Raw genomic sequence first — 72,089 nt, forward strand, 5'->3', positions numbered from 1 at the left:
TAAAAAAATATATATGATGGACACTTATCACTGATCAAATGCACAGGATGTCATTGTTGTTGTTAGGTGTCGTTGAGTCGGTTTCAACTCATAGCAGCCCTATGAACAACAGAACGAAACACTGCCTGGTCCTGTGCCATCCTCACAGTCATTGTTATGCTTGAGCCCATTGTTGCAGCCACTATGTCAATCCATCTTGTTGTGGGTCTTCCTCTTTTTTACTGGCCCTCTACTTTACCAAATGCGATGTTATTAATATTTCCAAAGTATGTGAGATGCAGTCTCGCCATCCTTGCTTCCAAGGAACATTCTGGTTGTACTTCTTCCAAGACAGATTTGTTTGTTCTTTTCACAGTCCATGGTATATTCAATATTTTTCACCAGCACCACAATACAAAGGCGTCAATTCTTCCATCTTCCTTATTCATCATCCAGCTTTCTCGTACATATGAGGTGATCGAAAACATTGTCGCTTGGGTCAGGGAGACCTTAGACTTCAAAGAGTCATCTTTGCTTTTTAACACTTTAAAGAGATCTTTTGCAGCAGATTTGCCCAATGCAATGCGTCTTTTGATTTCTTGACTGCTGTTTCCATGGGTGTTGATTGTGAATCCAAGTAACATGAAATCCTTGACAACTTCAATCTTTTGCACAGGATAGCACAGTGTGAAAGCACGAAATAAAGAGGTAAGTAGGAACTGGAATAGTCAGAGAGTTCAAGAGATAGCATGGCCCAGTGGCTAAGAGCATGGGCCTTTGGAGTCTGGTGAAGCTGAACTGAAATTTCAGTTCTACCACTTACTAGCTCTGTGAATCCCTTTGAACTTCAATTTCCACTTTTATAAAAATGGACATAATAATACCTGCATCACATAATTGCTATGATCATCAAATGGGAAACTCATATGTAAAGCTCTTTGAACAATTCCTGGCATTTAGTTCTCATTCATCATCATACCATATTGAAATCAGTTCAGTATTGTTCAATAGTGTATTTGAATTCCCACATTTTTATAATTAAAAAATTTATTGTTCACTCTCTGGAGTTCTACCACAGTGACAACCTTTAGTTTGAGGTATGAAAGCATACAGACAGGGAGTGATGAATTAATTCATTCTACGGGAAGAAGCTAAATAAATAAAATGAGCAGTGTAGTGTGGTCAGACATGTATGAGCACTTAAGGTATGCAGACGTAAGTGTGAATCCAGTTGTACCATTTAATACTGAGTTATGCTGAGCTTATAACTTCACTTCCCTATGCCTTGTTTTCCTCAACTGCAAAATGAGTATAATAAGTGATTGTTCCAGGGTCACAATGCTGGAAGTATCTTTGGAGTGATATAAGGATTATATGAAATAATGTATGTGAAAGTACATTACACAGACACAGCTTTTATTTGTTCCACTATCTCTTTCCACAACCAGATTGTGAAGTCTAAGAATTCTTCGAATAGTCATAGACAGCTCAATTGTGGACTGCCAACCCTGCCCACCCCAACTCCCCCCAAAAAATGATATTTAGTCATGATTTACAACCAGACCAAATGATTATGGTTATCCTGTGATGAAATATCAGACTTAAAGAACTTTGCTTAGTTTTGAGAACCAAATTTTAAGGATAGTAACAAAGTAGTGCAAGTTCATAGTAGAGAGAAGAAGATGGCAGAAACAATGTCTTCTCCAGAAAAACCTGTGGGATTTGAGATATTAAACCTGGAGATTCTATGTATGACAAGACTTGGAAAAACTGGTAAGAATACTTGCCAGTATTTATACAGCACTTGCCAAAAACTATGCCCTCTTATTTAATCTTCATAACAACCTTATGAGTATATACAATTAATACTCCCATTTTACAGATGAGAAAACTAAGACTCAGAGAGGGTAAGTAACTTTTTCAAGGCCATACAGCTGTTAAATGAAAGAACCAGGGTTCTAGCCTAGTGTCTGTCCTTTTAGCTACTCACTGCACACTGCTGCCTGTGTTGGTTGATATTTAAATGTCTTTCATTTTGAAAAAGAATAGATTTGTTCTGTGAGATCACTTTTATTCCAGCGGACAGAGGTTAGAGGCAAACAGCTTTCGCTTCTCCTATTTAAAAAAAAAAAAAAATCTGACATATAGAGCTTTCTGCCACTGAAAGCATTCAAGAAGAGGAAGGAAGTACATTTTTCTATAATCCTACAAAACGATATAGAGCATTGATTGAGAGACTGGGTCAAAGCAATGTTCTTCATAGTTTGCTCGCATACCCCCTAATTAGAACCTATGCACTTTATAAAACTGGCATATAAAAGTATCCATTAGAAGTTTTAATAGTCATAAGAAGGTAGTATCTGATGCATTGTAAATATTGATCTAAAAAATGAAACTTTGTTACTTTTTAAAATGCGTCCAACCAATACCAAAAACTCATTGCCATAGAGCTGATTCTGACTCAAAGCAACCCTGTGTAGGGTTTCCAAGGTTGTAAATCTTTACAGAAGCAGACTGCCATATCTTTCTCCCACAGAGTGGCTGGTGAGTTCAAACTGCTGATTTATTGGTTTGCAGCCAAGCACTTAACCACTGCACCACCAGGGCTCCTTAAAATGCACCCAAAAGCATCTAAACACTGTAGCAATTTGATACATCATCCATTTTTATAATACAAGAACAAAGACATCTTTAATAGCTATAGGTTTTGCATAATTTCGTTTCAATTTAAACATGTACTTTTATTCTTCTTCCCCTACACAAGTTTTATTCTACTATAATATATTTTTATGCTTGAGAGTCTTTTACAATCACCTATCATATATCTCAGCAATAGTATATAAACTGTACTTTTTCTGCAAAGTATATAAAATATAATTTATTTCTAATTTCTTGTAACCATGAGATTTTAAGTGTTAAAAATTATCAAAAATGAGTTTTTATTGTAATTGTTATTAATAAACAACTGCTTAAGGTAATATAATTATTAGATTGAATTATATGAAGTTGCCAGTATTTACCTGTTTTGACCTACAAAAATGGCAATTTCGTATGGTTCTGCATAATATGTTACAAATTGTGAAAACAATTATTAAATCTAAATAATTGTTTTATTGGAAAGTCATCTAATGCAGCAGATGGTTTTTATTTTTTCAATTAGTTTATGCATTCATAAATGAGTGTTACTTATTGCTAGAATGTGTAAAAAATCAGCATCAATTCTATTGCTTTTTTTATCAGAGAGGTAGTGCTTGTTCACATAAATAAGTAGATGGTAAAGGAATATAATATGGCAGAAATCATGGTGCTGCATATAATCAAAAATTATTTTTAAGGATGTGGGGCTAACTAGATTAGGTCTCCTCCTTTTTTTGTTGTTTTTGTTTTTGAGAGCAAAGAAATGGAAATCAACTGACCTGGGAATGGAATTGTTACCTGGTCATTAAAGTCATTTGTTATCTCAATATTTCTAAGTGTCCCTTCATTTGACACCTTTGAGGTTTTACATATTCTGAGCCAATGTATCTGCTAAGATTTGGGATAAATGAAGAGTACATCTTTCATTTGTTAAGTGAAAGACAGAATAATGTGTAAGGGGACATCTCGATAGCAGATATTTATTCAGACACAATAATTTTAGGAAAGATAAATACGGAAGTTAAGAATCTGGAAATTGATTTTCCTGTAACAATGTCTGTGTACTCTTTGGGAATTCTTTGGGTACCACCAGAGATATGTATCCCACAAAATAAAACCTGCTGGGCCAAATGACCTCTGACATTCATTTGAGCAGGCAGATTCATTGGTTAAGCTTCCCATCAACAGGTCCTACCACCATGAACTAAGATATCTTGGTTTTAATTTAAGGAGTCATGTTATATAGTGGTCAATATCATGGACTTTGAAGCCAGGTAAATATGACCACAAATTCAGATTTTTCCCCTTATGAGCTTAAACTGTCTTTGGCTGTTTTCTAATTTCTAAAACTGAAATAATAACAGTAGCTTCATGGGGTTATTTAAGAATTAAATGTGGTCTCTTAGTTATTATCTAGTGCTGCTATAACAGAAATACTACAAGTGGATGGCTTTAACAAAGATAAATTTATTTCATCACAGAAAAGTAGGCTAAAAGTCCAAACTCAAGGTGTAAGCTCCAGGGGAAGGTTTTCTCTCTCTGTTGGCTCTGGAAGAAGGTCCCTGTCCTAAATCTTCCCCTGGTTGAGGAGTTTCTCAGGCACAGGGACCCCAGGTCCAAAGGACACACTCTGCTTCTGGTGCTGCTTTCTTGATAGTAGGAGGTCCCCAACTCTCTGCTTGCTTCCTTTTCCTTTTATCTCTTGCAGATAAAAGGTGGTGCAGGTCACATCCCAGTGAAGCTCCCTTTGCGTCGGATCAGGGAGGTGACCTGAATAAGGACTGTGTTACAATCCCACATTAATCCTCTTAACATAAAATAACAATCACAAAATGGAGGACAATCACACAATACTGGGAATCATGGCTTAACCAAGTTGACACACACGTTTTTGGGGGGGACATAATTCAATCCATGACATGTGGTAATGCAGCAAAGTCTTTGGTATAAGGTAACTGCTCTGTAAAATGTTAGCTACAGTGATGATGATGATGTTAATAATAATTAACATAGCTTATTATTTTGGAAAATCTAAATAGTTTAAGTTAAGTGCTTGATCCCTTTGTCAATACCATAAGTAGTTTACATTGGAACACAACAATGACGATAACTAAACAGCTTGCACAGATGCCCACGTCTTTCCTATCATAGTGAAGATCTCAATAAAAGCATCCTTTCCTTAGGGTGTGGCTCAAACCATGTTCTGAGAGCATTAATTCTCCTCTCTCCATTTACAAAACTATTAGATCTATACCTCCATCTATACCTCCATCTATACCTCCATCCTTTCAACAAATATTAATCAAGCTTTTCTTAGGTTCTAGAAATTGTTCAAAGCCCTTGGGATACACAAAGAACAAAACAAAACCAATTGCCATCAAGTCAATTCTGACTTGTAACTTGGGATATACAGATTACAAAATCGGTTTCTTGCTCTGGAGAATAGAAAATAACTACATTTGCAAATATGATGCCACTTATGCTACACTACAGGTTTGCATAGTATAATGTTGAGGACACAAAAGAAATTTGACTTCATCTGGACTGGGGTGGGTGAACAGAAGGGAAACCATCACTGAGAAAGTGATTTTTGATCTGACACTCAAGGGAAAAATAGAGATTCATTATGCTGACACAGGCGGAAAAGATATGCCTCGTGGATGAGACAGAATATGATAAATATAATTCGGATTCTTCTATGTAATGCTCTAAAATATCATACAGTTTAAGAGGATAGGGAAGACTCGACATAATTCATATAATATGATAAAGAATATGACAAGAGCATTCAAACACTTTGTCTAAAGGAAAGACAGAAAAGGGGGAGATGATGATAATGGTTGTGGTGGTGATGGTCGTGGTATGTAACACTTGATATAATTCATATAATATTAACCCTTCTTACAACTCTGGGGAGATAGACATTATTATGCACATTGTCTAGGGAGAATTATTATGATCAGAGAGGTCAAAGGACCAGCCCCAGGTCACACAGTTAAATATTGATTGAGCAAGGAGGAAGGAAAAGATAAACCCTGACCTGAGGCATCTGGAAATTAGTGTGAAATTCCTCTGGAATCCCAGCCCCCAAATTATGAGTTCTTTCCTCTTAGACAAGTCAGTTTCCATCTTGGAGTTTTCATCCTCTCTTTGTAAAATGGAATTTATAATTTCTGCCTCATCAGTTTGTTGTGATACGAAATTAGGTAATATATGTACTAGTACCTTGCATATAGATCTTTCTCTTTTATGGTGATAATGACATTAGAGAAGCACTAATAATAAATATTATCCTTTCTGTTCTTATGGCAACAGATGGAAAAAACCAACTGGACCAGTGTATCCCATTTTGTTCTCTTGGGCATTTCTACCTGCCCAGAAGAGCAGACCCCACTCTTCCTTCTTTTTCTACTCATGTATGCAATCAATATTTCTGGCAACTTTGCAATTATCACACTGATTATCTCTGTTCCGCACCTCCACACTCCCATGTACCTCTTCCTCAGTAACTTGGCATTGGCAGATATCTGTTTCACCTCCACCACAGTCCCCAAGATGCTGCAAAACATTTTCTCTGCTACAAAGGCCATTTCCTACATGGGCTGCCTAGCCCAGACTTATTTCTTCATTTGCTTTGCAGCAATGGAAAATTTCCTCCTGGCTGTGATGGCTTATGACAGGTACATCGCCATCTGCCACCCTTTCCACTACCCTTTGATCTTGACCAGAATGCTGTGTGCACAAATGGTGGCTGTGTGCCATGTCCTTTCCCACCTTCATGCCTTGCTGCATACCCTACTTATGGGCCAACTGATCTTCTGTGAAGATAACAGGATCCCGCACTTCTTCTATGACCTCTACCCTCTGATGAAGATTTCTTGTTCCAGTACCCACCTCAACACCCTGATGATTCACACAGAGGGTGTTATTGTAATCAATGGAGCTTTGGCCTTCATCATTGTTTCCTATGCCTGCATCATCTCAGCAGTCCTCCGGATCCCCTCTGCCAATGGCAAGTGGAAAGCCTTTTCTACCTGTGGCTCCCACCTCACTGTGGTGGCCATATTCTATGGCACTCTCACATGGGTCTACTTCCGACCTCTTTCCGGCTACTCAGTGGCCAAAGTTCGCATTGTGACAGTCATGTACACAGTGGTGACACCCATGTTGAACCCTTTCATCTATAGCCTGAGGAATGGGGATGTCAAGGAAGCCTTCAGGAAATGCGTGAGCAGAATATGGAATAAACCCCCAAAAGCAGTTATAAGCTTTCCCTAGGACCTTGGGGAAACATTTTTGCCCCTCACAGATCACTTTCTTCTGGAATATCCCAGAAATATCTAAACTCGGTACCTACCACAGATTTTCACGTTAGATTTTATCTCTTAAACATAAAGCACATGAAACAAAAGGGAACCACCAGATGCTTAGTGTAAAACACTGGCATGGCTTTAACTATAACTGAAGCAGTTATCTGGGCCTGCAATTAAAAACCACCATTGTGTCACTCAGAGTTTTCAGATGCAGGCAAAAAAATGGATTCTGGGTGATTTATGGAGACAATGAGTTTATCAAAAGGATATTGTGTAGCTTGTGAATTGTCAAGAAGGCTGGGGAACCAGGCTGAAAAAATGGATAGGAACAAAAAACATCATATAGTAAGAACTTCAGTCAAAATTATAACCAGAACCAGTCTGATAAGGACACCACTCCAGCCACCAAACTCAGTTCACTACAACTTGTACCTCCACTAACACTGTCAGCAATACTCACTTGTCATAGCCCTTGGAGTCCGAAAAAACTGAATCTGACCAACTCCAGAAAATTGCCCAATTCAATTCTCCATGACAGTTCTCTAGGTTCAAAGTGAGGTGGTACATCTGATTGGTCATGTCTTGGTCATTTGCCCATGTTTTAGCTACCAGGGAAACTAAGAGAGCAATACGTTGCTTTTATTTTCTGTAAGTTGTCCTACCAATAAAAATTAGATGAGGAAACTACTGAAATATGGGAAGAGGTTTCAGATTCTAGGGCATTCAAATAAGAACAAGTATAGGATCCATTATACGGAGTCAGGAGTTATAGATGTTCCAGAATTCAGCACTGTCACAGCTCTACAACTTGCTTTTTTGTAACCTTCGCTGGCTCATCATTCAGGAATAATTCAAACTCGTTTTTACTCAGCATGCCTCTGATCTCTTCTATAGCTGAGATATGGAATCCACGTAATAATGGGTATTTGTCTAATGAGCAATCAATGCTGAGAATGGGGAACAGGTCCAAGAGCCAAGATGTCTATTAAAATATGGATTCTTCAGTGCTTACAGGTGTAAGGTCAAAAGGAAGAGGTGAAAGGGGCCTCCCAGGATATGGGGCAGAAATTGCAAGTACAGGCTGATTTATTCCATCTGTCTGGACAAAGTTTCTATTATAAGATATGAGTGGTTATGACACTGAGATAGAAAAAGTTAAAATTATGGCAATTTTGTGTAAGTTGTGCTACAGGAGGTATTTCTTATAACCTATAAAAAATTTTTTTTTTTTTAATAGGTAAGTCTTGGTTAAAGTTTACATCTTTGAAATGGGTTTGAGAAGTAATACTCCCTAAGTCTTTGGCTGTACTAAGTTAACAAATTCTTCCAAGGCAAAGAAGTCCCTGGCACATATAACATAAAATCATAAGGAAATAATACCAATTTTGGGTTAGTTAACTCTGGCTCTTCTCATTTGCCAGAAAGTATCTTACATAACCAATATCTTTCTTCCGGACTACACTGTTCCCCCTTACTTCATATTTCTTGGCTCCCTGGTCCACCTCCCTCCTCTCTGTCTGTGAGTGACAGCTCCATTGCTGATCCCTTTTATTCTTTACTGTCTGCTTAGTCTAACCTCTTAGCAGTGTAGTCTCTTCTAAGAATCTCTCCCTGCTCCCATTTGGAGAATATAACTAGTATGGAGAAATGGCAGCAGAGTAAATAACATTTTTGAAAAACCATTTGAAAATTCTTTTTAAAATTTTATAATTAGATGATCCCCTTCTTTCTCTAAAACTCTACTTGCTGAAAGAATATGCAATGAATATGTATTATATATACATATGCACACAACCACATACACATACATACGCATACATGTATTAAAAAAAAAAAACCTATTTCCATAGAGTTGATTACAACTCATAGCGACCCTGTAGGACAGAGTAGAACTGCCCCATAGGGTTTCTGAGAAGCGCCTGGTGAATCTGAACTGCCCATCTTTTAGTTAGCACCTGTAGCTCTTAACCACTATCCCACCAGGGTTTCCGATATATGTATAAGTACATATACATATTATTCAATTCATTATTGTTTGTGATAGTTAAAAATTGGAAACAATGTTCCTGTGTACTAATAGGAGTTTGGTTAATTGAATATGGTAGTTAGGTAGATCGTATTATCTGTTCACAATTCTTCCTTCCTTTCCCATATTTGCCATGGCTTCATTGTAGGAAGAATATACGTCTCCATCTTATTAACATTGACCTTTACTGTATAACTTGCTTTAGCCACTGGTTTGTGAAAGAAATATTATGTGCTGCTTCCAGTTAAAGGCTGTAAATGGGCTTGGATCATTCAGTTTGCCTTACTGAGCTCCTGCCTTCATCAGAAGAAAAGGTCATCCCAAGTAGCTATGGTCTCTTAGCCTGGGCCCCAGAATAAGAGACACATAGAGCAAACCTGGGCCTGGCCCAGAGTTTGAAGCACAGTGGCCTCTTTCAATCTGTTGACTTTTGAGAAATAAATGTCTGCTATTATAAGCCACTGAGGTTTTGGGGTTGTTTCTTACGCTATACTTTGAAGAACATTCCAACTAATACATTATACACAGACTACAAATTACTAAGCAGTCAATAAGAAGAATGAGGAGGATTAATTTCTAACCTTGCTCTGATTTCACCAGTAGCCTGTAGGTATATATAGATATCCAATTATTTACCTAGCTGCTCTTTTCCCTTTTATCCCATTATTTCCTCATCTGTATGCTAATAATAATAGGGATAATGATAATAATAAAAAATAGAATACTCATATATAACATATATGGTACGGAAACCCTGGTGGCATAGTGGTTAAGTGCTACGGCTGCTAACCAAAGGTTCAGCAGTTCAAATTTGCCAGGCGCTCCTTGGAAACTCTATGGGGCAGTTCTACTCTGTCCTATAGGGTCGCTATGAGTCGGAATCGACTCCACGGCACTGGGTTTGGTTTTTTTTTTTTGGTTTTCGTATATGGTACTTACCATGAGCCAGTCCCTGTTAAGAGTGCTATATATATATATATTCTACCCATAAAATCCTTTCTACAACCTTAAACAGTAGTGTGATAGTTAATGTTATTTGTCCACTTGGCTAGGCCATGATTCTCAGTATTATGTAATTATCCTGCATTTTGTGATCTGATGTAATTATTCTCCATGATGTGATCAGCCAATCAGTTGTAAGGGGAGTTTTCCCAGTGGGTGTGGCCTGAACCCTATATATATGGATGTTCAGGCAAAGTGTGCTTGCTTGCTCTAGATCCTGTTTCTGGCTCGTCATCATCTGACCTCCAGTTCTCAGAGCTTGAGGCAGCAGCCTGTCGTCTGATCTGCCAACTTTGGTGTTCACTGGCTTTTGTATCTCTGTGAGCCAGCAGCTTGCTGTCTGGGTTTGTCAGTCCCTGAAACCACGTGAGTCAGGAGAAGCCTCCAGCTGATGCCTGATCCACGGACTTTGGGATTTGCCAGCCTGGGCAACTGCATAAACCATTTCCTTGAGATAAATCTCTATCTGTCTATCTATCTACACTTTTAGTTTTGTTTTTCTAGAGAACCCAGCTGAAGACATTTGGTGCCAAGAGTGGTTCTAGAGTAACAAAATCATAAAGGCGAGTTTTCTAAATTAGCTCTTAAGTCTGATTAGTCTTAAAGGTGCTGATGACTCTGCTTCCAGTAGTAAATAGGATGCTGCTAATCCATGCAATAAAGTGACAGTGCTAATATGCAAAATATCACCATGAATAGATCACATATTGGTGACAGATGAGGCTCTGGGCACCTACATGTTTGATACTTTTCTACAATTTTATCAAAATGAGAAGTATAAGGAAGCTGGGTGGTTGGTCCCACTTGCACTAGAAAAAGTGATGAAAAAAAGAAATGAGCTCAGAGCTTCAGAGTCACAGCTCAAGTGCCACATAAAAGACATCAAAGTTGCCAGTTGTGCCCCAAAAGAAAGCCTTATGTCTTGTAGTAACAGAGCTGATATCACCAAAAACCAAATCCAGAGTCTTATTGTAAGAATGGCTGAATTACCATGTCAATTAAATTCCCAATCTCGAATGTTGTCTGAAGTTAAAGTGAGAGCATTATTGGAAAGAAATGGGATCCTAAAACTTGGGATGGGGACATATAGGCAGATAACCGGGAAGCTGGGGATATTGATCCCCTAAGTTCCATTGAATCACTATTGCCAACAGAATCAGTTCTCCCATCTGAAAAGATTATTCCGTCTTTGTCTGCTAAGCCACATTCCCCAGGAAAATCATTATCTCTTCCACTCTGTCTAATGAGATTAACCCAGGTTTGCCTGAAGAGTCTTTGTCTGAGATATTGTCTGTGGTAACTCCTGGAGCATTGCCTGCAGTATCACCTGAGGTAGATGCCTTACAAGATATTGGATGTTTCCAGGATTCACCCACACCACCTATTTTTGCTTCTAGCCCTATGTGAGCCCTATAAAAAAAAAAAAAAAAAAAAACTAGGCTTAATTCCCAGCTAGCCCCAAAAGGTGAAGTAAAATGTGGCACAGGAGGAGGTATGCTACATTGCAAAAGAACTCCTTGACTTTTCTGATATGTACAAACTGAAACCTGGGGAATATGTGTGAGAATGGCTATTAAGGGTGTGGGATAATGGTGCAAGGAACATAAATTAGACCAGGCTGAGTTTATTGATGTGGGCCCACTAAATACAGATCTTTCATTCAATATTTCAGCTCCAAAGGTTAGAAAAGATCTAATACTTTATTTAGTTGGTTCGCTGAAGCCTGGAATAAGCTGTGGCCTACACTAAATCAGGTTGAAATGCCAGACCTGCCTTGGTGTATGGTAGAAGAAAGTATTCAAAGGCTTAGGAAATTTGGCATGTTAGAGTTGATTTATCAGATTAGACCCATACAGCCACATATATAGTGCCCAGAAGATACGCCTTTTACTGCAACGGTGAGGAATAAATTTGTGAAGGGAGGCCCAGCTCTCTTGAAGACTGCTCTGGTTGCTATTTTATGTAAGTCAGATTTGACAACAGGAGCTTTCCGAATTGAATTAAGACACCTAACTAAAATGGGCCTGACCCCATGGTGGTAAGAGTCAAGTGGTGGCACTTAATCAACAAAGACAAGGTGGATGTGGCTGCCATAACAGACAGCAGAGTGAAAGCTGTAATCAGAAAAGTCTGACTCATATGGACTTATGGCTACTTAGTCATGGTGTCCCAAGGAGTGATATAGATGAGAAACCTACTAAAAATTTACTTGATCTGTATAAGCAAAATAATTCTAGGTCTATTGAATGACAGTCTAACTTGAATAGCCGGAATAGAGAATCATGACCCCTCAATCATGCCTAGACTTCAGCGAATTTACAGACCCACAACCCCTTGAGTGAAGGGGAGGCCAAGTCCCCTCGAGGAAAGACCCCACTGCACTGCCAAAAATTTATACTCTTGATCTTTCTCCCAGCCTTCCCCAGAATGATCTACGGCCTTTTATGAGAGTGACTATTCATTGGGGAAAAGAAAATAATCAGACTTTTTGGGAATTACTGGACTCTGGCTCGAACTGACAATAATTCCAGGAAAGCCAAAGTGTTACTGTGGCCCACCAGTCACAATCAGGGCATATGCTTGTCAAGTTATTAATGAGGTCTTAGCTCACATCCCCCTCACAGTGGGTCCAGTGGGTCTGAAAACCCATCCTGCAGTGATTTCCCCAGTTCCAGAATGCATAATTGGAATAGACATACTCAGCAACTGGCAGAATCCCCACACTGGATACCTGACATGGGGAGTAGAGGCTATTATGGTAGGAAAAACCAAGTGGAAGCCATTAGAACTGCTTCTGCCTAGGAAAAAAGTAAACCAAAAGAAATACTGTATTCCTGGAGGAATTGCAGAGATTACTGCCACCATCAAGGACTTTAAGGATGCAGTGACGGTGATTCCCACCACATTCCCATTCAACTTGCCTATTTGGTTTGTGTAGAAAATAGATGGATCTTGGAGAATGACAGTGGATTATCACAAACTGAACCACATAATAACTCCAATTGCAGCTGCTGTTTCAGATGTGGTTTCATTGCTTGAACAAATTAATACAGCACCTGGTACCAGGTATGTAGCTATTGAGTTGGCCAATATTTTTTCTTGATTCTAATTTCAAAGGATAACTAGAAGCAGTTTTCCTTCATCTGGCAAGGCCAGCAACACACCTTCTCTGTCCTACCCCAAAAGTATATCAACTCTTCAGGCCTATGTCATAATTTAATCTACAGGGACCTTGATCACGTTTCCCTGCCACAAGATGTCACAATGGTGCATTATGTTGTCTATATTATGCTGATTGAACCTAGTTAGGAAGAAGTATCAATGACTTTAGACTTACCGGTAAGATATTTGAATGCTAGAGGGTGGAAAATTAATCTGACAAAAATTCAGGCGCCTTCCACCTCAGTGAAATTTCTAGGGATCTAGTGGTGTGGGGCATGTAGAGATATTCTTTCTAAAGTAAAGGACAAGTTATTGCACCTGGCCTCTCCCAAAACTAAAAATGAGGCACAATGCCTAGTGGGCCTCTTTGGATTTTGGAGGCAACATATCCCTCATCTGAGTGTGCTACGCAAGTCTATTTATTAAATGACTCAAAGAGCTGCTAGTTTTGAATGGGGCCCAGAACAAGAGAAGAATCTGAAACAAGTTCAGGCTGCCATGCAAGTTGCTCTACCACTTGAGCCAAGGATGATCCAATGGTGCTTGAATTGTCAGTGGCAGATAGAGATGCTGGTTGGAGTCTTTGGAAGGCTCATATTGGTGAATCACAGTGCAAATCCATAGGATTTTGTAGAAAAGCCCTGTCATATTTTGGAGATAACTACTCTCCTTTTGAGAAAGAGCTTTTGCTTGTTACTGGGTCTTAGCAGAGACTGAACACCTAACCATGGGCCACCAAGTCACCATGAAGCTTGAGCTGCCTATCATGTACTGGGTGTAATTTGAACCACAGATGCATAAAGTCAGAGGAGCACAGCAGCACTCCATTAAATGAAAGTGCTGTGTACGAGATACGGCTCAAGCAGGACCTACAGGCACAAGTTGCAGGAAGAAATGGCTCAGATGCCCATTGTCTCCACTCCTGACATATTATCTTTCATCTCCCAGTCTGCACCTATGGCCTTATGGGGAGTTCCTTATAATCAGTTGACTGAGGAAGAGAAAATTTGTGCCAAGTTTATAGATGGTTCTACATGATATGCAGGTACCACTTGAAAGTGGGCAATGGCAGCACTGTAGTTCCTTTCTGGGACCACCCTGAAGGACAGTGGTGAGCGGAAATTCTCCCAGTGGGCAGAATTTTGATCAGTGCACCTTATTGTTCACTTTGCTTGGAAAGAGAAATGGCCAGATGTGCAATTGTATACTGTTAAATGGGCTGTGGCCGATGGCTTGGCTAAACGGTTAGGGACTTAGAAGGAACATGATTGGAAAATTGGAGACTAGGAGGTATGAGGAAGAGGTATGTGGATAGACCTCTCCGAATGGTCCAAAGTGAAGTATTTATGTCTCACGTGAATGCTCACCAAAGTGTGACCTCAGCAGAGGAGGGCTCTAACAATCAAGTGAATACGATGATGCATTCTGTGGAAACCTGTCATCTTCTTTCCCCAGGCACTCCTGTCATTGCACAATGGGCTCTTGAACAAAGTGGTCATGGTGGTAGGGAAGGAGGTTATGCATGGACTCAGCAACATGGACTTCCACTCATCAAGGCCGATTTGGCTACAGGCACAGCTGAGTACCCAATCTGCCAGCAATAGAGACCAACATTGAGTCCTCTGAATTTGACGTGAATTCCTCAGGATGATCAGCCGGCAATCTGGTGGCAGGTTGTTTACACTGGGACACTTCCATCATGGAAAGGGCAACATTTCATCCTTACTGGGATGCACACTTACTCTTGATAAGGATTTGACTTCCCTGCATGCAATGCTTCTTCCAAAACTACCATCTGTGGACTTACAGAATTTCTTATCCATCATCATTGTATCCCACACAGCATTGCCTCAGATCTAGGGACTTACTTCACAGCAAATAAAGCGTGGCAATGGGCCTATGATCATGGAATTTACTGCTCCTACCATGTTTCCGATCATCCTGAAGCAGCTGCCTTGACAGAACAATGGAATGGCCTTCTAAAGATACAATTATGGCACCATCTAGGTGGCGATACATTGTAGGGTTGGGGCAATGTTCTCCAGGAAACTGTATATACTCTAAATTAGCATCAAATATATGGTGCAGTTTCTCCCACAGCCAGGATTCATGGATCCAGGAACCAAGAGATGGAAGTTGGAGTGGCACCATTCACTATTATCCCTAGTGACCCACTTGCAAAATTTTTGCTTCCTGTTCCCCTGACCTTATGCTTTGAGCTCTACAGGATTAGTTTCAAAGGGAGCAGTGCTCCCACCTGGAGACACAGCACTGATTAGAGTGCCACCCAGCCATTTGGGGCTCATTCCTCTGTATCAATAGGCAAAGGAGGGAGTTACTATATTGGCTGGTGTGACTGATCTTGATTACCAAAGGGAAATTGGATTGACATTACATAATGGAGGTAAAGAAGAGTATGTCTGAGATACAGAAGATCCCTTAGGGCATCACTTAGTACTACCATGCCATGTGATTAAAGTCAATGGAAAACTATAGCAACCTAATTCTGACATGACTACTAATGGCCCAGACTTTAGGAATGAAGGTTTGGGTCACCCCACTAGGTAAAGAACCATGACCAGCTAAGGAACTTGCTGAGGGTAAAGGGAATATGGAATGGGTGATGAAAGAAGGTAGTTTTAAATACCTATTATGACAGCATGACCAGTTGCAGAAACAAGGACTGTAATTGTTATGAGTATTTCTTTCTTGTTTTATTATATGTATATATGTGTATGTGTAAAATATTTTTGTCTTCTTCCCATTCTTATTTCAGCACTTATAAAATATAAGATGTAAATGTAAAAGCTAGTGTGTTTGTTTTGGTTGTACACATGTTAGTTGTATATATTAGGCACAAGTATGACTTTATAATTGTCTTTATTTACAGATTATGTATGATTTAAGGAGATGTGTACAGGTGCCAAGCTGACAAGGGGTGGACTGTGATAGTTAATGTTATATGTCAATTTGGCTAGGCCATGATTCTTAGTATTATGTAATTATCCTCTATTTTGTGATCTGATGTAATATCTCCCATTTTGTGATATAATGTAGTCACTTCCATGATGTGATCAGCCAATCAGCTGTAAAGGGAGTTTCCCAGGGGTGTGGCCTGGATCTGTTTTTAGCTCATCATCATCTGACCTACAGTTCTTGGAACATGAGCAAACAACTTGTCATCTGACCTGCTGACTTTGGGATTCACCAGCTCCACAGCCCTGTGAGTCAGCAGCCTGCTGTTTGACCTGCTGATTCTTGGTTCTCAGCCCCTACAATCACATATGCTAGTGGAAGCCTGCAGCTGATGCCTGTCCCAAAGTCCATGAGTTTTTCACTAGTTTTCCTTCCCTAGAGAAATCAGCCTAAGATAGATATGTACTGCTACTCCTTTCTTTACAAATGCGTAATTGAGGCACAAAATAGTTAAATTATTGTCTAAGATTACACAGTAAGTATGCCAAAGCTGGGGCTGCAACTCATGGTTTCTGGATGCAGAGTTCATACTTTAACTCTCTACCACCTTCAGCAAAGCCTTTTAGCATTTTCCCTTGGGCTTCTGAACTCTGTTTTCATTCTGACCTCTTTAGATGAATAATTTTTGAGAGACCAGTTGCACAAAAGACCTACTTACTCCTACTGTTTCAGTGTAATTATTAATACTTCCCCCTTTATCTCTCAGAAGTGAGACAATAATTTATATAGCCACCTTAGTTATAAAAGTATTTTCAGGTCAGCACCTCAACTCCACATCCCAGAATAATTGAATATACCTTTTATGTGTTCCCACTGTTTACCCTTTGAATCCTTCTCTTCATTTCATTACTCTTATTTGTTTACACTCTATTTCCCTCTCCTTTTTTGTAAACTCTTTCAGGATACATAGCCTAAGCATTGATCACAATTCCTGGCACATAGATCATCTTTATCAGGTATGCATTAAATAAATTTAAGAAATAAGTGAAAATCTCACTGCTGCTAGAACGGTGATCAAATGCCCTAGTGATAATTCCAAATTATCAGGAAGAGACAAATGCATCTCCTGCTGACTACTGTACATGGTTATCTCAAAGGTTTCATGATTTGTGTCACTTTGGGTAGTCCCTGTACACCCACAAACACATTAACTTCCAATTTGACTTTTGAGTGTCTGAGGTTTAATCACAGGAATTGTCTGTCATTCTGGCTTGAGCCTCGGTCATTTTCTCAGAGGCCTTGACGTGTCATACCACCCTTGAACATTCCCCTTTGGGGCCAGATTAAAATTAGGTTATTTTCCCATCCAAGGTTTCATCTGTCCTTCAACACATTTCCAATCCCTTTTCACTCATGCTGTTGACATCCCTTCAGTTCTTGCACTGAAGCCTGGCTGATGTAAATGCATCAACAATATAATCAATGGCTGATAATCAGAGTCCCATAAACTTGCTGCTGTTGAGTCGATTCCAACTCATAGTGAACCTATAGGACAGAGTAGAACCACCCTATACAGTTTCCAAGGACAGGCTGGTAGATTTGAACTGCTGATCCTTTTGGTCAGCAGCTGACCTTTTTGGTTAGCTGCAGTAGCTCTTAACCACTGTGCCACCAGGGCTCCAATAATCAGAATCAGGTGGGGTTAATTTAATAGGCTTTGGAAGCAAATGAGTATGGTTGTGGGATTTTTTTCTTTGTGTAACTGGTGATGCTAAACAGCACAGGATGATACAAATACACTCTGTACCCTTCCTCAGCTAGGATATTTGCAGAGATAAAGCTGTTACCTAGAGTAACAGAACCTACACATCTGTAAGAAATGGGAGAAAAGTGAGCACCCTCCAGTGCCGCATTCCTTGATGGTAGGGAAGGGGGCAGAAGATCATGCCATCTTTAAATAAACATTGCTTTTCTACTTGAACAGAGCATTCTGAGGTGAGTATCACCCAAGAGCAGTGTTTTTCATACTGTAATGTGGCATAAATCAGCTGGAGAATCTTGTTAAATGGCAGGTTCTGATTCAGTTGAACTAGGATGTAGGAGGGGGACTGATATTGTACATTTCTAACAAGCTCCCAGGCAACGCCGATGCTGCTTGTACATGGACCAAACTTTGAACAGTCAGGTTCTCAAGAGAGTGTGGAGTGTGGTACAGTAAAACCTCTCAGATGCTAACTGAAAGGTTGGAGGTTCAAGCCCACTCAGAGGTGCCTTGGAAGAAAATCCTGGCTATCTACTTCCAAAAAATCAGCTACTGAAAATCCTACAGAGCACAGTTCTCCTCTGACGTACATGGGGTCGCCATGAGTCAGAACTGATTTGACTGCGTTACTTTTTTGGTATTGTTTAGGTACAGCTTACAGAAATATAATAGCATTAGTGGGGTCATCTGAGCCACAGAAAGACATCTTTGAAAAGGAACCTGAAGAGAGTCTGAAATTTGCCAAAATCACAGAGCCTGGGACTGAGGGTTGTTCAGAGAGAATACACAGAGGTAAACAACCCAGAGATTCAGAGGTAAAAGCAAGAAATTTTGTGGCTCGACTAACAGTGGAAAAAGGCTTGTGGAAGAGGCTTTCAGCTACTCCCATTATCTATTATTTTTTTCTTCTTCTTCATTAATAATAGGATTCTCAAAGTTTTAACTGGGAACATCTAGAGACTCTGTTTCCCATCTTTTATTGTAGCAAGATATGGTTATATGACACATCACTTGCCTACATTCTCTGAAAAACTCACTGAAGTGTCTCTGTAGCAGCTAACAACAACAAAAACACAAGCATGGTCTCCACTTCCTCACTTGATATTTTATCCTAAAATGATTCTAACTGGAAATCTGTGACCCAAGAATTTACATAACTGTTCTTATCAAAGCTTCCAATAACCTACGGTTTGCCAAATCTAATAGTTAATACTCTGTTCTCATTGACCTCTCAACTGCAGTTGTGAGAATGACTACTCCTCAATCCTGGAAGCACGCACTACCTTTTCTAGGATTCTGACATGTGAAACTTAACCTGCTTTTTTTCCTACCAATGGCCACTTCTCAGTTTCCTTTGCTACCTCCTCTATCAGGCCTCTAAATTTTGGAGTGTTCACCCATCTTAGAAAGACATTACATGATACACCATCACCAAAATGTTCAAAATATGCAAGTCATACTGATTTGTAAGCATTTTTTAGTAGTCATCTGAGCCCCAGATAATATAGCCAAAAGATGAGAGGTTTAATTTTGGTAATTAAAAAAAATATCTTTCCAGTTCCAATGTTCTGAGATTCTAGGTGGCCAACAGGGATCTGAACTGTTTATTTATCAACACACTTTTCCCAAATCCATGCAAGAGAGAGACAAGATGAAGATTGTCCATGGGAATGTGAGTCATATCAGTGATTAGTTATATAACCCACCTATCCGAGACATTTTCAGGTTACATGTTAACTCCTTGGACTCAAGAGATCTGCTGCCATTTCCTGTTTGCCTGTGAGCCAGGTTGGAAGTTTCCCGAGATGCAGAGTTTCTTGCCAAGCCTCCACAGAGCACCCTTAACCTCCTGGTTCCTTAGGCTGTAGATGAGTGGGTTTAGCATAGGGGTAACCACTGTGTAGAAAATGGCGACGTAGTGGTCCTGGTCCAGATCATAGCCAGAGGATGGCCGGAGGTACATTCGGATCACAGAGCCATACAGGAGCAGCACAACCAGGATATGAGAGCTACAGGTGGACAAGGCTTTGCGCAAGGCAGCAACAGAGTGCATGCGGGCTGTAGCAACACCAATGTGGGCATAGGAGCCCAAAATGAAGAAGAAAGGGCTGACCACCACAGCTACACCCTCCGTGAAGATTAGCATTTCATTGACCACTGGTCGGGTGCAGGAGAGCTGCAGTAGGGGCGTGATATCACAGAAGAAGTGGGTGACCTGGTTGCCACAAAAGGTTAAGCAGCTGACCAGCATACTGTAAAGGAGGCTGTTGAGGTTGACAACCACCCATGAGGTCAAGGTTATGCGCAGACAGAGGTGGCGGCTAACAATGGTAGAGTATCTTAAAGGATTGTAGATGGCAACATAGCGGTCATAGGCCATGGCAGCCAACAGGTGGCCTTCCATGCTGCCCACAGTCATAAAGAAAAACAACTGAACCATGTAGCGATTAAAGGAGATGGTTCGATCCACAGACAGTGTGTGCACCAGCATCTGGGGCACAGTGATGGTTGTCAGAAATAAGTCGACAAAGGAAAGCTGGCTGAGAAGGAAATACATGGGTGTCTGAAGCTTGGTGTCTGAGTGGGCAGCAATTACCACAAGAGCGTTGCCAACAACTGCTACCAGGTACACAGCAAGAACAATCCCCAAAATGACTGGTTGCATCTCTGGCCAATTGGACAGGCCTGATAAGATGAATTCAGTCACTTCTGTCCTGTTTATCATGGCCATAAGACACAATTCACATCACCTGTCAGAAGAATGTTGGGATCAAATAATGCTGCAATTTACTCTAGGGATAGTTTATGGGAAACGTCTTTTTTTTTTTTTTGTATGTATATTGCTAGTTTCCAAAAAAAAATTTTTTTAATGTCTCTCACTTGCCATTATCTTTCTACCCATCCACCCTCCCACTCCTTCATTTATTCCAGGCTCATTTATTCACACTTTAAAATAAAAAAAAAAGCAGTTGCCATTCAGTTGACTCTGACTTACGGCAACCCCATACATGTCAAAGAAGAACTGTGCTCCGTAGGGTTTGCAATGGCTGATTTTTCAGAAGTAGATCACAGGTTTTTCTTCCTAGGTGCCTCTGGATGGATTCAAACCTCCAACCTTTCCATTAGCAACCAAGCACACATTAACCATTTGCACCACCCAGGGACTCCCCTCAGCACTTACAATTTCTAGATTTAAAAGACACAGTTAAATATCTTCTGGCTTTGTCTGTTATGGTTCTCATCCTCATTTCTTACACATATTCAAGTAACTACCTCAGAATAGAGTCATAGGAAATAAACTTTCTGAGTCTTTGCATCTGTAAGTATTTTCATTTTGCAATCAGACTTGATTGCTAAAGGCATTACTCCTTTGTTTCCTATCATCTAATATTGCTGATAAGAAGTCTGATGCCAGTCTGATTCTTTTCCTTTTTTAAGTGTTACTCTTTCTGGCAAGCTTTTAGGATCTTTATTCCTGATATCCCAAAATTGTACAGAGATGTTGCAAAATATAGTTCCTTTTTAATTCTGTGATAAACTTTGTAGATCCTTTCTACTAAGGGTCTAGTAAGATGCATGCCCATCTTGGGCTCTGAATAATTTTCTTCTATTATTTCTTTGATTACGTACTCCCTCAACTTCCTCTCTTCCATTTGTTCTGGAAGAGCTACTAATGGGATATTAAGTTAATTGAATATTAAGTTAATTATGTTAACTTTCTGGAAGAGCTATTCATCAAATAATAAATTTCTAACTAGTAGGTACTCCTACTATTAGGGTATTAGACCTGTTTTATTCTTTAGCTAAGTCTCTGTTTTTTTTTCTTATGTGTGCTATCTTTTTGTCTGTCTAGGTCCTGGGATATTTGTGATTTGTCACTGACATTTATTTTATTCTTGCAGTCATAGGGTTAATTTCTCTCAACTTTTTCTTGTTTTGTTTGCTCCTTTATCATAGTGTCCTTGTCTTATTTTGTGGATACAATTCTCTGAGAATACATGTTTTTATATTATCTTTTCTTCCTTGAATGTTTGAAATTTCTTCTGGAGCCAGTTATTCATTTTTTTTTTTTAATATTGACTTTTTTCTTTTATGTTTGGTTTGTCAGGTTTGGTAACTTGGGGTTGCTTGTTCTAAGTAGCATATGTCAATTCTTCTGTTGTTGTATTTGTATATATTTGTCTCCTCTATTCCCTCCCAGGAACAGAACAATTGACTACACGATCATATGAGGATTTTACCTTTATACTATTTCTCCCAAATAAAAACAGGGTTTATTCTGGGATATTAATTCCATGGGATCACCATGAGTTGGAATCAATAACAACAACAGTAATTCTTTCTCTTTTACAGAAGATATACCAGCTCTCACTGGAGGATAAAATGCTAGGCTTTCATGATCTAGTATTGGCAATAGGTGAAGATGGAGCATCTTTGTGGAATGGCTGACTTAGTCGTACTGTAGGCAGACTTTATCATTTCCATTAGCTTCTTTGGAAACCCTGGTTAGTTTCTTTATATTCTGTACCCATTCTGTATTCTCCCTCTCACTCTCCTTGGTACAGGCTTCCTTTGGTTTGAGTGCCCCTGCCAGGGAGATAAACAATGTCCTCCATTGCAATCCTCTCCTGGGTACTCTAAAGGATCATTTTTCTGTTTCTCTTTCTCCTAGAAATTCACTGAAATATGACATATGCTGATTATTTTCCCTTAATGTTATGGGATTTTTCCTTTATTATTATTTTGCTGAAATATCTAAAGGAAACGAAGAGCAAATGCATATGATAATTTTGATAACTTCAACCAAAAGCCAAATAGTTAGGCATGGCTCTGGTTTCTAAAATGTCTATTTCCACTATAGGAGTTCACCTACAAAAAGGATTAGATACTTGAGTCCACTTGTCAGGGACATTTCCCTCGAATAGCGCTGAAATCATTCAAAATTGATTGCCTTTTGCCTCTACTGGATATCATGTCAGACTTTCACATTGCCTTTCATCACGAAGATATTCAATTCATTAGACTCCATTTTTCTTTTGCATCTGTCGCATTATCCTAAGCCACATCATAATCCCTTTAGCTGGAGTTTGGTTTTCCAAAATCTTTTCAGTCATACATGTTCAGACTATCATTAATTAGTGGACCACATGTATAAATATTTAATATCCACTATTACGTATTGTTTCTCATATAACATTCAACCTAATATAACACGAAAACTGCCCCTAACAAGAAATAAACAAGGTGATTTCAGAGCACAAAAGAGTGAGGATGGTTTATCAAACATTTGAAAGAATAGTGTACTTGTAGCTGCTGTCAAATCGGCCCCTGACTCTTGGCAACCCCATGCACAATGGAACAAAATGCTGCCCAGTTCTGCACCATCTCATGATCGGTAGTGGATCCAGTCATCAGGATCCATAGGATTTTCATTGGCTGATTTTCAGAAGTAGATGGCCAGGCTTTTCTTTACAGAATAGTGTACTAAACCAAACCAAAACCAAACTCATTGCCATCGAGTTGATTCCAGCTCATAGAGACCCTACAGAACAGAGTAGAACTGCCTCCTAGGGTTTTCAAGGAGCTGCTGATGGATTTGAACTGCCAACCTTTTGATTAGCAGCCAAGCTCTTAACAACTGTGCTACCATGGCTCACTCATGATTAATGAAATGTCAATTAATAAACATGGTATCATCTTACCCATCAATTTTGATTTTTTTCATTGTTCTTTCCAACAATTATGTTAACGTAGGTATTAACCCATAGAGATGAAGTGCAACTTTGCATTATCTTTCAGGAAAGCAATTTGGCTAGTTGGATAAAGAACCTTAAGAAAATTCACAACCTTTGACAAAGGAATTAGTATTGGGGGAATTTGTCCTAAGGAAATAATCAGAGATGATCACAGAATCATTGTACAAGAATATTCATCTTGGGATATCTCCAAATTGAATAACTTTATATCTGATGATAGAGAACAAGTTAAATAATTCTAGTACATTCACATAATGAAAACTAGGTAGCCATTAAGAATAATGTTTTGTACCTAAGAGAATGACAAAACTACTCATAACAACAAAAAGACAAACAACTCAATTAAAAAATGGGCAAAGGACTTGAATAGATAGATATTTCACCAAAGAAGATGCACAGATAGCCAATAAGCACATAAAAAAAAATGCTGGACATCATTAGTCATTATGGAAATGCAAATCAAAACCACAATGAGATAACACTTCACCCCCACTGTGATGACTACAATCAGAAAAATGGAAAACAACAAGTGTTGGCAAGAATGTGGAGAAATTGCGACCTTCATCCATGGTTGGTGGTATTTTAAAAATTGTACAGCCACTGTGGAAAACAGTTTGGCAGTTCCTCAAAAAGTTAAACATAGAATTCTCATATGACCCAGAAACTCCACTCCTAGGTGTATACCCAGAAGAACTGAAAGAAGGAACTCAAATAGATACTTCTACACCAGTGTTCATTGCAGTACTATTCACAATAACCCAAAGGTGTAAACAACCTACATGTCCATTCCCAGGTGAATGGATAAACAAAATTTGTTATATCCATACAATGGGATATTATTCAGTCATCAAGAGAAATGAGGTTCTGATACACTCCACAACATGAATTAACCTTAAAAACATTATGCTGAGTGAAATAACCCAGACACAAAAGGACAAATATTGTATGATGCCACTTATTTGACGTATCTTAAGTAGGCAAATGCATGTAAACCAAGGTTTATTAGTGGGAAGAGGAAAAGAGAAGCTATTGCTTAAAGGCACTGATTTTTTGTTAAGGGTGATGAAAGTTTTTGCAAATGAATGGTAGTAATGGTTGCACAACATGGAATACTTATGGGTTAATATCTAGAATGTATAAAGAACTCCCACAACAAAAAGACAAAAACCAAATCAAAAAATGGATAAAGGACTTGAATAGATATTTCATCAAAGAAGAAATACAAATGGCTAAAAAGCACATGAAAAGATGATGAACATCATAAATCATTAGCAAAATGCAAATTAAAACTACAACAAGATATTACTTCACACCCATTAAGATGGTTATGATTAGAAAAAAAGGGGAAAAGAACAGGTGTTGGCATGGATGTGGAGAAATTGGAACCCTTATCCATTGCTAGATGGGTTGAAAAATGGTACAGTCTCTGTGGAAAAAAGTATGGGATTCCTCAAAAAGTTAAACATAGAATTACCATATGATCCAGCAATTCTACTTCTAGGTATACACCTAAAGAATTGAAAGCAGAAACAAAAACAGATACATGTACACAAATGTTCATTGCAGCACTTTTCACAATAGCCAAAAGATGAAAACAACCTAAATGTTCATCAACAGATGAATGGATAAACAAAATATGGTACATATATGCAATGAACTATACTAAGCCGTAAAGAGCAATGAAGTCTTGATACATGCTAAAACATAGATGAACCTTAAAAACATCTTGCTGAGTGAAATAAGTCAATCACAAAAAACAAATATTATTTAATTCCACTTACGTGAAATATCTAGGATAGGCAAATGTATACAGACCTAAGTTTATTAGTGGTTACCAGTGGCAAGTAGGAAGGAGGGGGAAAGGGGGACTCATTGCTTAGGAGACACTGAGCTTCTGTTAAGGGTGATGGAAAAAATTTGGAAACAGATAATAGTGATGATTGCATAACATGATGAACACAACATCCCTAAATTATACATGTGAAGAATGTTGAAATGGCAAATGTTTTATTTCATATGTATTTACCACAATGAAGAAAATGTAATGTGATAAATAAGCAAGTCCCAGAACCCAGTGCCATCGTAGATGGGCAGAAATAAACAAAAATATTAAATGGCAATTTTCTTATCTGTACTCGGTTCAAGGAAAAGGACTAGTGCTAGGTTATTATGGTTTGATCCTTCCTAGCTTTTCCAGAAGACACAAATTATACCTTAATCAATGAGTATACCAAGCATTAAGACAGTTATTATTGTGGGGATGCCAGAATAGTTAACTACCCCCAAAAAAGAATCAAACTCTGTTTTCAAGACAGCTGTCTTGGTACTTTCTTTACTCCAAAGACTATACATAAACCCTGAGCTTAAAAGAGGAAGAAAACTTACATTTTTCCAAGGTCAGTTCTTTTGTCTGTTCTTCTTCCCATGTCTTTCTCTGTGTTACTGGATATGGCTCAAACTCTATGCTCTTGAGATTTTATTACCTATTTGAGGCAGTGATGACACAGCGATGTCTGCGTGGAGGTATAGACGAAGGTGAAAGAGAAGAATAGGTTTGAAGCAAGAGAAATGAAATAAGTCCCTTTATGGGGAAAGGGTGGGAGAAAAAGGTCTTTAAGAAAGAAATGTGGCAGACAGTGTTGATTTATCTAAGATGAGAATAAGAATTTAATAACATAGAGAGTCTATTTCCTTCCAAATGAAACAAAACTGTAAATTTAAATTAATTACATGAAATAATAGTAATAAGCTGTGGTAGTGTTTTTGTTGGCTGACCTTTCCAAGGATTCTTCTCTGTCTTATTTATTTTCCAAATCTCAGCATTGCTTCCCTCAGAGCCAGAGCTCTGTGGATCATGTCCAGGGAAATTTGAGGGATCAATGATGCTGATTCTAGGGCAAGAGTCGAGAGAAGACTAGTTCTTTTTAGGGACGATGTGAAGATACACACATAGACCTCATTTGAACAACTTAAGCAAAACTGAAATATGGTGGAAGAAGAAAGAGAATCCTTGGAAAGGGACAGAAAAACATCACCAGTTTCTCAGTTACTATCTGGTGTTTCAGGGACATCTGGAGTCAGGAAGAAGGGAGAGAGGAGAACTAGAATGTGAAATCCCCACACCTGGTCTTACTTGACTTTCCTCTTTGATTAAAGAACCAATTTTGTGGGTCTTCACTCATATCAATAACTACATGTTAGGAATATGCTGTATTTAATGCTTTTTTGATCTAAATTCTATTTTTAGTCTACTCCCTCTCAAGTTGATGACTCACAGTGGCTGATTCTAATATATGTAAATCAGAACTTCCTTTTCTGTTTCTACACCAGATACTCCAAACTTTCATAAAATATATTAGGTCCTCTGTCACACATTTCTAACATCTTGGAACTATGAAATAACTCTCCATACTCTCCATGGTTGCCTTATTCTACTTTCTATAGTCTTCTTGGTACTGATATCACATTTTCTACAAGAGTATTATATTTATTATTTTATAATCCCTTTCCATTTACTATTAGGACAGATGGTGCCCTTATTCTCACCTTCCCTCTGTATCTAACATCGTACATCCAAGTTAGCAAAACTGGACAGAGCTGTGCTCCCTCTTCCTCACATGCTCACAGAATTAGGGATCCTTTTTTTGTCATCCTTCCAAAAATATTTTCTATAGGGAAGCTCATCCCAATAAGCAGCCTCACTTATGTGCACTCACTCTGGGACTCTACTAACCCCAGGAGACTACAATTGTGTCCACAAGAAGTATAATTAGACTTGGGCTGAGCCCCTCCACTTTCCCTTATTATCTGGGACTGTGGCTTAGGAACGTTTTCCTTCTCCTTCCTTAGACCTAGGTCTCACTAAGGCAAAGACCCTGAAACTTGTAAAAATAATTGTTCCTGTAGGGATGTCTACCCCTTTTGGGGGACATCATAGTCTTCTACAATATCAATAGCCAGGCATGAAGAAACCCCAACGGAAACTGGTTCCCAGTTCATTTTCTCAAGAAGCTATCCTTTCTAATTTACCTTTCCTGTAATTATTGAGTATTTTCTACAAATACAAACATCTTAATGCAGTTGAATTAGGTGCAAGACATGGGAGATTGTGAAATAGTAGGGGGACAGCTCTAACAGCTGTTATCATGTCGTTATCCTTCTCTAGCCATTTGCTTATCATATTCAGACTACATGATTTAAACAAGGCTTTCAGAACTAAGAGAAGAAAGAGCAGAAAGAGTATGTACTGAAAGATCTGAGATAATATACAAATTGGAAACAGTCTTGTTTGGTCTCATTATTACACATAATAATAGTGACATATGGCTTACGAGGAAACCATGGTGGCATAGTAGATGAATTATATAACACCTGAGATTTATAGCAAAAGAACACAGGAGAGGTGTGGCTAGAGGGAGAGATGATACATTATTGGCCATGTGTCTTAGCTTCCTGTGCTGGCCATAACACAATACCACAAGCTGGGTGGCTTTAAAGAACAGAAATATATTTTCTCACAGGTCTGGGGACTAGAAGTCCAAATCAGGGTCTTGGCACTGTTGATTCCTCCTTCAGGCTTTGAGAGAGGAGCTGTTCCATACCTCTCTTCTAGTCTCTGGTGGTTGCTGGCAATCTTTGGCATTCCTTTGCTGCTTATAGATACATCTGCCTTCCTCATCACATGGTGTCTGTCTTCTCCCTGTACATGACTCTGTTTCTGTGTCTGTTCTCCCCTTTTATTAGACACCACTCAGAAGGTGTAAGGTAATTCTATTCAGCTATATGCATCCCCTCCCTAATGGAATCAGCTTTGCTCTTCCTGGACGCATGCTGGGGATGAATTCAGGATGGACTTCGGCCAAGGTAGGAGGCCCGGAGTGGCATGGCTGGGCCAGTGGCCAAGACTGAGGAATGCCTTAGCAACAAGAAGGAAAACATCTGGGCCTGGACTTGAAGTCCCTGGGAACACCGACTACCCAAGGATGTGGGAGAAAAACAATGAGCCTTGGTCCCAACTGGAATGGTATCTAAGCTTGGGTCCCTTGCTAGGTGGTTGTAGAAAATACTCCAGCCAGCCACCACTGGAGAGCAGCTGCTTGCCTGTGTCAGTAAGTTTCCCTGAATAAACTCATGAGTCTGGAAAGGGCTATGTGTCAATTCTTCAGATTATCTGCCAGGACGTACCATGAGGGTCTTTCCTTGCTGGGGCTGTCCCCTGACAGAAGGGATTGGGATGAGGACCCATTCTACACTAATATGACCTCATTTAACTAATAACAAAAGAAAAACTCCTTTCCAAACAATGTCACATTCACAGATACAGGGGTTAGGACTTAAACGTATCTTCTGGGGAGTACACAACCTATAATACCATAAATTGATAATTATTGAAGCTAAGTAATGATAATATTCTGTTCTGCCTATTTTCTATGAGTTTAAAATATTCCTTAATTAAAAAAAATTGTATTAAAGTTAAATGACCTTGAGAAACGGTTCCAAATGTGTGCTAATGAGGGAGCTCTGGGTACATGTGGGCATGAAGGTATAACGTTCACAGTTCTGCCAGAGCACCACATCACGAAGGGCCAAATCTGGAATTTCTTAAATTGTTCTTGTCATTCCTCCCTCTCATCTCCCTATAACCAACAATGCTCAAAATCTTCCCATTCTTGTCTTCACCTATCCAATGTGGTCCTTAGGTGGACTAATCAGGAGTCCACCCTCCCCCGGCCAAGCAGTCTGCGGAGCGCACTCTTTACATCCTTATTGCGGAGACTGTATACAAACGGGTTGGCCAAGGGTGTGATGGTTGTGTACATCACTGCAGCCACCATGTCTTGGTCCTGAGATTCCTGTGAAGGAGGCTGGAAGTAGACCCAAATAATGGTACCATAGAGGAACCCAACCATAGTGAGATGGGACCCACAGGTGGAGACTGCACGTCGACGACCAGCAGCTGAAGGCAAACGAAGGATGGTGGCCCCAATGTGAACATAGGAAAGCACAATGAGGGAACAGGGGCCCAGCATAAGGAAGCCACCCTCCAAGAATATGGCTAGCTCATTGGAATGCGTGTCTGAGCAAGAGGCTCGCAGAAGTGGTCGGTGGTCACAGAAGAAGTGGGGAAGGTTAACGTTGTCCCAATTATCCCCAACCCATCGAAGGGGTAAGAGGAGTCCCACATGTAGCATAGTGTGCAGTGTGGATACCACCCAGCTAAAGGTCAGTAAGCAGGCACAGAGTTGCCGATTCATCACCAAAGTATAATGCAGAGGATCACAGATGGCAACATAGCGATCTAGAGCCATGACAGCAATGACAAGTGTGTCCGTAACTCCAAATGCATAGAAGAAAAAGAACTGGGCCAAGCAGCGGTCAGCAGGAATGGTTGGGTAATCAGAGACCAGATGGGACAGTAACTGGGGCAGGGTGACTGTGGACAGCCCCATGTCTATCACAGACAGGCCACGAAGTAAATAGTACATAGGTGACTGGAGCCTGGAGTCACTGGAGATGAGCAACACCAGAGTCATGTTCCCCATTATGGTGGTCAGGTAAATAGCCAAGAACAGAAGAAAGAGGAGGCTGTGAGGGACTTTAGCTCTTGAAAGCCCAAGGAGCAGGAAGACTGGAGAATGTGAAGCATTGGGGGCACAGCCCATGATGAGTGACGAGGAGCTGTCTGAGAGAGTTTGAATCAAAAAGTATGTCATAACAATAAAGAAAAAAAAAAGTAAGTCATGGGTCAGAAGTTACAGATCCTAATGATTCTACTTAATTTAGCTATGTTTATCAAGCACCTTAAACACCTGGAGTTAACTCTGATCCTGCTATGCCTCTTCCTCCCAATCTAGTTCTTCACTCCCTTAAATTTATTATAGAATTTTCTCTCCCTTGTTTCTTCCTTTTCTCTCATTCTAGTGACTCCTTCCCCTTAATTCACAAACCCTGCTAAAGTCTTTCTTCACTAAGCAAGGGGTAAAGGGGTCAAAGCCCATTTTCATTGCAAACTGTGTGGTAAGAATTAGCATGAATCCAATCCCAAAGTGTGGAGATGGGTCCAGTACTCACCTTTCTCATTTCTCCATCCTCATTGTCAGCTACCCATGTGGAACACTCTAACCCTAGCCACCCAGAGCTGAGTCAGAGTTCACAAGTTAGATGAACACCATCCTTCAGACCAGCTACCCATGCAGCTCTTCTATGATCCTAACCACCTGGAGCTAGGTCATAGGTCACAAATTAAAAGGACACAGTCCTTCAGGCTGCCAAATAGGCAGGTACAAGCCCCTGCTGGCTGTCACTGCTCCTGTGGGTTCAATAACTCACTAGAACAACTCACAGAATCTCATGAACAGTACACAATATTTATGACTATGGATTTATTATGACCTAAAAAGATACAAATGAAGAGACACGTAGGGTAAGGTCTTAGAGAAGTCCCAGCACAAAGCCTCCATGTCCCAAAGGGGGACACATTACCCTCTCTTGTGCATGGTCACCAACCAGAAAATTCATCTGAACCTTTGGTTCAGGGCTCTTATCAGCCTGCCCACATGGCGATGATAGATTACATCATGCCTCCTGAGGTTTAGTCAGCTTCAGGTGCCAGATGGTCTGTCTTGGTTTGGTCAGTCCCCACTCATCAGCCCCAAGTGTGGTTCCACTCTCAGGAACCCAGAACAAAGGCCAAATTTCAAGGTACTTCCACACCTTGCATTCTCCCACAGTGAAAATATCCCTTTATTTAATCTTATCTGCTCACCCAACTACTGCTTTACATTCTTTCAATGGCAAACCTCATGAACAATTTACCTTTACTCACTGTTTCCACTCCTCACACCTTACCCTGCTGCAGACTTCATGCCTATTCACACCTCAGCTCAATGCAGTCTTCGTGATTTCTTCTCTCTTAACCTTAAAGAACATAATACATCATTAAAATACATTACATATAAAGAAATGGTTCTTTCTAAGTAGTTGGCTTTTGTAGTGAAATAGCTTCAGGTAATCATTGAATGACTTGGTTTTCTTCTTTATTTCTTGTATTGGTTAATGACATCAACATTATCATTCCCTGATCGCCTAAAACAAAAACTGTGGGGACCCCACCCCTACCGATCTCACTACATCCAACTCCTTTATTTTACATTTTTTTTTCCTTTTATGAATCCTTTGCTCTCCATTCACTATCAATGTTTAAGCTTCAGCATCTATGACCAATATTAATTTCAGTAGTCTCCTTACTAGCTTCTCTACCTAACTTCCCTGAGCGCCTTTACACTGATGCGAGAGTAAAACTTTCAACACGTGACTTCATTTTTAAATAGAACCTTCAGAATAAATTCCAAACTGTTTGTTCTGGTTTATAACATCTTTTATTATTAGTCCCTAAACTATCTTAACATGCTAAGTGACTCACCTGTCCAGTGTATTATTACCTAAACCTGGTAAGGTCTCACATTGCTGTTCATCTTCACATGTTATGTTGAGAACTTCAGCTTTCTGAAATCTGAGGTACTAAATAACACAAACACTCCCCCATTCAATACGGAGAGAAATTTGATAAAATATAATAATCACCCTTATAAATTCATAATGAAGCTTTTGAAAATTGAGAGAACTCTAAGGATCTATAATCAAAAAGGGAGTTGAAAAATGAAGATCTAAACTGTCTGTGATTGTGAAGATAGTGGAGTTAGGTGGGAGCAGCAGCTGATCTATGTTCAGAGTCCAGAGACTTGAGAATTAACTGCCACGTGAGGACAGAAAAAGAGAGCTTAGACCTGTGTGAGGTAGGAGGTTAGAGATCACCACATAAAATCAGGACATTCAAAAGGCTAAACCTTCTGTGAAAGAGTATAAGCAAACAGGAAAAAAATATGTACACCTATTAGCTATGGGAGACCCAAAGGAAGCTCAAATCTCTCAGCCTGGACTAAAACCAAAAAAACCAAACCCAGTGCCGTCGAGTCAATTCTGATTCCTAGTGACCCTATAGGACAGGGTAGAACTGCCCCATAGAGTTTCCAGGGAGCACCTGGCAGATTCGAACTGCCGACCCTTTGGTTAGTAGCCGTAGCTCTTAACCACTATGCCACCAGGGTTTCCAGCCTAGACTAGGTGGAAGGAAAAATATCTCCCGTGGGAATTCAGTTATTGGCCTGTACCACACATGGAATTGAGAATGCTGATTTACATAAAACATATGATCCTACAGCTTTCAAACTGAAATTTTAACATAAAAGTCATTATCAGACTGATGGAAGACTTGGGCACCTTGTAGAGGCAAACATAAAACTCTCCCTTCACATTTGCTCTCAATCCATACTGTACAGGAATCCCACAAACAAAAGCCCATTGAAAATGACTTTACACAAAGTCCAACACCCATTTGTGATAAAAACTCCCAGCAAAATAGGAATAGAAGGAAAATTCCTCAACATAGTAAAGGGCATTTATACAAAGCCAATAGCCAACATCATCCTAAATGGAGACAGTCTGAAAGCACTCCCCTTGAGAACAGGAACCAGACAAGGATGCCCTTTATCACCACTCTTACGCAATATTGTGCTGGAGGTCCTAGCCAGAGCCATTAAGCTAGATAAAGAAATAAAGGGCATCCAAATTGGCAAAGAAGTAAAAGTACCTCTATTTGCAGATGACTTGAGCTTATACACAGAAAACCCTAAAGAATCCTCAAGAAAACTCCTGAAACCAATAGAAGAGTTCAGCAGAGTATCGGGATACAAGATAAACATACATAAATCAGTTGGATTCCTCTACACCAGCCAAGAGAACGTCAAAGAGGAAATCACCAAATCAATACCATTTACAATAGCCCCCAAGAAGATAAAACAGTTAGGAATAAATCTAACCAGAGATGTAAAGATCTGTACAAAGAAAGCTACAATACACCACAGCAAGAACCAAAAGAGACCTACATAAATGGAAAATCATACCTTGTTCATTAATAGGAAGACTCAACGTTGTAAAAATGTCTATTCTACCCAAAGCGATCTATAGATACAATGCAATTCCAATCCAAACACCTATGACATTTTTTAATGAGATGGAGAAAAAAATCACCAATTTCATATGGAAGGGGAAGAGGCCCTGGATAAGTAAAGCATTACTGAAAGAAGAAGGACAAAAGGGGATGCCACAAACTACCTGATTTTAGAGAATATTCCATCGCCACAGTAGTCAAAACAGCCTGGTACTGGTACAAAAACAGGCACATAGACAAATGGAACAGAATTGAGAACCCAGACATAAATCCATCCACATATGAGCAGCTGATATGTGACAAAGGCCCAAAGTCAGTTAAATGGGGGACAATACAGTCTCTTTAACAAATGGTGCTGGCATAACTGGACACCCATCTGCAAAAAAATGAAACAAGACCCTTACCTCACACCATGCACAAAAACTAACTCAAAATGGATCAAGGACCTAAATATAAAATCTAAAACGATAAAGATCATGAGAAAAAAATAGGGACAATGCTAGGAGCCCTAATACATGTCATAAACAGTATACAAAACATTACTAACAATGCACAAACACCGGAAGAGAAACTAGATAACTGAGAGCTCCTAAAAATCAAACACCTATGCTCATCCAAAGACCTCACCAAAAGAGTACAAATAATACCTACAGACTGGGAAAAAGTTTTTGGCTATGACAATTCTGATCAGTGTCTGATCTCTAAAACCTACATGATACTGCAAAAACTCAACTACAAAATTAAAAAATGCCCGATTAAAAAATGGGCAAAAGATATAAACAGGCACTTCACCAAAGAAGACACTCAGGCAGCTAACAGATACACAAGGAAATGCTCATGATCATTAGCCATTAGAGAAATGCAAATCAAAACTACAATGAGATACCATCTCATCCCAACAAGGCTGGCATTGATCCAAAAAACACAAAATAATAAATGTTAGCAAGGTTGTGGAGAGACTGGAACACTTATACACTGCTGGTAGGAAGATAAAATGGTACAACAGGTTTGGAAATCGATTTGGTGCTTTCTTAAAAAACTATAAATAGAACTACCATACAATCCAGCAATCCTACTCCTTGGAATATATCCTAGAGAAATAAGAGCCTTCACACAAACAGGTATATGCACACCCAGGTTCATTGCAGCACTGTTTACAATAGCTAAAAGATGGAAGCTACCAAGGTGCCCATCAACGGATGAATGGATAAATAAATTATGGTATATTTATATAATGGAATACTACTCAATGATTAAGAACAACAATGAATCCATGAAACATAACATGGAGGAATCTGGAAGGGATTATTCCGAGTGAAATGAGTTGCAAAAAGACAAATATTGTATGAGACCATTATTATAAGAACTCTAGAAAAAGTTTAAACACAGAAGAAAATATTCTTTGATGGTTATGAGGGTGGGGAGGGAGGGAGATAGGTATTCACTAATTAGTAGATAAGAACTATTTCAGGTGAAAGGAAAGACACACAATACAGGAGAGGCCTGCACAACTGCACTAAACTATATCAAAGAAGTTTCCTGAATACAACTGAATACTTTGAAGGCCAGAGTAGCAGGAATGGGAGTTTAGGGACCATGATTTCAGGGAACATCTAAATCAATTGAAATAACAAAATGTATTAAGAAAACTTTCTGCATCCCACTTTGGTGAGAGGCATCTGGGATCTTAAACACTAGCAAGTGGCCATCTAAGATGTATCATTTGGTCTCAGTGCACCTGGAGCAAAGGAGAATGAAGAATATCAAAGACATATGGTAAAGATGAGCCCAAGAGACAGAAAGGGCCACATAAGCCAGACAGTACATCAGCCTGAGAACTAGATGGTGCCCAACTACCACCAAGTGCTGCCCTGATAGGGAACACAACAGAGAATCCCTGATGGAGCAGAAGGACAGTGGGATGCAGATCTCAAATTCTCATAAAAAGATCTGATTTTATTCTCTGACTGAGACTAGAGGGACCCTGGAAGTCATGGTCCCCGGATCCTTTGTTAGTCCAAGACTGGAACCATTCCCAAAGCCAACTCTTCAGACAAGGATTGGACTAGACTATAAGATAAATAATGATACTGGTAAGGAGTGAGCTTCTTGGCTCAAGTAGAGACATGAGACTATGTGGGCAACTGCTGTCTGGAGCTGAGATGAGAAGGAAGAGGGAGATAGGAGCTGGTTGAATGGACACAGAGAATACAGGGTGGAGAGGAGGAATGTGCTGTCTCATTACAGGGAGAGCAGCTAGGAGTATATAGCAAGGTGTGTATAACTTTTTGTATGAGTGGCTGACTTAATTTGTAAACTTTCACTTAAAGCACAATAAATAAAAAAAGAAAATGAGTTCACAATTCAAAATTACAAAACATACAAAAATTATTCATTATGAAAACAATAGGTAATCAACAAATAATAGGATTACCCCCCATTGTCATAGAAGTAAACAATGGTAGGGATTAATAGTTAAGCATGTTTAAACTACTCAGTGTCTAAAAGAGGGTATAAAAATTATAAGAAAGAAGATATTATAGAAATAGAACAAATATTAAAAAATGAATTACTTGAAAATAAAATATTCATGTTCAAATTAAAAATTCAATGGATGGTTTAGACAGTGACTGAAGAAACAAGTTCTGAGACGCTACTGAGAAGATAATATGAAGTGACAAAAATGTGTATAATATGAAAGAATTAAGAGTTGTGAGGGAGAAAATAAAAAGATCCACTCTTGAGAAAATAAGTCCCAGAAGAATAATATAGAGAAAATAGAGGAGAGGAAAACATTGAAGGGGCACAGAATGAGAATTTTCCAGATTTAATGAAATAAAAGAATCCTCAGATCAAAGAATCACAATAACTCCCAAAGAAAACAAAATTTTAAAACTACATACATTGACATATGTTAGCGAAACTGCTGAATAGCAAATACAAAATGAAAATTTGTAGCCGAGGCAGTGGAGGCAAAGAACAAAGTAATTTTTTTCACACCACTATTTGAACAATCTCATTTTCAGGTGCTAAAAAAATCTAACCCAATTGAATACCAAAATTTTAATTCTCAAGCAATTTAAAACTTGCCTCCTTCCCCACCAGCAGTTAGATTCTCATTCAGAAAACTACATTAGGGAAAGAGGGATGAGGCTGACTTCACTATTGCACCATCTTGCTCATTCTTTCCTGTAGGTTGTCTCCGGCTATTGAAGGGTAGAAGTAGATGGAAGGGGAAAAGGTAAAGTCTTATTGAGTGGTATGATTGATAGATATTCCTATGGAACATATTTTGGGCCCATATGAGACCACCCACAAGTACCTATTACTGCATTCTTTCCAGGCAAGACTAATTCAAACTCTGGCTGATCCCTTTGAGACCTCTCTTTTTTGACATCTTACTGCCCCCTCTCTAGACTTAGTCTTCCAGAATTGCCTCACCCTCATGTCTTGGGATGGTATGCTTTTCAAGATGACACAGCCCATGCATCTTCCTGGGGTCCAGTCAGTTCAAAGAAAACTTATTCACCTTTATCTCAACAAATTCTGTAAATGCAGCTTTCTCTAAGTGTTCTCTGAACTTGCAGGAGTTGCACTTGGTCTTTTCCCCAAACTTTCATTAAGACCTTAAATAATGTTTTGTGTTGTATTTTTAGTTCCCAAACATGTTTTCTTAAACTACCTTTTCATTATTGACTTCTAATTTAAGAGCATTATGATTAGAGACTGCAACCTCTGGGAGATTAGTTTTTTGAAGCTTTTTGAGACTAAATTCATAGCTGGGCTGTAAGGATTAGCATGAATCCAATCCCCAAAATGTGGAAATTGATCCAGTCCTCACATTCCCACTTCTCCATCCTTATCACCAACTACCCACATGGAATCCTCTCTCTCTCTGACCCTAACCACCCGGAGCTAGGTCAGAGCTTACAAGTTAAAAGGGCACAATGGTTCATACTGCCAAACAGGCAGATGCCACCCAAATTGAGGGGTATACACGACAATCCATCTGACCTTCTGGCCACAAACCATCTTCACAGACATGTTGGAAAATAAAAGAAAATGTCTATTTGTGTTTAAAAGTAATAATTAATACCTGATGATCTATCAACTATTTGTTCAAAGCTCAACTTTATCTACTATAACTAAATGTGATTTCTATATAGAGTCATTTATTCAACTTTTTGCTTCCAGGGTTATCAAGAAACTCTTCACTATATACCATGATCTATAACAATAGCAGTAATACCAATAGCAGCAGTACTATGTGTCGTAGTAGTAATAGGTAAATTTCTGGAGCTCTACTACGTGCTAGATTCAGTGGCAAACTGTCTGTGTGCATGATTTTATTAATTCTCCAACTGTATGAAGTAGGTTCTACTTTTATTTTTGTTTTACAGGTAAGGATAATGATGCACAAAGAGACTAAGCAACTTGCTCAAGATTATGCAGCTAATCAGTGACAGAACTGAAATTTTAAGACAAAGATTGGATATCTTGACCACTGCTTCTCTCAATCCTTCTTATTTTTCTTTTCCCTACTGCCGGACGTGATTGAGCACTATCTCTCACCTTCTTGACATTTGATTTTACCAATATGTGTAACAATGTAAAATTATGGGTCTCTAAATATTTTGTATGTTTTTTACTCACTTCACATTTCCTTCACTGTGGAGACTTTCTAAGAACACATCTGAAGAACTGAAGCAGTCCTAAAGCCTGTAAAAAAAAACACCAAAGCCATTGCCATCAAGTCGATTCTGACTCATAGTGACCCCACATATTTCAGAGTAGAACTACACTCCCTAGGATTTTCAATGTCTGTAATATGGGGAAACCCTGGTGGCATAGTGGTTAAGTACTACAGCTACTAACCAGAAGGTCAGCAGTTCAAATCCAGCAGGTGCTCCTTGGAAACTCTATGGGTCAGTTCTACTCTGTCCTACAGGGTCACTATGAGTTGGAATCGACTCAACAGCAAGGGGGTTGGTTTTGGTTTAGGATAACATTATAGAAGTAGATTGCAAGGCCTTTCGTCTATGGCACCACTGGCTGGATTTAAACTGTCAATGTTTAAGTTAGTAGCCAAGGTCAAACTGTTTGTGACAGACAGGAACCTAGAGACCCATTAATCAACTTAATGCTGATGATTTATAAATCTTCATCTCCAGCCTTAGTCCACCTAGTGGGAAATGTAGCACTTAATGGAGCAGAGCATAAGAAGGAAGGCTAATAATATAGATGAAGGATCTGGAGAAAATAAAGGTGACTAGGAGAAAAAGTGGTACAGAAAGACAGAGGAAAAGCAGGAGAGGAGGTGGTGGAGTAAGGAGCAGATGACAAAGCGTAGACCTCAATCACTATGAATCAATCAGTCTAGAAATTTTTAGTGATTTGTAAGCCAAATTTTCAAAGGCTGTTTTCCTCATGAAGCACATTAATGATTTTAAAAGTGTTTAGGCAACTAAATTCCAGAGGTGTTGCCTCTGGAAACACCTGACTGAAGAAAGTAAGAGATGTAATTTTAGATAATGAGTCTGAAAACCTGAATTTGCCTATAGCTCCCAGAAAACAAATTAGGCTAGTGTAAGTGCAGATGATATTCACATGATCCAGAGGAACTATCCATTTATCCATCATCTATTCTAACTAACATTGATTTCTTACTTGTGACTTGGACATTAAAACAAATTACACAAAGATCCTGCCTGTAAAGAGCTATGGTGGGTGCAGAGCAGTGTGGTAAACAATACGATAAATGTAAGCGCATGGAGAATATGGGAAGTAGGTTTCTTCTCAGCCTTGGATGGAGTCAGAGATTTGTTGAGGTATTATAAAGATTCCTAAAGAGGTATCGCAATCGCAGCAAGGTCTAACAAATTCAAACCATTGTGTCGCTACCAAAACTTGCCCTCTATTTTACTCAAAGAATAATTAAAGTTATGAATTAATAGTGGTGAATGTAATACAGATGTATGTACATGTCTCTGCACATGTCTGTGTAGATGTTTTGTGTAAGCTGTGTATAACCCATAAAAGCCATTGCCACTGAGTCAATTTTGACTCACAGTGATCCTAGAGTAAAACTGCCCCATAGGGTTTCCTAGGCTGTAATCTTTACAGAAGCAGACTGCCACATCTTTTTCCTGCAGAGCGGCTGGTGAATATGTGACAAACATTTAGAAAATAATTTTATTAAAAGCATAATTGACTATTGATTGGGACTTTCTCCTAAACTTTCCTTCCTAAAGTTCCATGTTTCTAAAAATAATTGTGTCATTGTGATTGAGAGATGACCAAAAGGAATGGTGAGAGTCAGAGACATAGAAATGGAGACACAATGGAAATGGAATAATGAACAAATGGGAAGGGAAAACAAAGAAAGGATGCAAAGTGACTGGGTAAGTGAGAGAATAAAAATGCAGGATGAAGAAAGAGGGCAGAATGAATGGATGAATGAAAAGAACATAGGAAAATGGAAGAACAGAAAAGTATATTTTAGAATGGAAATTTGAAAAAAATGATTGAGGCAGAGAAAATAAGGAGAAATATTTTTAAGAAAGACAAGCAGATGATGATTGAGAGAAAGGCAGGCATATGAGCAGGGTAGAAGAGGAGCAGAAATTAAGGAGTCATGGAATGGTGGTAATAAAAGACAGTTGAAAGCAGGTATAAGAAACCAAATATCAAGGATGGGAACAGAACAAAGGAGGGCTGGTAAAATAAAGGGCAATATGAGGAGAGAGAGGGGAATGGATGGTATGAAACAAGAATTAGGACAGAGTGAGAGAGAAGTAATTGACAAATAAAGACAAGAATGGATCAGAGGGAAACAGGATGGAGAAGGAATGCTATTCCCCAGTCCCCGTCCCTACTTTCACCTGGCAAGGAAGGAATGTTCTGACTCTGGATTCGTGGCTCCAGGATCTAGTCAGACCTCAGGGCTCTAGCCATGGTGCTGAAGGCAGAAAAGTGGAAGAGGCTGGAAGCTGGAGCTGGTGAGGCTGGGTGAGATTTAACAGCTTGTGGGGCCCCAGCGACGATTTCCCTAGAGTCACCTGGGAGAAGGTCAGGTACAACACTTGCCATCCCATAGAGCAAGAAAGTATGGACTTTCTCTTAAGGGAAGGTTAAAAGCACTGCAAGCCTCTGCCATCTGACTTCATGTCACTTATCCTGATGGGTGAGGGAAGACCACTCAATCTTCAGCAGGTACCCAAATTGGCAGACAATTGTGTCTCATTACCCCAATCACTCACACAATCACCATCTACTTATCTTCATAAACCAAATTTAAAAAATGACATAATAATTAAAGTGTGATGTAACAGGGCTTTTTAGCCAAATGAAACTAAGCATAATTCTGGGATACATCATTTTCCAGCTCTATGAATTTAGAAAATTACTTAACATCTCTGAAGTTTAATCTGTTTATCTATAAAATAGTAATACTAATTTTTATAAATGATTTCTGTTAGATTTAGAATGTAGTATATATATTCTAGAATATAGTATAAATATAGAGACAGAGATATAGATATAGATGATATAGATAGATAGAGATAGCTGGTCATAGGATCTGGGATAGAGTAAAGGCTCAAAATATAATTGCTGTTTTTGTTGCTGCTGCTGCTGCTATTGCTATAATCATTTTAGGCATTAAATTCAAGCTTTGCCATACTTCCCATACTGTTTGTAGCCTAATTCCCTCATATGACAATTTGCTCCTAGAGGGAGGGTGCAGCGATATTTCACCTCTGTATCCCAGTGTTTAGCACTCTGCCTGGCACAAAGCAAGCATGCAAGAAAGAATGACTGGATGATTTGAGTGACCACCCTTCTCTCATTAGCTCTAATGAGCTGACCTCACAAAAATGCTCTATCTGTTGTCATTCTCAGCCATAATATTTACCAATAAATACGTATGGAATTAATGCATTATTTTCTTATAATTTGCTTCACAAACAATAAATCCATTTCCCCATATCCCAATTAAGCTAATTAGACGTTACCCATAATCCCCGAAAAACAGGCATTATGGATTGAATTGTGCACCCCCAAATATGAATTGAAATCCTGACCCTAAACTGTGGATGTAATGTAATCTAATGCAGTGTAATCACCCTTCACGATGCTGACTAATATGATGTAATCAAACAACCAGTTGAGGTCATATGGTGTATGTTGTTGTTGTTGTTAGGTTCCAACTCACAGCGACCCTATGAACAACAGAACGAAACACTGCCCAGTCCTGAGCCACCCTCACAATTGTTATGCTTGAGCTCATTGTTGCAGCCACTGTGTCAATCCACCTCGTTGAGGGTCTTCCTCTTTTATGCTGACCCTGTACTTTGCCAAGCATGATATTCTTCTCCAGGGACTGATCCCTCCTGACAATTTGTCCAAAATCTGTAAGACTCAGTCTCACCATCCTTGCCTCTAAGGAGTATTCTGGTTGCACTTTCTCCAACACAGATTTGTTTGTTCTTTTGGCAGTCCACGGTATGTTCAATAATCTTCACCAAAACCACAATTCAAAGTTGTCAATTCTTCAGTCTTCATTATGCATTGTCCAGCTTTCACGTGCATATGATGTGATTGAAAATACCATGGCTTGGGTCAGGCGCACCTTAGTCTTCAAGGTGACATCTTTGCTTTTCAACACTTTAAAGAGGCCCTTTGCAGCAGATTTACCCAATGCAATGCGTCTCTTGATTTCTTGACTGCTGCTTCCATGTCTGCTGACTGTGGATCTGAGTAAAATAAAATCCTTGACAACTTCAATCTTTTCTCCGTTTATCATGATATGGCTCATTGGTCCAGTTGTGAAGATTTTTGTTTTCTTTATGTTGAGGTCCAATCCATACTGAAGGCTATGGTCTCTGATCTTCATTAGTAAGTGCTTCAAGTCCTCTTCACTTTCAGCAAGTAAGGTTGTGTCATCTGCATAACGCAGGTTGTTAATGAGTCTTCCTCCAATCCTGATGACCAATTCTTCTTCACATAGTCCAGCTTTTCATATTATTTCCTTAGCATACAGATTGAATAGATATGGTGAAAGAATACAACTCTGACTCACACCTTTCCTGACTTTAAACCAATCAGTATCCCCTTGTTCTGTCCGAACAACTGCCTCTTGATCTGTGTAAAGATTCCTCATGAGCACAATTAAGTGTTCTGGAATTCCCATTCTTCTCAACGTTATCCATAATTTGTTATGATCCACACAGCTGAATGCCTTTGCATAGTCAATAAGACACAGGTAAACATCCTTCCGGTATTCTCTGTTTTCAGCCAGGATCCATCTAACATCAGCAATGATATCCCTGGTACCACCTCTTCTGAAACTGGCCTGAATTTCTCACAGTTCCCAGTCGATATACTACTGCAGCCATTTTTGAATGATCTTCAGCAAAATTTTGCTTGCGTGTGGTGTCAATAAAATTGTTCTATAATTTCTGCATTTGGTTGGATCCCTTTCTTGGAAATAGGCATAAATATGGATCTCTTCCAGTAAGTCCCAGGAGCATGTCTTCCACATTTTTTGGCATAGATGAGTGAGCACTTCCAGTGCTGCACCTATTTGTTGAAACATCTCAACTGATATTCCATCAATTCCTGGAGCCTTGTTTTTCGTCAATGCCTTCAGAGCAGCTTGGACTTCTTCCTTTAGTACCATCGGTCCCTAATCATATGCTACCTCTTGAAATGGTTGCATATCTACTAATTCTTTTTGGTATAATGACTGTGTATTCCTTCCATCTTCTTTTGATGCTTCCTGCATCGTTTAATATTTTTCCCATAGAATCCTTCACTATTGCAACTTCAGGCTTGACTTTTTTCCTCAGTTCTTTCAGCTTGAGAAATGCCAAGTGTGTTCTCCCCTTTTGTTTTTCTATCTCTAGCTCTTTGCACATGTTGTTACAGTACTTTACTTTGTCTTCTCAAGAGGGCCTTTGAAACCCTCTGTTCAGTTATTTTACTTCATCATTTCTTCCTTTTGCTTTAGCTGCTCGATATTCGTGAGCAAGTTTCAGAGCCTCCTCTGACATCCGCCTTGGTTTTTTCTTTCTTTCCTGTCTTTTCAATGACCTCTTGCTTTCTTCATGTATGATGTCCTTGATGTCATTCCACAACTTGTCTGGTCTTCTGTCACTAGCATTCAAAGTGTCAAATCTATTCTTCAGATGGTCTCTAAATTCAGGTGGGATATACTCAAGGCCACATTTTAGTTCTCGTGGACTTGCTCTGATTTTCTTCAGTTTCAGCTTGAACTTGCATATGAGCAATCGACGGTCTGTTCCACAGTTGGCCCCTGGCCTTGTTCTTATTGATGATATTGACATTTTCCATGGTCTCTCTCCACAGGTGTAGTCAATTTGATTCCCATGTGTTCCATCTGGTGAGGTCCAAGTGTGTAGTTGCTGTTTATGTTGGTGAAAGAAGATATTTGCAATGAATGAAATTAGTCAGTCACAAAAGGGCAAATATTATATGAGACTGTTATTATAAGAATTCAAGAAAAGGCTCAAACGCAGAAAAAATCATTCTTTAATGGTTACAAGGGTGGGGAGGGAGGGGGAAGAGAAATCACTAACTAGATAGTAGCCAAGGTCCATCTTTGGTGAAGGACAACACACAATACAGGGAAGTCAGCACAGCTGGACCAAAGCAAAAGCTAAGAAGCTCCCTGGACACATCCAAACACTTTGAGGGACAGAGTAACTGGAGCTGGGGCCTGGGGACCATAGTTTTGGGAGACATGTAGGTCGATTGGCATAACAAAGTTTATTAAGAAAATGTTCTACATCTCACTTTGGTGAGTGGTGTCTGGGGTCTTAAAAGCCTGCAAGTGGCCATCTAAGACACATCACATTGGTCCCATCTCACTTGGAACAAAGTTGAATGAAAAAAACTAAGGACACAAGGAAAATATTAGCTTAAAGGACTAAAGGACATCATGAACCAGAAAATCCATCAGACTGGGACCAGAAGAGCTGGATGGTGCCCTGCTACAACCAATGACTGCCCTGACAGGGAACACAGGGAGTCCCAGATGGAGCAGGAGAAAGATATAGAACAGAACTCAAATTCACATAAAAAGACCAGGCTTGGTGGTATGACACAGACTGGAGGAACCCCAAAGCTATGGATCCCAGACACACTGTTAACCCAAAACTGAGACATTCCTGAGGCTCACTCTTTAGACAAAGATTAAACAGGACTATAAAACAAAAAATAATACACTTGAGGAATTGCTTCTTAATTCAATCAGATATAGAAGACCAAATGGGCAGCTCCTGTACAAGGGCAGGATAGAAAGGCAGGAAGGGTTAGAAACTGGTTGAATGGACACAGGAAACCGAGGGTTGAAAGGGGAAGTGTGCTGTCACATTGTGGGGACTGCAAGTAATGTTATGAAGCAATATGTGTATAAATTTTTGTATGAGAAATTAACTTGAGCTGTAAACTTTCACCTAAAGCAATAAAAAAAAAAAAAGAAATGGGGAAAAAGTAAGCCTTTCTTTATTGGTAATTACATGTAAACAGATGAAACTCTCCAATTAAAAGGCAGATATTAGTAGAATGGATTAAAAAATTATGTTCCATGTAAATATGAAGGTGAAAAAACAACTCAAGGAATGGAAGAAAATATTGACAAATCTGTCACTGATAAAAATCACTATCCAGAATATATAAAGAACTTTCACAACTCAACAACAAAAAGGCACAAAACATAACTTAAAAATGAACAAGGAACTTGAATAGATGTTTCTTCAAAGAAAATATATAAATGGGAGGTAAATACATGACAAGATACTCAACATCATTAGTCATTAGGGAAATGCAAATCAAAACCACGATAAAATACTTCTTTACACCCATCGGGATGGCTGTAACAATAAAAAAAAAAAAGGAAAACAACAAGTGTTAACAAGGATATAGAGAAATTGAAACCCTTGTATATTGCTGGAGGGAATATCAAATGGTGCAGCCACTGTGGAAAGCAGTTTGGCAGTTCCTCAAAAAGTTAAACAAAGCATTACTGAATGACTCAACAATTTCACCCTAGGTGTATATACCCAAAAGAATTGGAAACGGATGTTCAAACAGAAACTTGTACACAAATGTTCATGCAGTACTATTCACAATAGTGAAAAGATTAAAATAATTCAAATGTCCATCAACTGGTGAATGGATAAACAAAATGTGGTATATCCAAATGACAGAATATTATTCAGCCATAAAAATAAATGAAGTACTAATACATGCAACAACATGTATGGACCTTGAAAGCATTATGTGAAAGATACCAATAACAAAAGACCACCTATTATGTTATTCCGTTCATATGAAATATCCAGAATATGTGAATCTATAGAGACCTAAAGCAGATTAGTGTATGCCAGGGAATGGGGGCAGAGGGAAATGGGGAGTAAATGCTTAATGGTTATGAGGATTCCTTTTGACATAATATAAACGTTCTGGACTAGATAGTGGTGATGGTTGCACAACATTGTGAATGCACTAAATGTCCTTAAAGGTAAATTTTATGTGTATTTTACCACCATAAAAATGTAGAATTTTGATAGTAGATAGACAAGGTAACTTCTTCTGTCAATGTACAAGTATCAATTTATCAAGCAAAAAGAATCCAGCTGTCAACATATCCTTAAGTATCTGTACCAGCTTTTTGTCTAGATACTACGAGACATGAATAAGTAACAGCCCTTGCCCTCTTCAAGTTTAAAATCTAATTTCAAAATTATGGCAACACACTTGAAGAAAATAAACAGCTTACAAAGCACAATCACATACATGATCTGATGAGGCTCATAATAAACTTGTGAGGAAAGTGGGGCAGATATTATAACCTCTGTGTTGCAGAGGAGGAAACTGAGGCTTACTGATGCAAGTTCCTTGATCTAACTGACACAGTAAAGAAGTAACAGGATTAAGAATTGAGTGAAAGTCTGATGACTCCAAATCCGATACACATGGGCTTTTCTTGTGCTTATTTATGCAGTGTGCTCAGTAGGATTAATACTATGATACACGGAAAAGTTTGACTGATGACAGGGAGGCCCATTGGTAATTTGGGTGGGAGCTAATGAAGATTCAGACCAAGGTGAAGGCTAAGTGAACTGACAGTATAGTTGAATTTGGAGAGGCCATACAGTATCACAGTTAACAGGAGAGACTTGTAGCCTTACTATCAAGGTTCGACTCTGGACAAGTTACTTATCCACTCTATGACTCATAGGTATAATAATAGCATCTACCTTGTAGGGCTTGGGAAGAATTAAGTGAGCTGCTATGTAGAGAGCACCTAAAACAATGGGGCACTTAATAAGTGTTATATAGAGTTGGCTAATACGACTATTCAAATGCAAGAGACATTTGGGAATGGTAATTGACAAATTCAAAACACACAAGATTAAGGCTAGTGGTTCTCAGTATGACTACACATCAAAGTCACCTGGGGAACATCGAAAAAATATTGATAGCTGACTGAGCCCCACCCCATACCAACTGAACCAAATCTCTAAAGTGGAGCTCAGATATCAGAATTTTTTTAAACTCCCCTGATGACTCCTATGCACAGCAAAAATTAAAAAAACACTGAAATATACCATTTTGGAAAACCATATGGCACATCCTTAAGAAGCTAGAAATAGAAACATCATTTGATCCAGCAATCCCACTCCTAGAAATATATCCTAGAGAAATAAGAGCTGTCACATAAATAGACATATGCACACTCATGTTCATTGCAGCATCATTCACAATAGCAAAAAGATAGAAACAACCTAAGTGCCCATCAACACACAAATGGATAAACAAACTATGGTACATACACACAATGGAATACTACAAAACAATAAAGAACAATGATGAATCTGTGAAACATTTTACAACATGGATGAATCTGGAGAGCATTATGCTGAGTGAAATAAGCCAGTGACAGAAGGACAAATACTGTATTAGACTGCTATTATAAAAACACATGAAAATGTTTCCACACAGAAAGAAACAATCTTTGATGGCTATGAAGGGAGGGAGCTACTAACTAGGTAGCAGATAAGTGGTAACTTGGGTGAAGGGTAAGACAGGACACAATACTGGGGAAGTCAGCACAGCTTAACCAAGACAGTCATAGAAGCTTCACTGACACATCCAAATGCCCTGAGGGACCAAGCTACTGGGCTGAGGGCTGGAGACCATGGTCTCAAGGAACACCTAAATAAATTGGCATAACATAGTATATAAATAAAATGTTCTACACCTGACCGTGGTGAGTAGTGTCTGGAGTCTTAAAAGCCTGCAGGCGGCCATCTAAGATACATCTACTGGTCCCGTCCTGGCTGGAACAAAGGAGAATGAAGAAAACCAGAGGCACAAAGGAAAGATTAGTCCAAAAGACTAATGGACCACAACTACTACAACCTCCACCAGACTGAGCCCAGAACAGCTAGATGATGACTGGTTACCACCACCAACTCCTCTGGCAGGGATCACAGTAGAGGGTCCCAGGCAGAATGGGAGAAAATTTAGAAGAAAATTCAAATTCACACACACACAAAAAAGACCAGGCTTGCTGGTCTGACAGAGACTGAAGAAACCCCTATAATATGGCCCTCAGATACCCTTTTAACTCAATACTGAAGTCACTACTGAGGTTCACCCTTCATCCAAAGATAAACAGGTCTATAGGGCCAACAATAACACAAGTGAGGAACGTGCTTTGTGGTTCAATTCATGTATATGAGACTAATGGGCACAGCAGCCCAAAAGCAAAGACGAGAAGATGCAAGGGACAGGAGAACGAGACTAATGGAAACAGGGAACCCAGAGTGGAGAAGGTGAGATTGTTGACACATTGTCAGGTTGGCAACCAAAGTCACAAAACAATTTGCCTATTAATTGTTTAATGAGAAACTATTCTACTCTGTAAACTTTCACCTAAAGTGCGCACACACACACACACACACACACACACAAAACACTGATATAGGCAGAGAGGAAGAATTAAGGATGACTTATTAGCAGTGCTAGTGGAAGTAAATGAAGACTTTATGGGGATAAACCTATCGTGGCAACATAATTTCCCAGATTGTCCTTATAAGGTGGTAGCAATTTGGAAGACCTAAGTAGAGAAATGATATTTGAAGGGAAAAGAGTGGATGAGTTCTCTGAAAGAGTAAGACGAGGAGATGCAAGGTATTTAAAACTCAAAGTGGGAGAGAAATAGATGTCAGACATGGGTACAAAAAATATTTAGAGAAGTCAGAGGACATGAATAGTACAGTATCGTGGGAGCCAGGCATGTAGATGAAGTGGTTGTTCACAATAAACTATGTCAAAAATCATAGGCAGTTAAGGTAGATTAAGGAATGTGATGAGGCCACTGGGTTTGACTTTTTTCCAAGACCTATCTATATGTGGTAGGATAGGCAGTTCTAAGATGTAGTTCTAGAGCTTGATTGTGAGAAAAAGAAAATAAGTAAAAACTAAAATAGCTAGTGAGTCAATTGTGTAGGTAAATATTTTTAAGAAAAATGACTAAAAACTATGAATTTTTTAAGGCAATAGAAGAAGACAAGGTGAAAAGGGTGTTAAGACCAAAGAAACTGGGGGAAACAAAACAAATGACCTTGGGAAGGCATAGAATGAGACTCAGGGTACAAGTGAAGTGGTTGAATGAAGAGAGACACTACCTGCTGACCTTTTGGTTAGCAGCCATAGCTCTCAACAACTGCACCACCAGGGTTTCCAACTAAGACTATAGGAATGGATAAAAGGAGATGTTGGATGCAGCAATCAGCCAGAAAAGCATCAGTCATCTCTAACAAGTAGATATAAAGACACTCTCGACAAAGAAGGGTTGTGTAGTGAGAAGACAAATATTGAATGCTTAAAGAGAGTGGTGATCTGGGCCACCTGGTGTGCTAAAGTTATTAAAAATTAACGACTGATGAAAGAAAGGGTTGAATTAGTGTTGTAGATTAAAGCCAAAGAATAAGAATTTGAAAGGGCATTGTCAGCATAAGTGTACATCCTACTCCAGCAGGAATCTGGAGTCCATGAGTAGGGAATACTGATGATAAGCTGATTCCATGGTATGGAGTACTCTGTGGGTCAGGAATGGTAGCCAGCAATATTTGCTAATGGGTACATAGAGAAGTATCAAAAAGTCATGGATAAGGACAAAATTTAAATTGCAATTGGTAAATCCAGAAAGAGGCTAGTATTTTGAAGAAAGTTAGAAGGTACTGAAAGATGGAGGATGGTGGGGAGAGAATGGTGAGGATAGCATGGACACTATCAGGGTATTACAGAGATTGTAACTGAAATGGGAAGATTACAGTGGTGGGGACAGTACCTTGGGATGAGGTTTTATTGAGAAATAGAGACTAGTAAAGTCAGAAAAAGTTAGAAGGAGAGAAGTCCATATCGTGGCTGGACCAGGGATGGTGAACCCAAGAACGCTGCTCTATGATTCTCGGATTCCCTTGTGGAGTTCTTCTCATAACTGGGAACTCGAAGATGACCTGGAAATTCTCAGGGCAAGGATACTAATGCTTAAGTGAAGGTGTATTTTGAATGAGCTGAATGACTAAAGTCAGTGGATAAAGGTGAAATTTGACTATTAGCAAAACCTCTTAAGCACAAAAGAGTGCAATATCCCAATAAAACTGAGCACAATTTTTTTTCTCCATTGCTGAAACAGTTCACTCTCTTCATTTAAGCTGTAGAGTAGTTAGCTTGAAGTTAAGATATTTATTGTATATATAATGCATGAAAAATACGTATACTTAAAGTATAAGATGCTCACATTTTGAGGGGTTCATGGAAATTGGGGCTGACTGATGGAATAACATAATCATGACTCCCATATGACATTCATCTTCATGCCCGAATATATATTTGCTCATTGAATGAGAATGGGTAGGGAAATTTCCAGCCCTATTTACCTAAACTTTAGTCTTTCATTTTCTTCAGGATATTCATCAACGCACTCCCACAAGCAAGCACATCAAGTTAAATGTTGCCTCTTTTTAAGTCCACTGTCCCTGTTTTAGTTCAGAATCTCACAAAAATTTCCTCATATTCCTTCAAAACTACATGGTGACTCACATATATACACTTTGAAAACTGAAGATAAATAGCCTGATTAGGGATCCCAGAGCCATGCTGATGAGGGAACCCTGAGTAAGTGTGTGCATGAAAGTGGAATGCTCAAAGCTCTGTCAGAGCTCTTTATCACCAAGGGCAAAATCTGGAGCTCTTTAAACTTCCCAAGCCATCCTTCACTCTTATCACCTCAAAACCAACTATGCTCAAAATCTTCCCACACTGTCCTCAGCTATCCAATACAGCCCTTAGTCAGGCTAATCAGGCTAACTACCTTCCCTAACCAGGCAGTCTGCAAAGTGTACCCTTGACATACTTATTGCAAAGGCTATACACAAACAAGTTGGCCAGTGGTCCAATGGCTGTGTGCATCACTGCATCTGCACTATCTTGATCCTGAGAGTTCTAGGAAGGAGCCTGGAAGGAGACCCAAATGATGGTACCATAGGAATGTGGCACTACAGACAGAAGAATCATGCAATTCCTCTGTAGCAAAGACCTGAAAAACTAAGTAAAACAGATACAAACGTCAATCCTGGAACTCTGAGCATCAAATGAAAGATAAAGAACTACATCAAGCACCAAATGGAAGAAGAAACAGACAGAACAGAGACCAATGAAAGCTACAGAGTGGAGGTCCCCTGCCATCTAACAAGGCACAAATTTGCCTTCTTGGAGCACAGCCACCAATGAACCTGGACAGAGAGTATGGGAAGGCAACTTCACAGAGTCCCCAACAGGAGACAGTGCAACCACTCTGCATATCATATCCTCTCCCTTCCTTCCTGCCTCTCTGTACCACCTGTAGAGTGTTGTGCTCCCTTGTGGCACTTGCAAGGACCTCTGGGTCACTGGACCCTGTCCCATGCCATCCCCTAGCCCCATCCTGGCAAACGCTGTGCCCCGAGCAGCACCAGCATGAACCCCCAGAGCCCACCCTGCCGTGCTGCCCCCAGGCCTGCTCCACTGGCCCCAGTTTATGCCACAGAAAAACAACCCACCCCTGTCCCTCCCCTCAGCGGAACCTGCCCTGCTACACCGTAGCTGAGTGACCAGCCCTGCCCACCTGGACAAGGTGGCAAGTACTATTGTGCCCACGGATGAGCAAGCAAAAAAAACACACCCAGCCCGCTTGCCCAAACATAATTAAATGAAACAAAGCAGCAGGATGAAACAAACAAATCAAGGGATGGAAAAAAATATGTCAAGAAAACAGCAACGAAAAAAGAGCAGGAGTGGCAATACTAATCTCAATATAAAATAGACTTTAAGACCAAATGATGGTACCATAGAGGAAGCCAATAGTGAGATGGGATCCACATCTGGAGGCTTCATATCAATGACCAACAGCTAAAAGCAAACATAGGGTAGTAGCCTTAATGCAGACATAGGATAGCACAACTAGGACACTGGTGCCCAGCATAAGGAAGCGCCCTCCAAGAATATTGCCAATTCATTTGACAAAGTACAACACCCATTCATGATAAAAATTCTCAGCAATATAGGAATAGAAGGAAAATTCCTCAACATAATAAAGGGCATTTATACAAAGCCAATAGCCAACATCATTGTAAATGGAGAGAGTCTGAAAGCATTCCCCTTGAGATCAGGAATAAGACAAGGATGCCCTTTATCACCACTCTTATTCAACATTGTGCTGGAGGCCCTAGTCAGAGCAATTAGGCTAGATAAAGAAATAAAGGCATCCAGATTGGCAAGGAAGAAGTTTAAGTATCTCTATTTGCAGATGACATGGTCTTATACACAGAAAACCCTAAGGAATCCTCAAGAAAACTACTGAAACTAACAGAAGAGTTCAACAGAGTATCAGGATACAAGATAAACATAAAAAAGACAGTTGGATTTCTCTACACCAACAAAAAGAACATCAAAGAGGAAAACACCAAAGCAATGCCATTTACAGTAGCCACCAAGAAGATAAAATACTTAGGAATAAATTTTGCCAGAGATAAAAAAGACTTATACAAAGAAAACTACAAGACACTACTGCAAGAAACCAAAAGGGAACTACCTAAGTGGGAAAACATACCTTGCTCATGGATAGGAAGACTTAACATTGTAAAAATGTCTATGCTACCAAAAGCAATCTACAGATACAATGCAATTCCAATCCAAATTCCAAAGGGATTTTTTAATGAGATGGAGAAACAAATCACCAACTTCATATGGAAGAGAAAGAGGCCCCAGATAAGTAAAGCAGTACTGAAAAAGAAGAAGAAAGTGGGAGGCCTCATTGTACCTGATTTTAGAATCTATTATACCACCACAGTAGTCAAAACAGCCTGGAACTGGTACAACAACAGACACATAGACCAATGGATCAGAATTGAGAATCCAGACATAAATCCATCCACATATGAGCAGTTGATATTTGACAAAGGCCCAAAATCAGTTAAATGGGGAAAACACAGGTTTTTTTTAACAAATGGTGCTGACAAACCAGATACCCATCTGCAAAAAAATGAAACAAGACACATAACTCAAACCATGCAGAAAAATGAACTCAAAGTAGATCAAGGACCTAAATGTAAAATCTAAAACAATAAAGATCATGGAAGAAAAAATAGGCACAACGTTAGGAGCCCTAATGCATGGCATAAACAATATACAAAACATTACTAACAATGCAGAAGAGAAACTAGATAAGTGGGAGCTCCTAAAATCAAACACCTATGCTCATCCAAAGACTTCACCAAAAGAGTAAAAAGATTACCTACAGATTGGGAAAAAGTTTTTAGCTATGACATTTCCAATCAGCTCCTGATCTCTAAAATCTAAATGATACTGCAAAAACTCAACTACAAAAAGACAAATAACCCAGTTAAAAAATTGGCAAAAGATATGAATAGACAGTTCACTAAAGAAGATATTCAAGGTAGCTGACAGATACATGAGGAAATACTCGTGATCATTAGCCATTAGAGAAATGCAAATCAAAACTACCATGAGATTTCATCTCACCCCAACGACACTGCCATTAATCCAAAAAACACAAAATAATAAATGTTGGAGAGGTTGTGGAGAGACTGGAACACTTATACACTGCTGGTGGGAATGTAAAATGATACAACCACTTTGGAAGTCGATTTGGTGCTTCCTTAAAAAGCTAGAAATAGAACTACCATAAGATCCAGCAATCCCACTCCTTGGAATATATCCTAGAGAAATAAGAGCCTTTACTTGAACAGATATATGCACACCCATGTTCATTGCAGCACTGTTTACAATAGCAAAAAGCTGGAAGCAACCAAGGTGCCCATCAACAGATGAATGGATAAATAAATTATGGTATATTCACACGATGGAGTACTATGTATCAATAAAGAACAGTGATGAATCTGTGAAACATCTCATAACATGGAGGAACCTGGAAGGCATTATGCTGAGTGAAATTAGTCAGTTACAAAAGGACAAGTATTGTATAAGACCACTATTACAAGAACTTGAGAAACAGTTTAAACAGAGAAGAAAATATTCTTTGAGGGTTATGAGATGGGGGAAGGAGGGAGAAAGGGAGGGGGTATTCACTAATTAGATAGTAGATAAGAAGTATTTTAGGTGAAGGGAAAGACAAAACACAGTACAGGTGAGGTCAGCACATCTGGACTAAACCAAAAGCAAACAAGTTTCCTGAATAAACTGAACACTTCTGAGGCCAGCGTAGCAGGGGCAGGGATTTGGAGACCATGGTTTCGGGGTACATCTAAGTCAATTGGCATAATAAAGTCTACTAAGAAAACATTCTGCATCCCACTTTGGAGAGTGGCATCCAGGGTCTTAAATGCTAGCAAGCGGCCATCTAAGATGCATCAATTGGTCTCAATTCACCTGCACCAGAGGAGAATGAAGAACACCAAAGACACAAGGTAGTTATGAGCCCAAGAGACAGAAAGGGCCACATAAACTGTTTTTTACATCAGCCTGAGACCAGAAGAATTAGATGGTGCCTGGTTACAACCAATGACTGTCCTGACAGGCAACACAACAGAGAACCCCTGAGGGAACAGGAGTGCAGGGGGATGCAGACCCCAAATTCTCATAAAAAGACCAGGTTTAATGGTCTGACTGAGACTAGAAGCACCCCGGTGGTCATGGCCCCCAGATCTTCTATTATCCCAAGACAGGAACCATTCCCAAAGCCAACCCTTCATACAGGGATTGGACTGGACAATGGGACAGAAAATGCTACTGGTGAAGAATGAGCTTCTTGGATCAAGTAGATACTTGAGACTATGTTGGCATCTCCTGTCTGGAGGGGAGATAAGAGGGTGGAGAGGGTCAGAAGCTGGCCGAATGGACATGAAAAGAGACAGTGGAGGGAAGGAGAATGCCATCTCATTAGGGGAGAGCAATTAGGAGTATATAGTAAGGTGTATATAAATTTTTGTATGAGAGACTGACTCGATTAGTAAACTTTCACTTAAAGCACAATAGAAAAAAAAAGACAATGAGATGGGGACAGAAATTCACCCAGTGTGAGAGATTGGGGAGGGCGACCTTAGTCTATATTTCCTGTCTGTTTCATGAATCTGCAAAGTTAATGTCAGGCTCACCAGTACCATTCCCATCGGTAGTACCTGGACATCCACAGACTAACATATCAGCAAGTATCTGTTCTCTGTCTCCCAGGTCTGGGAGGACTTTCTGGGAATGGTCTGGTTGCTGCAGTGATGAGATTAGGTCTATCTGGCCACCTGCATAAAATAGGAATGTAAACCCCACGGGGCCATAATACTATTGATTCAGATTTAAACCTTGACTGTAATTATTTCCAGTTTCCTCCACACCTCCCCTCTGTGCCTTTTCCTTTCCGTAGCTGTGTGTGCATAACTCCAGGTTGTGGTCACCGTGATCTGCAGGGGTATGTCCTGTGCATCCTTGTGTATTAGCCACTGGCCCCTAGGACAATACTTTGTACATAACAAACATGTATTTCCACTAAATGTTTGTTAGATTAAAGACAAAAACCAAACAAATCAGTCAAAGACTAGACAAGTCTATAAAACAAACAATAGCACACATAGTTCAACCATGAATATGAGATTAAATGAGCACACCCGCCCAAAAGCAAAGACAAGAAGGAAGGAAGGGACAGGAAAGCTGGGCGAATTGCAATGGGGAACCCGATGTCAAGAAGGGGAGGGTGTTGATATGTTGTGGAGTTGGCAACCAATGTCACAGAAAAATATGTGTATTAATTGTTTAATGAGAAACTAATTTGCTCTGTAAACTTTCAACTAAAGCACAATTTAAAATAATTAGATTCCAAAAAAAAAAAGAATATGGCCAATTCCCTGGAATGTGTGTCTGGCAAGAGGCTTGAAGAAGTGCTCCATGGTCACAGAAGAAGTAAGGGAAGTTAACATTTCCCCATCATCCAGAACCCAGCAGAGGGGCAGAAAGAGTCCTACATGCAACATGGTATATAGCATGGATACCACCCAGCTAAAGGCCACTCAGTGGGCACAGAATTGCTGATTCATCACCAAATGGCAGTGCAGAGGGTCACAGATGGCTACATAGCAATCCTGAGCCATGACAGAAATGATAAGTGTGTCTGTAATTCCAAATGCATAGAAGAAAACATTGGACCAAGCAGCAGGCAGTAGGAATGCCTGGGTAATCAGAGACTGGACTGGACAATAACTGAGGCAGGGTGACTGTGGACAGCCCCATGTCCAACACAGAGAGGCCACTAAGTAGATAGTACATAGGTAACTGGAGCCTGATGTCCAGGTAGATAAGCAACACCAGAGTCATGTTCCTCATTATGGGGGTCAGGTAAATAGGAGCAGGAGAAACAGGAGACTGTGGGGGACTCTGGCTCTAGAGAGCCCAAGAATCAGGAAGACTGGAGAATGTGAAACATTAGGGGCAGAGCACATAATGAGTGACAATGAGCCTGTCTGAGAGAGTTTGGACCAAACAGTAAATTGTGGGTCAGAGATTAGGGATCCTAACTATTCTACTTAATTTAGCTATGTTATTCAAACTCCTTAAACATCTGGAATCAACTCTGATCCAGGTATGACTCTTTTAGGTCTAGTTCTTCATTCTCTTAATTTATTGTAGAACTTTCTCCCTATTTCTTCCTTTTTAGTGGCTCCTTCCCACAATCCCTGCTAAAGTCTCTTCTCCAGTGAAAAATTCTTCATTCGATCTTGTCTTCACCTCCAGTTACTGCTTTTTCTCCTTCCAACGGCAAACCTCATAAAAGAATTACCTATACTTAGCTGTCTCCAGTTCCTCACCTTCCATTCACACCTTGTTTTTGTTGTTAGGTGCCATCAAGTCAGTTCTGACACATAGTTACCCTATGTACAACAGAATGAAACACTGTCTGGTCCTGCACCATCATCACAATTGCTATACTTGAGTCAATTGTTGCAGCCACTGTGTCAATCCATGAGTTCCAAATACATAGAAACATCTAAAAATGGATTGTTTCATCAACTGGGAACAGCATGTAGTTCAGAACCATGAACAGTCCCCTCGCTGCAGTGTCACTGCAAGTTTCCTAGAAAGTCTTCCTCTTTTCTGTCACTTGAGAGGCTTTGTCCAAAATTATTTGTTTCTGCTGCCCGAAAATGTGGCTTATCTGGCTTCTCTCTTATAGCATACTCCTTGCTTTGGATCTGATTATTGCTTTCTTCCTGTACCCACTGATTTGACATTTGGGGATTTTCCTTCTTTCTCTGATGGCTGCATTACCTGGGACTTGGTGTTTGACAACCATTTTTCACACATATACAACAGCATGTAAGATTTTTTCATTAATCCTTCTGATCTAAGCACCTAAGACCCAGACTAGACCATAAACTGAGGCCGGAATGTGGGGGGTGGGGTTTCAATTCTAGAACAACAGACCTGGATACTAGGTCTGACTGACTGTGAAAGAAGGTGAAGACCAAGCCTTGGATAGTGCCTGGGCTACCGTTCCTCTACCTCTCTCTCTCTTCTACCCAGAACTCGCCCTATATGATTATCAACACTTCTTGAGATACAGGACTAGACATATCCTCTTCACCAAACCTGGCCCTGAAACTGGCTCAATTAAATAAGTGGTTTAATGTATCTTCCATCTTTTATGTGCCATTAAATTATTTCTAATTTTTTCTCCATACCTCAACAGAATTATGTTTTTAAATTATTAATAGAATTATTGCTCCATCTCCTTCCTGATTTCCTCCATTTTAAAGTCCTTTCACAGATCTACATTGTCTTCAGAACAAAGTCCAAATTCCTCATTTGACCTTGAAGATGTGTTACAATTTGATCAGTGACTGTCTGACCATGGTGTTCTCTTTACCTGTATATCTCTCTGTATCTCTCCCAGCTGAGTCTTTTCATGCACTCTTCTCTCTCCTTGTGATGCTATTCTCCAGATGAACTTCCCGTTGTATTTTGACAAACTTACACTCACTCGCATCTGATCTAGTTACTCTTTATAGATGTACCAAAAGTGCTACGGCTGCTAACCAAAGGGTCGGCAGTTCAAATCCACCAGGTACTCCTTGCAAACTCTATGGGGCAGTTCTACCCTGTTCTATAGGGTCACTATGAGTCAGGATTGACTCGATGACAATGTCTAGCAGGGGGTGTCTAAGATGTATGTTTTAGTATTTTAGAAACCCTATTGATTATCTGAGGAGGTCTATAAGGAATATCTTAAATTATTCTGAGGTCTTAACAAGGAGTTTTATAGCTTCACCTTTGACTTCATCTTTACTTTGAGGCCATGTCTTGCTTTTTATGATCATTTTTTCTGGATATAAATGTCACGTTGGGTATCACATAAAAAAAAAAATACCTCTAAATCCTGCTTTAAAAAAAAGCAATTCTTTTTTTGGATCGTCTTTATTTTCCTTATCACATGTGACTAAAAGAAACTAATTTACACTTTCAATATTCTTCCTGGATTTCTCCTTAGCCAAATCCACCAGGTAATTAGCTGTATTATTATTCTTTTACACATTATTATAGTCAATAATATTGCCAAATTTTCTACCAGCAAAATGGCTTGCCTTATTTCATATCTCTGATAACATTTTCTTCATGGCCCTTCAAACCTTAACAAACACTCTCCTTTATACTCTTCCATTTTCTATCCACTGCCTTGTCCCAAAACCAACATCTTATGCTTAGATATTTTGTATAGGAGCATCCCACTTCCAGAACCAATTTATGTGTCAGGGGTTGAACTACTATATGGCAAGCAGAACTACTATGAGTGATATAAATTAAGGGATTTAATATACGGATTAGATTTTATGCAACAGTGAGAGGAGCTAGGGAAGTAAAGATCTGGAAGGGGATGGTTGGGAAATCAGAGAAAAATTAGTAATCAGGGACCACGAAGGGGAGTTGGTGAGGGATTCTATGGAATTCCTTGCATCTGGAGATGGGCATAAAGTTGCTGTAAATTGGCCTGGCAGACAGTTGGGGTGAAAAGTTAGTCATGAATTTGTGGAGAGAGCAGATAATAGAACCTATGAGGACAAACTACATTCTCACCACACCTTTACCACAGAGCTGGAAGCACATCTGCCCAGGACTCAGAAAAACTAAAGGAGGAGATCCAGTGGGAGCTGAAAGAATTGGGGGCCTGGCTGCTGACCAAAGCCCAGAACAGGAGCCAGCAGATCAGTGACAATGTACATAAGCTGCAAAAGTGCCTCTGACCCTGCACAAACCATCAAAGTATAAAGGCTTCTATTTGTCTTATTTCTGCCTCCTGAACCACACAGGATTCTCTTGCGGCCCACCCTTCCCCTGAATCATATAGGGTAGTGCATTCTAGGAAAAGTATCTCCAATCTTAGCTAGGTTAACAGTGCAAAACCGTAACAGAATTTCTACTAGGATTTTGTGTTAAGAGATATTTGCACAAGATTTAGAAGGTGGAAATTAAGCAGCAGTCGTTACACTCTGAAAGGTGTCATATGACAATATAGCTTGCTCACATTGTCATTAACTCTTGTCTCAACTAGTTGGTGTGAGGCAACAGCCAGTCCCATAGGCCCACAGCCCTTCCAGCTCCTGCTGGATGTCCCCCTTCAGCTTCTTCAAGTCCTGCACCAGATGCATGAGCAATGCTGTAGCAAAGTGTGCCAGTTTCTCCTACAGGTCACCTGCATCATTGAGACAGAGGATAGTGAGTTCCATGTTTATCCTCATGAGTTCTATTTATCCTCATTGGTTCCAATTTGTCCTTTACAATTTTTCCTCACTCTCCTCCAAGTCCATCTTTTCTTCCAAAGTGCTGGCTCTGATGACCTACAGAGAATTCAGGCCCTCCATAAGATGCAAAGTCAACGGCTTTCTATACATTACTAGCTCCCACAATAAGGTTTAATCACTATAATGAATCTTTTATTCTGTATCACTCATAATGATTCTGCTTCCCTGATCAAACACTAACTCATACATATTGTCAGTACAGGGAAAAATACAACTGGCAGTGTTCTACGTAATTAAGGCAAAGATCAAAACTGAGCTCTGTGGCAGTAGCTTTGGGGATGAGCATATCAGAGAGGAGGTCCAAGGTCAAGGCTCTGATACTGTTTAATATTATATATGCTTTCTTTAAGGCTGAGTTTATGGAAACAGATAATCAGTGGTATCAAGATTCCATAGTTGGTTTGTCCCCTTCGGGGGAAAAAACTGAGTAATAAGGAGAGGTCACACTGTGCTTATGTGGGTCTGAGATAAACCTGACATGCGTTTACTGTATTCCTGCCCAGAACACTGCCCTTCAACAGTTGTTTTACCAAGTATACTCATTGTCCATCTTAGTCAGCTGGACCAGCAATGTTTAGGCATTGCACAGGATCTTAAGAAATATGGAGAAGAACCAGACCATTTTGAGGAAAAGGATATTCATAAGAACAGGTTGCTGAATGATGAGTTAGAAATTGTTCCCTCAATGAAACTCTCTCCTGTAACACACACAAATAATCTCCAAACATTTTTAGCAAACCATAATCCACTCAGGACTGCCTTATATGAGTAATTGGGGAAGGGTTTTGTTGCACATCAAGGCAAATGTGGAGAATAGCAGAGACTTCATGCTGAGAAGCAGAAGGTTTTAGAGAGAGGTGACAAGAAGATCACAAGCCTCAGGGATCTGTAGAACTCTTGGCAATGAATTTAGCTTTCCACTGACCATAGAAATGAGGGGTTTCATCCAATATTACCTGGATTTTCAGGCGAGAACCCTGCTGATACATTGACTATATAGTAATAGCCACCACACATTGAGCACTTAGATGTAAAAGGCTCCAAGCTAGGCACCTTACATGTGTCATACTAATCCTCCATTAACTTTTCTAAGAAAGAACCAATTCATTGTTTCCATACCTCTGATGAGATAAATGAGAGTACAAACAACTTGATGAAGGTCAAACAACGCTTAACATAGGAGCTGGAAATGGAAACCTGTTCTGTGTGACAATTATGGTTTGTGTTCTTAACCCTGCCCTACCTCTCTAAGGGTGGCTGTAAATACAAGTTTCTACAATTTATTAGTTCTTCTTCAGAAATTTCTGGAAGAATCAATTCTAGATCAATGCGTTGCAGTCCCTATTTGACATTGTTAGAAACAGGAACCCAGAGGCAGAAATGCCCAGGAGGACATATGCCTCCTGAAATTTTGCAGAAATCTCTGTGACAATCTAAACTTCTGCAGATTGTGCGTGAAATAAGGACACTGAACCGTATTTACTTTGACTTGGACTAACAAGGAACCCCTCAGTAGCAGCTACATAATTAGAGCTACAATCTGATGAGTGATTACTGTGTCAGACACTATAAAACATGTTTAATCTCACCCTTCCTCATGAAAATAGTAAGATATAGTATTACAATCTGATATAACACTGCAGTCATTCCCTTTTCACAAATAAGGTAGCCAAAGTTCAGAGGGGTTAAAGAATTTGCCCAGAGTTGGCCTTAGAACCAGGACAGAAACTCTAATCTGCCCAACACCAAGCCATGATCCTAGGGTCATAAGTATGGCTGTGAGGACAATTTTCTCCAACATATTAACTTTGCCTTAAGTAATTACTAAAAGAATCCATGTTGCCTGAGGACAGAGGGCTTGTACAATTTATAAACAGTGGCTTTATTAGTTTCTTAGGACTGCCAGAACAAATTCCCACAAACTAGATGTTTAAAACAACATAAATTTATTGTCTCAGAGTTATGGAGACTAGAATTTGAAATCAACACATCAGCAGGGCACTTTCTGAAGGCTCTAAGGAAGAATCTGTTCCAAGTCTTTTTACTGACTTCTGATGTTGCCTGCAATCCAAGGCATTCCTTGACTTGTAGATATACGACTCTAAACTCTGCCTCTGTCATCACAAGCCATTCCCTGTCTGCCTGTGCCTGAGTATCTTCTCCTCTTCTTAAAGGATACCGTATATATTAAATTAGGGCTCACACTAAGGGCCTCAGCTTAACTCGATTACATCTGCAAAGACCCTATTTCAAGTAAGGTCATATTCACAGGTACCAGGGTCAGGAATCCAACATATCTTTTGGGGGGACAAAATTAACTCATAACAGTAGCTAAGACAGCCAGTGTATCAGAGCACTGTTAAGGATAAAAGAAGAGGAAGCTTCCCATTTTTGAATACTTAAACATCAGGCACGGTTCTAGGCACTTCGTACCAGTCAATTTTTTTAACTTCAGAGGAAGAAAAGGCTATGAAGAAGGTCTGCAGGCAAAGGATGACAGTAAGGAGTCACAAACTGAATGAAGACAAAGGTAATGGCATTATCTTTTGTTAGAGGATAAATTTATAAGGCCACAGTTACTAAACTAGTAGCTACAACTAAACTTAGGAGGGATAGGCACAGAAAGGACAAATGATGTTCAGATGCCCTGTTGTAGTTGTTCCTCAGAGAAATGCAGACACTAAAAGGGAGACCAAATCAAAATTCCTTAGGCTCAAGGTAGAAAGTGATGCAGGTGTCCATGCTCCAGCCTGATACTCTGTTTTCAATGTTACCTGATACAGTTCCCAGGTAAACCCTCAGGGAGCTTGGGCAAACCAGGGACAGAGAATGATTGTCCATTTTAGACATGAACACCAGCCTAAGCACGTGTTGCACTACACCTGCAGATTGAAGCACAGGGATGTCGTGTCACCTGGGGAAGAGAAAACACTTGTAATTTCCCTGGATCCTGGGAGACAATCCTGCACAGAGTTAATGGGTGTTTGCTTTTTTTAACCTTCTCCCCCACCTGAACATCAGGGACTTAGTGAAACAGTAGCGAAGGATGTTCCCATGAGAAAAGCAGAGACTGAGGATATCTAAGAAGGCAGAGAAGGGAGCACTCAGATTCAAGAAGGATTAAGAAAATTTCTACAATCAGGTCTCTTCTGTATACTGTTTCTTGGCACAGTTTTGTCTTCCTTTTGACTGATCATTCTATGGAACATAAATGAAGAGAACAGAATGAATGCATGATGAGACAAGACTTATAATGTCCTTAAAAAAAAAAAAAGTCCTTAACAGGTAAGAAACCAACTCCTGAGAGTGCCTGGTGATAAGGTAAACAAATCTGATCTCAGAGAGATAATTAGTCATCAACTACATAAGAGAGCTAACTTACATGTACCTTATATGTAGATTTTCCTCTGAATATCTATATTAGTTGAATTTTCTGCTATCCTACTCTACTTCTGAGTTACATTCTCCTGACCTCAAGATATGAACTATCTTTCAACGAGCAGAGAGATTGGGGGAGAATTTTTTCATACAAGTTCACTCCGTTGCTTGTACTTTCTTTTCACCCGTTTTCCCCTGTAACGGTTTATACTCTAGAAGAAATTCGATAATATATAATTATTTCAAGTAGTGATATGTGCCACAAAAAAATAATGTAAAAAAAGGCAAGGAGGTGGAGATGAAAATGTATAAGAAGCAATTTTAGATAGAATTTTTGGAAATACCTCTCTTAAAGATATTTAAACAAAGACCCGAATAAGGCAAATATTAGGAAAATATGAAGGAAGAGTATTTTAGGCAGTAGGAGCTGCAAGCGAAAATGTGCCAAAGCAAGAATGTGCTTAGAATTTTGTGGAACACAAATAAACAGATGTGGTAAAGAGGTAAAGAGTAAAAGGAGATGAAATCAGAGAAGAATGGAAGGCCAAATCCTGTAAGGCCTTGTGGAACATAGCAGAAAGTTCAGATTTTATGCTGAGATGGAAAAACTTTGGGGGGTTTTGAACAGGGGACTAATGTGATCTGAACTACATTTTTAAAAGATCATTCTGCCTCCTCCATAGGAAATTGAAGCAGATGCAGGAAAACCATTTAGGAATTTACTGCAATACTGTAGTTGAGAGACGATGATGTCTTGGGCTAAAGTGGTAGGGGTGCAAAAGAGGAGAAGCATTTAGAATTTGGATGTACTTTGAACAGAGAGGCAGCAGGACTTGCTGAGGGATTGTGTGAGGATATGAAAGAAAGAAAATGATCAAGAATGAATCTTAAGTTTTTGCATGAACTCTTGGGTGTGGTGGTGCCATTTATTAAAACAGGATGCACTAAGAAAAGAAAAGATTTAGGAGGTGAGGGAATCATGAGGGTTTTTGTTTTTTTCTTTCTTTCTTTCTTTGAAATAATAAATGAGACGTCATTAGACATGCAAGTACAGATGTTGAACTGCGGTTGGATATACGAGTTTAGAGTTCAGGAGAGAATTCAGAACTAGAGATAGAAATTTTGGATTTTTTTTTTAAATAATTTTTATTGTGTTTTAAGTGAAAGTTTACAAATCAAGTCAGTCTCTCGCACAAAAATTTGCATACGCCTTGCTACATACTCCCAATTACTCTCCCCCTAATGAGACAGCCCACTCTCTCCCTCCACTCTCTCTTTTCATGTCCATTTCTCCAGCTTCTAACCCCCTCCACCTGCTCATCTCCCCTCCAGGCAGGAGATGCCAAAATAGTCTCAAGTGTCCACCTGATCCAAGAAGCTCACGCCTCACCAGGTCCCTCTCCAACCCATTGTCCAGTCCAATCCCTGTCTGAAGAGTTGGCTTCGGGAATGGTTCTTGTCTTGGGCCAACAGAAGGTCCGGGGGCCATGACCAGTGGGGTCCTTCTAGTCTCAGACCATTAAGTCTGGTCTTTTTATGGGAACATGGGGTCTGCATCCACCTGCACTCCTGCTCCCTCAGGGGTTCTCTGTTGTGCTCCCTGTCAGGGCAGCCATCGGTTGTAGCCGGGCACCATCTAGTTCTTCTGGTCTCAGGATGATGTAGTCTCTGGTTCATGTGGCCCTTTCTGTCTCTTGGGCTCGTAATTACCTTGTGTCCTTGGTGTTCTTCATTCTCCTTTGATCCAGGTGGGTTGATACAAATTGATGCATCTTAGATTGCTGCTTGCTAGCTGTTAAGGCCACAAACGCCACTCTCCAAAGTGGGATGCAGAATATTTTCTTAATAGATTTTATTATGCCAATTGACTTAGATGTCCCCTGAAACCATGGTCTCCAAACCCCTGCCCCTGCTACACTGGCCTTCGAAGCATTCAGTTTATTCAGGAAACTACTCTGCTTTTGGTTTAGTTCAGTTGTCCTGACCTCCCCTGTATTGTGTGTTGTCTTTCCCTTCACCTAAAGTAGTTCTTATCTCTTATCTAATTAGTGAATACCCCTCTCCCGCCCTTCCTCCCTCCCCCATCTCATAACCACAAAATAATGTTTTCTTCTCAGTATAAACTATTTCTCAAGTTCTTATAATAGTGGTCTTATATAATATTTGTCCTTTTGCAACTGACTAATTTCACTCAGCATAATGTCTCCCAGGTTCCTCCATGTTATGAAATGTTTCACAGATTCATCACTATTCTTTATCCATGCGTAGTATTTCATTGTGTGAATATACCATAATTTAGTTTGTCCATTCATCTGTTGATGGGCACCTTGGTTGCCTTCATCTTTTTGCTGTTATAATCAGTGCTGCAATAAACATGGGTGTGCATATATCTGTTCACGTAAGGGCGCTTATTTCTCTAGGATATATTCCGAGGAGTGGAATTTCTGGGTCGTATGGTAGTTCTATTTCTAGCTTTTTAAGGAAGCACCAAATCAATTTCCAAAGTGGTTGTACCATTTTATATTTCCACCAGCAGTGTATAAGTGTTCATATCTCTCCATTTGGATTAATGCCAGCCTTGTTGAACTGAGATGAAATCTTGTTGTAGTTTTGATTTGCATTTCCCTAATGGCTAATGATCGTGAACATTTTCTCATGAATCTCTTAGCTTCCTGAATGCCTTCTTTAACGAAGTGTCTATTCATATCTTTTGCCCATTTTTTAATTGGGTTATTTGTCTTTTTGTAGTTGAGTTTTTGCAGTATCATGTAGATTTTAGAGCTCAGGCACTGATCAGAAATGTCATAGCTAAAAACTTTTTCCCAGTCTGTAGGTCACTCTTTTGGTGAAGTCTTTGGATGAGCATAGGTGTTTGATTTTTAGGTGCTCCCAGTTACCTAGTTTTTCTTCTGCATCCTTAATAATGCTTTGTATGCTATTTATGCCATGTATTAGGGCTCCTAACATTGTCCCTATTATTTCTTCCATGATCTTTATAGTTTTAGATTTTATATTTAGATCTTTGATCCATTTTGAGCTTGTTTTTGTGCATGGAGTGAGGTATGGGTCTTGTTTCTTTTTTTTGCAGATGGATATCCAGTTATGCCACCACCATTTGTTAAAAAGACCCTTTTCCCCATTTAACTGTTTTGGGGCCTTTGTCAAATATCAACTGCTCATATGTTGAGGATTTATGCTGGATTCTCAATTCTGTTCCATTGGTCTATGTGTCTGTTGTTGTACAGTTCCAGGCTGTTTTGGCTCCTGTGGTAGTATAATGGGTTCTAAAATCAGGTAAAGTAAGGCCTCCCACTTTGTTCTTTTTTTTCAGTAAAGCCTTATTTATCCGGGGCCTCTTTCCCTTCCATATGAAATTAGTGATTTGTTTCTCCATCTCATTAAAGAATGTCATTGGGATTTGGATCAGAATTGCATTAAATGTATAGATTGCTTTTGGTGGAATAGACTTTTATAATGTTAAGTCTTCCTATCCATGAACAAGGTATGTTTTTCCACTTATGTAAGTCTCTTTTGGTTTCTTGCAGAAGTATACTGTAGTTTTCTTTGTATAAGTCTTTTACATCTCTGGTAAGATTTATTCCTAAGTATTTTATCTTCTTGGGGGCTACAGTAAATGGCATTGATTTGGTGATTTCCTCTTCAATGTTCTTTTTGTTGGTGTAGAGGAATCCAACTGATTTTTGTATGTTTATCTAGTATCCTGATGCTCTGCTGAACTCTTCTGTTAGTTTCAGTAGTTTTCTGTGTATAAGATCATGTCATCTGCAAATAGAGATACTTTTACTTCTTCCTTGCCAATCTGGATGCCCTTTATTTCTTTATCTAGCCTAGTTGCTCTGGCTAGGCAACATAATGTTGAATAAAAGCAGTGATAAAGGGCATGTTTTCGGGTTCCTGATCTCAGCGGGAATGCTTTCAGGCTCTCTCCATTTAGGGTGATGTTGGCTGTTGGCTTTGTATAAATGCCCTTTATTATGTTGAGGAATTTCCCTTCTATTCCTATATTGCTGAGTTTTTATAATGAATGGGTGTTGAACTTTGTCAAATGTCTTTTCTGCATCGATTGATAAAATCATGTGATTCTTGTCTTTTGTTTTATTTAAGTGGTGGATTATTGGATTTTTTAGTATATAATATTTGAATTAAAAGGGACTGACTAAGATCACAAATAGAGGTAAAGAAAAGAATAGCATAGATGACTGAGCCCTGGGGCACAGCACTCCATCATTTAAAAGAGGAAAAAGGGAGAAGAGCACAACTTAAAGGTTGAAAAGAAGAATCCAGTAAAGAAACAGGAAAACCATGAAAAGTCGTATCTGGAAAGCTAACTTTTAAAAAGTGTTTCAAAAAGAAGCAATGTCAAATGCTTACTCAAGGGTAAGTCAATAGTGACAAAAAGTCCTTTAGTGGATTGGTGAGGACAAAAGCCTGATTGGATTTGGTCAAGAAGATAATGTGAGATGAGGACATGGAGGCAGAGAGTATAGAAAACTCAAGTTTTACTATAAAGTAGGGTAATGGAGAGGATATGACCAGTGGTAACAGGATGCCCACATGCAGCATGTCCCTTGAGAAGATGGAGGCAAAAACAGAGGAAGGTATACTGAGGCAAGGAGATCTTTTGACCCAGGTTTTCTCTGATCTTCAATTACACCTAGGAAATCTCACGGAGAGTTTTGGAAACCCGGGGACAGGGTTAATAACAGTCCAACTTAGTATACACAGCCAGAAACATACAAATGTTAACCTGAACCTAGATGAGTGGGAACTGGAATGGAGATACATGATATGCACCTGGTTCCTTGAGGAAAATTCTTCACACTTTAAATGGCTAGTTGTTTGTTTCCACGTATATTATGAAGAGCTGGTGATAGGTAGGCAAGGGCATGTGAGTGTATTAGATTCCAAAGAATACGAATGCTCCAGATGAAATAGACAAACAGCATGCCCTGAGATTCATGAAGAAGTCAAAGAAGTCTAGGACTAGGTGCCTTTTCTGCGTGGTGTCTTGGGAGATTAGTATTAAGGAAATATCCTGTATTATTCTCTAATCATATATATACCCACTTATTTTGTGTGTGTGTGTGTGTGTGTGTGTGTGTGTGTTTTCTATGGGGCAGGAAATTTTCACCTATAAAAACACAGGTATTAGAATAAATATTTGAAGATATCATAATTCAATTCAGTATTCTTTAGATGACATTCTCTCTTCCATTGTAAATGATGTGGAGAGAAACAGCCCAATTTAAGGGGATAGTTATTTATTATCCATGAACTAGCAGAGATGGCTATCTCGTGATAATCTAGACATGGGTTAGCTAAAGATAATCTTTAATCAGACACTGACTTGAACCCTATTCAAGGTCTGCATCTGTGGTTCCTATGATTATCAGTCACAGAGAAAGGAAAAGAGAATCTCTATGTCTCCCCTCTTGCCCACTCCTGTGTCTGTTTTCTATATATTTCTGTCTCAAAGATTTGAAAAAGAAGTGAAAACATATTTTTGGCTCTGAATTTTCCATATTCAGGAAGAAAAGCAAACACCTGAGTAAATTCCCCATTAATAACTGCTCAGTGTGAGAATGAGCTGGGAAGATGCTTGTTCCAGATGACATAAGAACCATTAACTGACAATGTTATTTATCTGCAGATGCACACAAGTCCATGGGAATGTTTAACCTAACGATACTCTCTGAATTCATCCTCTTGGGTCTTTCCTCTCGGCCTGAAGACCAGAAACCACTCTTTGCTCTCTTTTTCATAATTTACCTCGTCACCTTAATGGGAAACTTGCTCATCATCATGGCCATCCGCTCTGATCCTAAGCTCCAAAACCCCATGTATTTCTTTCTAAGCATCTTGTCTTTTGCTGACATTTGCTACACGACAGTCATAGTCCCCAAGATGTTGATGAACTTCTTATCAGAGACTAAGACTATTGCCTATGCTGAATGTCTGACACAGATGTATTTCTTCCTAGTCTTTGGAAACATGGACAGTTATCTCCTGGCAGTGATGGCCATTGACCGCTATGTAGCTATTTGTAATCCTTTCCACTATGCCACTGTTATGAACCACAGACGCTGTGTGTTGCTACTGTCATTTTCCATTGTTTTCTCCTGTCTCCACTCCCTCCTACATGTCCTCCTGGTGAATCGCCTCATCTTTTGTGCTTCAAATGTTATCCATCACTTTTTTTGTGATGTTAGCCCAGTTCTGAAACTGTCCTGCTCTTCTACTTCCATCAATGAACTTGTGACCATGACAGAAGGGCTGGCCTCTGTAATGGCTCCTTTTGTCTGTATCACCATTTCTTATCTGCAAATCCTTATCGCAGTTCTCAAGATGCCCTCAGCTGCTGGAAAACGCAAAGCCTTCTCCACCTGCAGCTCCCACCTCACTGTGGTCACTCTATTTTATGGAAGCATTAGCTATGTCTATCTCCAGCCCTTGTCCAGCTATACTGTTAAGGACAGGATAGCAACAATCATCTACACAGTATTGACATCAATGTTAAACCCATTTATCTACAGTCTAAGGAACAAAGACATGAAACGGGGCTTAGAGAAATTGATAAACAGGATGAAGTCTCAAATGGATAAGCTTTCTTCTACAGAGCCTAATGAAATCCGTGGACCCTGATTACAAGGGGTATTCATGTATGTGCATGTGTGTATGCATGTGTGTAAAACAGCACCTTTTTTTACAAGTCTTTTTTTTGAAAAATGCTCTTTCATCAATTGTCACTGCACCCTGTAGTTTTCCACCTCCCACCTTGTGGTCCCTGTTATTCCCTGCTTGAACATTTCTACTCATGTCTTGATACCCAGACCCCCACCATAGACTCATGCCATAATACTTCTCTATTTTAGAACATCACTTTTCTTTTATTCCTTCCATATTTATTTGGAATCTCCTATATTTCCTAAATCTTCTCTTTGTAGATTCACCCATGTTCAGTCACCTTAATTACCAGAAAATATTTGTACACACCTATATAGAAATCTACATATGCATACATAGCCACTCTCTTCTATTTGAAGCTGTTAGAATTTTTTGCAGGGATATCTGCGTGTGTGTGTGTGTCCTCCCTGTCAGACTAGGAGCTCTCCAACTGCAGTGTCTGTGTTCCCCAATCAAATCATAATAGAACTATGGTCCTTCTTTTGCTTCTTCCAGTAGCTGGATGTCCTAGGCTCCGGAGTCATTAGATTCATAAACAATAATGTCAAATCATCTAATTGACTGTTAGCAAAACAGCTTAATGCTTCTATCCATATTTGGGTCTCTACTACTCTTCCTCTCCCTCATATGTTCAAGGCACATTTGTTTCCTGACTCTTCCTGAGGCTCACTGCCAATGTGCTCTTCTCTCTAAAGATGTCTATATTTCCACTGTCTCTGTTCTCCTTTTTTTTTTTTCAGAATAAAGTAATGTTTATTGCATATAATCAGAAATGCTTCCTATTATTACTGGAGACAGTAAAAAATCAACAGATGGAAATTACTAATAAGTGCCTGAAGCTCTTAATTTAGTTAAGGAATGAATTATATGACTTAGGAAAGCATTCAGATGAAATAACCTACAGTGTATTTTTAAGAAAAACAGCAGTTTAGTGCAATTCTCTTTCTCCATGATTCTCTCTCATTGTCTTCACGTTTTTCTTTTAATAGATGAAAATGTCTCAGTCAAACAAATTAATCTCTAATAGTATTTTAGACAAGGGGCAGATGGATGATCTTAAAGTAAGTTTTAAATGATAAAATACGGAGTCTCTTAAATCCCTTTGATTTTGCCATAATCATATCTAACCTAGGGCAGAGAAGAGTCAGGGTGTGACATATTTCTCAATTTCATTTTCTCGTTATAAGAATGGCAAATTAGTTCTAACTTCCATGCCAACTCTAATCATTTGACAATGATTTCCTGCATTGCTGTGGTGAAAAGTATGTGCCCTCCTCTGGGCTCTACAAAGATGAATGAATAGTAATTACAATGTTTCTGTGGGCTTGGGAGCAAGGAGCACTAGTACATATAACAAGTGAACTTTCACAGTCACCATAGGTCTAAAGACGGGCATGCAAACATAGGACTTTTTTCTATAACTTCATCTCTATGACTTAATTTTATTTTTGACTTTGAGCCTTCAGCCTACCTAATTACAACCCAATTCTGAGTTTTTCTCAACCCAATGAAGTAACTTCTCAATCACTTCTGATTTATAATTTAGCCCAATTCATTCGTTTCTCAATACCCAGAGCTAGCTATCCCTCCACCTCCTGTTTCTAAACTCCCACAGCAAACGAAACTTCCCCCTGATGTCCCTAAATACCAAGCAATTCATTTTTAGTCTAGTCTATCCTTGGTCCTGTGTTGGAATTCGTGGCTGACATCTGCACTTGTTCCATCCATTAGTAACCGTGAATGAGGCCTAGGGCTTGCTTTAAAAAAAAAAAAAAAAAAAACTAGTGCCATCGGCACTGGTAATTGACTTCTCTCTCTGCAGGGTTTCAGGCTAGGCCGTTTTTGCTCAGAAAGGGCTGTGGGTATCCCAGGGACAAAAGATCATCCCCAGTGCACCCTTACTAAGTTTTCAAGGAAAGAAAAATCATGAAATGAGATGAGGCTGAGGACTACCAGACTGAGGATGCCCATCGTAATTCCCCTGCTGCAGGTCCTCCACCAGGAAGTATACTGTTGTTCCAGAATTGCTGCTAAGGTCCAAAGCCTAG

At 39.5% G+C, this 72,089-nt stretch overlaps 4 protein-coding genes and 1 pseudogene across 4 annotated transcripts; 2 read left to right on the forward strand and 3 right to left on the reverse strand.

Moving 5' to 3' along the window:
• The first annotated feature begins 5,931 nt into the window (after positions 1-5,931).
• LOC126082471 (olfactory receptor 1Q1) lies at positions 5,932-6,894 on the forward strand. The gene has a single exon (XM_049894983.1). The coding sequence runs from the start codon at positions 5,932-5,934 to the stop codon at positions 6,892-6,894; it is 963 nt and encodes a 320-aa protein (XP_049750940.1).
• A 12,650-nt stretch (positions 6,895-19,544) lies between these two features.
• LOC126082472 (olfactory receptor 1361-like) lies at positions 19,545-20,528 on the reverse strand. The gene has a single exon (XM_049894984.1). It carries the CDS (start codon positions 20,526-20,528, stop codon positions 19,545-19,547), a length of 984 nt encoding a protein of 327 aa, XP_049750941.1.
• Positions 20,529-29,261: 8,733 nt separating this feature from the next.
• Positions 29,262-30,215, reverse strand: LOC126082869 (olfactory receptor 1B1). Its single transcript, XM_049895954.1, has one exon. The coding sequence runs from the start codon at positions 30,213-30,215 to the stop codon at positions 29,262-29,264; it is 954 nt and encodes a 317-aa protein (XP_049751911.1).
• Positions 30,216-50,977: 20,762 nt separating this feature from the next.
• LOC126082473 (olfactory receptor 1B1-like) lies at positions 50,978-56,604 on the reverse strand (annotated as a pseudogene).
• Positions 56,605-69,021: 12,417 nt separating this feature from the next.
• On the forward strand, positions 69,022-69,999 carry LOC126082912 (olfactory receptor 1L3-like). The gene has a single exon (XM_049896046.1). It carries the CDS (start codon positions 69,022-69,024, stop codon positions 69,997-69,999), a length of 978 nt encoding a protein of 325 aa, XP_049752003.1.
• The last annotated feature ends 2,090 nt before the right edge of the window (positions 70,000-72,089 follow it).

Source organism: Elephas maximus, chromosome 9, assembly GCF_024166365.1.
Source record: "Elephas maximus indicus isolate mEleMax1 chromosome 9, mEleMax1 primary haplotype, whole genome shotgun sequence".
Taxonomy (NCBI): domain Eukaryota; kingdom Metazoa; phylum Chordata; class Mammalia; order Proboscidea; family Elephantidae; genus Elephas; species Elephas maximus.

Excerpts from the sequence above, each read along its gene's own strand:
- LOC126082471 (XM_049894983.1), top strand. The coding sequence starts at position 5,932 with ATGGAAAAAACCAACTGGACCAGTGTATCCCATTTTGTTCTCTTGGGC.
- LOC126082869 (XM_049895954.1), bottom strand. The coding sequence starts at position 30,215 with ATGGGCTGTGCCCCCAATGCTTCACATTCTCCAGTCTTCCTGCTCCTT.
- LOC126082472 (XM_049894984.1), bottom strand. The coding sequence starts at position 20,528 with ATGGCCATGATAAACAGGACAGAAGTGACTGAATTCATCTTATCAGGC.
- LOC126082912 (XM_049896046.1), top strand. The coding sequence starts at position 69,022 with ATGGGAATGTTTAACCTAACGATACTCTCTGAATTCATCCTCTTGGGT.